At 39.5% G+C, this 61,050-nt stretch overlaps 3 protein-coding genes across 3 annotated transcripts; 1 reads left to right on the forward strand and 2 right to left on the reverse strand.

Moving 5' to 3' along the window:
* Positions 1 to 271: 271 nt before the first annotated feature.
* On the reverse strand, positions 272 to 21,474 carry smpdl3b (sphingomyelin phosphodiesterase acid-like 3B). The gene is made up of 8 exons (XM_031896895.1): positions 21,238 to 21,474; positions 20,866 to 21,079; positions 14,195 to 14,292; positions 9,403 to 9,546; positions 8,815 to 8,987; positions 6,375 to 6,555; positions 3,714 to 3,847; positions 272 to 666 (listed from the first exon to the last, which is right to left on the reverse strand). The coding sequence occupies exons 1-8, from the start codon at positions 21,296 to 21,298 to the stop codon at positions 298 to 300; spliced, it is 1,374 nt and encodes a 457-aa protein (XP_031752755.1). The 5' UTR covers positions 21,299 to 21,474; the 3' UTR covers positions 272 to 297.
* Positions 21,475 to 32,095: 10,621 nt separating this feature from the next.
* On the forward strand, positions 32,096 to 39,610 carry rpa2 (replication protein A2). Its single transcript, NM_001006794.1, has 9 exons — positions 32,096 to 32,138; positions 32,873 to 32,979; positions 33,344 to 33,445; positions 35,078 to 35,191; positions 35,312 to 35,386; positions 35,583 to 35,696; positions 37,500 to 37,619; positions 37,812 to 37,906; positions 39,182 to 39,610. Exons 1-9 carry the CDS (start codon positions 32,123 to 32,125, stop codon positions 39,264 to 39,266), a joined length of 828 nt encoding a protein of 275 aa, NP_001006795.1. The 5' UTR covers positions 32,096 to 32,122; the 3' UTR covers positions 39,267 to 39,610.
* Positions 39,611 to 39,965: 355 nt separating this feature from the next.
* themis2 (thymocyte selection associated family member 2) lies at positions 39,966 to 56,289 on the reverse strand. The gene is made up of 7 exons (XM_004912318.4): positions 56,084 to 56,289; positions 52,881 to 53,021; positions 49,292 to 49,699; positions 47,653 to 48,698; positions 46,715 to 46,826; positions 43,268 to 43,347; positions 39,966 to 42,440 (listed from the first exon to the last, which is right to left on the reverse strand). The coding sequence occupies exons 1-6, from the start codon at positions 56,187 to 56,189 to the stop codon at positions 43,292 to 43,294; spliced, it is 1,869 nt and encodes a 622-aa protein (XP_004912375.2). The 5' UTR covers positions 56,190 to 56,289; the 3' UTR covers positions 39,966 to 42,440; positions 43,268 to 43,291.
* Positions 56,290 to 61,050: the final 4,761 nt, after the last annotated feature.

Here is a 61,050-nt window from a genome sequence, read left to right on the forward strand (position 1 = left end):
TTTTTCCTCCTCTTTTTTAAGAAAAAAAAGTATGGAGGAATACAGCCTGGGCTGTCTGTCTGACGAGTAATGCAGACTGTATTGTCTTGATAAATAGGTAAAGGGTTCATCATTATATTTTTAGTTGCAAGAATGTTGGTGCGAGTAACTATTATTGTTGGTAAAATAAATGTTTCCCATTCCCAAGACCATATATATCAGTAAATATACAGAAAGTAGTTTTTGTTTGGAGAAGTTGCATCAAGCAGTAGTACAGAGGCATACCGATGACTACTGAGTCTAACATATTTAATTAATTTACAAATCAAATGTAAAGAAATAAACAGGCATCACAATGAACAGCACAGTGAGTTCAAACATGTGTCTTATGGAAGAGCTCTCTGTTTTTACACATTCCTTATATTTGTTGAAATCCACCTCACGAATGGCACATACATGATCAACCCGACAAGTTTTGTTACAGGCTTCTAAGTCGTAGCTGACTGAATTATATTTATAATACTTTTGGAGGTAACAAGAATCATTCGATATTTTTTTCACCACATCGTGCATGGATTGTGCAGAACAGTCAGGAATTTGATAGGCCTCGGTTAGCCGATATTCTTTCTCCCATCTTGGAGATACTTTGTTGGCATAAGTAAGGTTCAGGTAGTATGTAACTATGTCCTATAGGCATAACAAAAACAGAGGTTATTGCATACACAGTTTAGCCTGTTAGAGTCATTTTAAAGCTTTCCCAGATTTGTGCATTTGCTTGAAAAAAACCCAGTCAAATTGCAAAATCGCACAGGCAAAAACTAAAATAAACTAAAAGAAAGATTCAGTATTTACATAGTCGATACCAAACATATTATATTCTTGTTAAATCAACATTTTATATGTCCACATACAAATTAAGCACCAGATTACTTAACCATTGTAAATCAATATTATTTCATTTCCCAGGAAAAGTGATTTAGTTTGTAAAGATATTTGTAAATACACAGCTTATGCTGAGGCTTAGGATGCAATCAGTAAATAATGTCCCTTTGTTTTATAAGCTATGCATGACATTTAAACATATGGTATGACAAATGAGCTATGCATGGCACTCAAACATGTTATATGACAACTGGCTCACTAAATGTTGAACACCACTGTGTCTGTAGATCTTGAGCATGTGACTAGTAGTTCATATAGGAGCATTATTGCCTATAAACAGCTCAATTAGATGACCATTCTGGTTACTTCCTATTATTAAGATTTTGGAAACAGCGGCTTTAGAGATGGATGTTGTTTATTGAATTAAAATACTGTTTTCTCTTGGTTCAATGTAATTTGATTAAATTGTATACCCATGGCAGTGTAGCTTTTTCTGTGGAGACCAGTAGCCTAAAAGCCAGCAAAATTGCAGTATATACTCATATGCATTAAATAATAAGTAAACTGTTTCTTTTTAAATCCCTAAAAAGACTCTAAACAGACTCTAACCCCTAAAATGTTATATATTCCTTTTATAGTTCCCTTTATTTAATCTAATGAAGGGAGATATAGATGAAACCTGCAGCTGATATCAATCACTTCTTTATTTATCATGAAGCTCCTCACCTTTAGAATATTAAGCCTTCCTTCTCCTTTAAATAGGAAGCCAGTCAAAAACCTATCTACTGGGCATGCATGATTAATTTACGTTGAAGTGGGAGTCAGCAAGCGTGCACAGTAGACAGCTTTTTGATCAAGAAGTATGTCATTTTGTTGATTGTTTAGAGTCTTTTTAGGGATATTAAAATAGAAAGGCTTATTTATCCTTTAAAGGAGAAGAAAACTTGAATTCACTGGGAAGTGCCAATATTTTAGGCACCCCTTGTAAACTTTAAAAAAAAAAATGCACCGGTTTAGGAATTTTCTTCAGCAGTGTTGGCCACCATCTTTCTAATATATATGAGGGGTCCCACTGCTGATTTAGACTTGCATCTGCACATTTGACTAAAATCTTCTAGTTTAAATTATCCTTGATTTGTGATCCCCAACCAGTGGCTCGTGAGGAACCCCTTGGATGTTGCTCTCATTCCTGACTTGGTGACAAGTTTTGGTTGAATAAAAACAAAATTTACTACCAAATAAAGCCTCCTGTAAGCTGATAGTGCGCATAGAGGCTGCCTAATAGCCAATCTTAGCCCTGATTTGGCACCTCCATGAACTTTTATGGTGCTTGTGTTGCTCTCCAAGTCTTTTCACATTTGACTGTGGCTCACGAGTAAGAAAGGTCGGGAACCCCTTCCATAAAAAAAGGGATTTCGGTTTGAATTCTGTATGTTCTGTCTGCAGCACAAATCATAGGTGGCACAAAGAATCTCCCCAAGTTGAAAATACCCTTTTTAAATCTGCTTTAAGGGGTCTACAGCTCATACAAATGTCATGTCAAGATAGTAGTATCTCTGTAAGAAAAACCAATGGATGATACATTTTCTTAATATACTACACTGCACAAAAAAATGATGTTTTGGTCACTTTTGAATGCTGGCGGTGCTTTCACTCTAGTGGTAGCATGAGACGGAGTCTACAACCCACACAAATGGCTCAGGTAGTTCAGCTCATCCAGGATGCAAGCTGTGGCAAGAAAGTTTGCTGTGTCTGTCAGCGTAGTGTCCAGAGCATGGAGGCGCTACCAGGAGACCAGGCCAGTACATCATGAGACGTGGAGAAGGCCGTAGGAGGGCAACAACCCAGCAGCAGGACCACTACCTCCGCCTTTGTGCAAGGAGGAAGATGTGACAGACGTGACAGAGTCTGGAGACGCCGTGGAGAAGGTTCTGCTGCCTGCAACATCCTCCAGCATGACCGGTTGTCAGTGGGTCAGTAATGGTGTGGGGTGGCATTTCTTTGGGGGTCCGCACAGCCCTCCATGTGCTCGCCAGAGGTAGCCTGACTGCCATTAGGTACCGAGATGAGATCCTCAGATCCCCTGTGAGACCATATGCTGGTGCGGTTGGCCCTGGGTTCCTCCTAATGCAAGACAATGCTAGACCTCATGTGGCTGGAGTGTGTCAGCAGTTCCTGCAAGATGAGGGCATTGATGCTATGGACTGGCCCACCCGTTCCCCAGACCTAAATCCAACTGAGCACATCTGGGACATCATGTCTTGCTCCATCCACCAATGCCACATTGCACCACAGACTGTCCAGGAGTTGGCAGATGCTTTAGTCCAGGTCTGGGAGGCGATCCCTCAGGAGACTATCCGCCACCTCATTTGCAAAACTGGTAATGGAATCAGGACTTTATATCTATTTTTCAATTAGGTGGAAGGATATAGGTACCCATGCTTACCAATCCAGCTTTCTAGGAGTGGGCTGCTGTTTAACTGCATCAGCAGGCCAAATGTACCCCCAAATTGGGACACTAGTACAAAACTGGTCAGGCATTCCAGCTTTGGATGGTAGAAAATTAAAAATAAAGATATTATCTGAGATCAGTCCTGCACCCCATCAAGGTGGAAAAATGTATTTTGTTTCTAATTGTTATTTTGTGTGAAAATTCCAGCCTTGAATTATACAAGATAATATACCCCTGCTGAAAATGTGGAGTTACTTTTGACCTTACCTTTCATCACCTCAAAGGTACAGAATAAAATATACAGAACAATTTAAGTAGTAGTTAACAATGTTGCATGCATTATAGTTGGGGCTATTTAGGTAGTGTATCAATATCAAACACAACTTAAGACTCAACTTACAAAAACCTGGAGGTTTTGCCTGTCATATTCAACAACTCTGATTCCAGGATTGTTAGCTCCATTTTCAACTCCAGGTAGTGTAGTTTTCCATGGTGTTACCCCTGGAGCGATAAACATACTGCTAACTGGAGTCCCTAAAAGAACACAACATAGATACATTAAGGTAGTTTAATAGCAATCAGTTACTTATGGTAAAATCATACTTCTCTGTACCCTGGCAAGATATATTTAACCCTATTATATATGTTTGACTTTTGTAATTGTTTTGTTTGTGTTTTATATGTTTTGACAAAAATATTTTACATACATTTTTATTGCATTTGTATTTTAACCAGCATTTGCCCATTTAAAAACATTTTAAACATCTTTTTAACAAAAATTTCAGTTTAAATTCCATCAGACTGGCCTTTTAGCAGACAAAAAAAACATAACATTTTTCTTTTCATTTATTTTCATTCAGTAACAATATTTTTTCAGCAACTGAAAAGTAATGGGTTGTGAGAAACACTTTACAAATAAATTAATGGTTGCATTCCCAAACCAAATTATAGAGTTTAAGCAAGTAAACTGGTAATGTGCAAAAGGAGTATTAAATATGAATATACTGAGATTAAGATTGCAAATATTATGATGTTTAAAAAACTCCAAAGAAATCCTGCACCATTCCTATAGCAATCAAACAGGCAGAAAGGTCCTGGAAAGCAATCTAAAACATAACTTTTATGAATCACATAATTTTCTGTATATCTTCCCTTAATGTATATGAGATAAAACTTGCGTCGGGTTAAAAAATGTTTGCTCATGATCCATTCCGGAGGCTCAAAGAGATAGAAAAGTGAAGAAATACTTGTATCCCTGCCTGTAATGCACGCAATGTGCTGCTTTCCCTTTAGATGAAGATAGAAAAAACCTCAGGAGGCCTATTGGTGTTTCCCCCATGTACTGGTGACTGTGCAATTTTGCAGGAATTATAGTATGCCACATATGTGATTGCTTTTGTGTATGAACCCTTCTTACAGATATATAATGTTGTTTTGATTGTAAGCTCTACGGGGCAGGAACGTCCATCCTCTTGTCTCTTAACTTATTGCAGCTGTACGTTGTATTTATTTGTATTTATATCATACTTATTATGATATTATTATAATATTATCATACTTTGTATTTATCTATTATTTTAATAACTCCCTGTTATTAATTTATTGTTCTACTGTACAGCGTGGTGTACATAAGTAGCACTTTATAAATAAAAATATACCCCACCCATACCTGCAGCATTTTAGCTCTGATTGTGTAATCTACCGAATCAGTTTTCATGATGCAGGTTAAGTAGTCTGACTTTCCCTGCACCTGCTGAGAGGCTCAGCTGCCTGTCATTCTTTCCAGATCAGTAATCCATATATCCCCTTCGACTACACCTTCTCCATAGCTGATAAAAGATTGTAAATTATGCCCTAGGACAGAATGCAAGCCTAGACCCATGATTGGTGTGCTTTATAAGAAATTTGTTACATTTTCCAGACTATGCAGTAGTCATCCAGAAGCAATGTTACTTTGTTTTGTATTTTTATTCTTCTATGACTGCAAGTGCGGTTGAGTCAAGGTGGACCCAAATGTTGCATGTTTTGACACCATTTGTTAAAGGTACCTCATTACATTCTACCTCATCTCATGAATCATACTTCTGTGTGCCACTCATGCGGCAGCGCCGGACAAGTTACCAGGGGCAGCAAAAAGCCGCTCCTGGTAACTTAAAGAGCCGAAATTCCGATTTTTGAATGGTCCCCCGCCTGACGCGAGGGGGTGGCACCAACTTCGCCGCCTCAGGCAGTCAGGACCCCTGAGGCGGCGCTGCCTGGAGCTACTGCCACCTTGAACAGGGTTGTTCCAACAGCAGACTACATCATTTGGCACCAAAATTGCACTTTGCATAGTTTGCTGTGCCTTTCCACACAATATGCTTGGACAATTGTGAATAAACCCTATCATTTGTCATAGTAATCCTAAGCCATGTTTGTTATGCAGAACACAGTCCCTAGGTTACTTTGCTTAATATCCAAGCAATAACAATTCAATTCAGTCAGTGCATTAGAGGGCTTATTCACTTACTCAACTGCTAAATTCACACAAATCACCATGTTTCTTTAACCCCTAATGCCTTGAATAGCAAATTGCACCAAACACTTCATTTGTCACCGAGCTCCTTTAACTCTTTGTGGCCTGTACTTTGCGACTTTTTGACAATACCTCAAACCAAGCTGAACTGGCATATTGGTACTAGGTGCATTTTACAAGGATGGTTTATAGATAAAAGAAACCATCCTTGCTAAAGATAAGCTAAAATAAATAACCATGTAAATAGCATTTAAATGCAGTTGTGTTACTAACACACACAGCAGATCCCGCAAAGGGCTCGGACAGTTGTGTGGCCTGTTGTATAGTCGCTTACACTGCAAGTTAGCAGTGTCACCATGCAGGTGAGGTTGCAGGTCGATTTTGGCCCCATGTGGGGGCATCAAAAGTAATTTTGCTGGTGGGCCGACCCCCTAACCTTACGTCACTGCCAATGCTTGTAGTTTTGCACACAATTTTGCACTTGCTCCTGCATCATACATAAGCCCTAATATTACATGCACTGTTACTATGTTTTATTACTCATACCTGAGTCACTGTAGAACATTCGGAAAGAGTCTGTATGATGATGCCCAAAAAATTGTCCTTGTATCACTCTGTGATGTTTTTGTATGATCTCAATATAACGTTTATTAAATTCTTCTCTGAACCAAGGTTTGTCTCGTTTCTTTTCAAAGTATCCTGGAGGAACATGTCCTACAATATAGACCTGTAAGATGACCAGTTATTGGGTGATTAGTGATATCCTATATGCTTAATAATGTACAGTACTCAGTTATCTTGTTCACTACAGCCTTTTATTTTGCTATGATATTGGCCATGTACAGTAATTCTCAGCATACAATGCTTGGTAAAGGAATTTTCCCCAACCAGAAAAAGGTTGTGTGACTTCCAGTACATATGCTCTGTTTCAAGATACAATATAGAACAAACTAAGAAATATAAAAGAGCATATTTGTGCTTTGTCTAAAGACAATGAGAAAATGAAAAATGTCCCCTTCGTAACTCTGTACAAGGAACAAACAACAACAATCTGCATGAGAGCATATACCAAATGCAATAATTTAGACCCTCCCCCATACATTCAGTAAGCAACATTGTGGGTGAAAAAAAATCACCCAGTAGCTCAATGCATTAACATTTTATATATTTGTTCATTAGTCACCTCATGGGTAGAAACAAAGGTATGTTTCCACCATTGTCTGTTCTTGAATTTGAGCCTTGCTTACATTAAAGTCTGTGTATAATGTTCAGTATCCATAAAATTCCATTTTTTTGATTTTACCACTGTATCCCTTAGACCTTGGCTTGTTAAAGGGGATATAAACTAAAAATAAACTTACTAAGTGGTCCTCTTCACTTTTGCTGTTGGCATTCATTTTCTATTTTTAGAAGTTATACACTACTCTCCAGATTTTTCCAATTTGGAGAGCTCTTGGCTCAACAGCATTCTTTAAAGGTCAGTGGCACAGTAACCCTCTCTATGCACCATCTCTATGTACCTCTCTATGTAACCCTCTCTATGCACCTTCTTTATAGCCACTCTCCTCCAAATTTTGCATTCACATTTTTACAAATTCAAACCTGAAAGAAAACTTAAAAAGTAGAATACTTTAGATAAAACACTCCCATTGGCATCTTTAGAAGCTCAACAGGTATTTTCTGTCAAATTTTGTGCATTCAGATTTTCAAGATTTTTTCAGTTGATAAAATTCTGTAATTTGAGTTTGAAGAGCATCTCAAGTTAAAATGCCAAACCTTATTTGGATGTTGGGTCCCTTAACTGAAACTTATGAACCCCTAATTATGCTTCAGTATTGTACATCTTCAATCTTCTTTTTAATATTTTTTATATGCATTTTTAACTTTACAAAAAGAATATCAAAGTGTAAAAGAAATGTTGTATATCGCTTGTATCCATAGAAAAGAAAGGGGGAGAAAGGGGGAAGGTGGTCGGTTCTGTGTCTACTGATTGGTGGAATTAAAGGGAAGAGAGTATAAAAAGAAGGAGACTATAACAACAGTTTCAAATTTTTGCAAGAAAATCATAACAATACTTATAGTTAGATGATACCAGTGAGGTCTCGAAGTGTACCTGTTAGAGAAAGATATGTTAAGGGCTTGCGGCTGGGGTGGTGGGGGGAGCGACTCTAATAAACCCATGAGAATGATTCCATTGTCAGAAAAATCAATGTATCATATTATAAAATATGTAGTAAAGAAAGGAACTTACATAGAAAAGGGGGATGAGGTTTCGGCATTTGGAGAGGAGTAGCTGTTAGCTTCTAGCTAGTCATGTTGTCTGCAACAGCTTTTTCATCTACTTGTAATACACAGCAATATTATATGAACTTATATAGCCTATATCTTGCTATCAGCTCTCAGTCTCTTATCATTTGCACTGCATATATTCTGTTTTTTATAGGATGTTATTTATGAACAGGCTGAGCATATAGTACAGGTATGGGACCTGTTATCCAGAATGCTTGGGACCTGGGATTTTCCGGATAAGGGGTCTTTCCATAATTCGGATCCCCTACCTTAAGTCTACTAATAAAATTATTTAAACAGTAATTAAACCCAATAGGATTGTTTTGGCTCCAATAAGGATTACTTTTATTTTAGTTGGGATCAAGTACGAGGTACTGTTTTATTATTAGAGAGAAAAATGAAACCATTTTAAAAGTGTGAATTATTTGATTAAAATGGAGCCTATGGCAGATGGCCTTTCCATAATTCGGAACTTTCTGGATAATGGGTTTCCGGATAAGGGGTCCGATACCTGTAAAAATAATTAGGTTGTGGTAGCTAAAAGCTTTTGATAGGATTTTATGATTGTACAGGTGATTCAGGTGATAAGCAGGTGATAACTGACAGGATAGGATATTATCATTATACATACAGGATTATATGTTTGGTACTGACCACAAGTTTTGTATGTGATTGTTTTTATGTTTATATACATTACCTTTTCTCCTTTTAGGTTAGCATTATTTAACTGGTCTTCCAACCACTGAAACTGGTCTCCTGGATCTTTCATGTTGGCTGTTAGGCTGTTGGAATCATAATACAGGTTGGTATTCAGAACAATCATACGACCAGCAGCTCCTACATCTTTTAACTCTTCACTATAATATGCTCCTGAGGGTACAGAAAGAAAAAAAAATGAAACATTGTGCCCAGAATCTGAACCGACACTTAAATTAGTCGGTGTTACAGCCTGGTTGGGTAAGAAGATTATTAGCAATGCAAACTTAAAGGTCAACAGGAATGTTCTCAACTCACATCTCATTATGGTTAATGGAAATCACCAGTTTCGTGACACTAATACACCATGACTGACGCTAAGGGAGTTTCAGAGATTTTAACATTTGTTCAAATTTTATTTAGGAAAATCAGTAGCTAAAAAACCTCACCCCTGCCACTGCCCAAATACCTAAATGGATACATGTAAATAGAATTTGAGACAGTTTTTTACTATTCATGTAAAACAGGCCTTTCCTGCATAAATTGTTGTAAATATTTAGCTATTACTGAAGGGAATTTATAATTGTACCTTTTCGGAAACTTGGCAATGATTCATTCTTGAGCCATGGACTCCAAAACTCAGAGATCCGGTCATATATAGAATTATTATGGGGAGGCAGCTGGCTTTTGGGATGAAAATCATGATTGCCAAGAGCAGAGTACACTTTAGTAGCTATAAAAAATAAAAACAGTTGTTACTAAAACATATTACATCTGTTATGGTGCAGGCTGATATACCAGTGCAGATGCCAGTGTATTTGACATTGTTACCTGTCACTTGACTTGATTTTGCTAATCTTTTTTATTTTTCTATTCTGCATCATGCATTTCAGGTGTTCTGAATCTGCAGTGTTGTTATTATCATGCTTAACAAGCATTTTTAAAGTGCCAAAGTATACATACAGTATTAATACTAGTATTAGTACAGATGCATAGGGCCCGATTCACTAAAGTGCGATTTAACGTGCGCTATTTTTAGTGTGCATTAAAAATGTTATCGCATCTTAATTTTCACGACTTTTCGCGATTCACTATTAGTACACTTGCGCTTTTTTACGAGCGGTATTTCATGCGATATTCTTGTCGTGATAAATAGCGTGCGCGGTATTTTCCGCATGCACGCTATTTATCGCATGCGCTAATTGTCGTGACATTACGCACGCGACAATCGGCAGCATAAAACTGGCGACATTTTGCCCTGGGAGAGCACAGAGTGCTAGAGAGTTGCTGTATAAATGTTTATTTGCAAAAAAAAACCCAAAAAAACTATAAAAATATAAGTAAGAAAAGAAAAGAAAAGAAGTGCTAGAGATAATAAAATGGCGGGGGGGGGGCATTTAAGAATATTTAGCCAAATACTTAGGGGTCCGTTTGCTAAAGTGGCTTAAATTAAGTTAGAGATTTTAGACACAGAATAAATGGCAAATATGTTATGGGCACTTTATTAAACGGTGACAAATATAATATTGCAATTATTCTGGCAACAAAACATTGGATTGGCAGTTATCACACTCGCCAGAAAATACGCTACGTACTAATTAACGCAAGTTTTACTATTCAGCAAAATGGGCTAAAGACAAAATTGTTGCCAGAATATTTGCAAACATTTAACCCATATAGCATATTGATGCTGTTACTGATAAATGTAAGAGTGTAGGGGAAATAAATATCAAGGAAGGAAAAATAATGAGACATTACTCAGTTCAAAAGTATAAAAATATAAAATTTTACTATAATAAGAAAAAAGTGGGGGGAAAAAACTTAGGGCTTGCTGCCCTTGAGTTCTTCCATGTCCCTCTTTAACTTCCCCCCAGAGCTGGGCCAGCTCAGCCTTCATGTTGGCCAGGTCCTCCTGCACAGATGGTCCTGCAGGAGAACCTGGCGCCCAGCGCTTGGCCTGGGGGGTGTCCGGGGCCTGGGGGGAGAACTCAAGGGCCTGGGGGGAAACTGGGGGAGGAAAGAAGGGGGGGATGTCTGGGGCCTCGGGGGCATATTCGGCCTTGGGGGCCTCTTCTGGCTCTTGGGCCGATGGTCCTGGGGCCTCTGGGGCCAGTTCTTGGGCCTCTGGGGCCGCAGGTCGGGCCTCGTGGGCCGGTAGTCGGGCCTCGTGGGCCGGTAGTCGGACCTCGGGGGCCGGTAGTCGGGCCTCAGGGGCCGGAGGAGGTCGGGCCGCGGGGGCCGGTAGAGCCTGCTGGGCCACATGAGCCTGGAGGGCCTGGGGTTGGGCCTGGGGAGGAGGCGCCAGCTGAAGTTCTGTGAAATAGTATTGCAAGATGTTATTTTGTGTAATATATTATATATATACATTCATACACCATCATAAATAACAGGGCCCCTCACAACAGCATTTTTTGGGCCCACGCCCCCAATGGCCCCTCCCCCTGTGAACCCTCACATCAATACAAAGAACACACAGACATTGTTAGCCAGGGCCCCCTAAAACATTCGTGGCCCTTCCCCAAATGACTCACACTATGGGCCGCTACATGCTGCTTCCCCCCTGCTTTAAACTTATTTATGCATATGTATTTGAAAATAGATGTATATATACAATACAAAGTGCTGGGAAGCTGCACACCATAAGGAACAATAATACCTGGGTGCCTGTGGCAAAACAAAATCTAGACAGGCATGGGGTGACAGCACACACAGGATTTTCACAAGGAGTCACAAAGATGTGAAATAATATTCAGAGGTTTATTGTGACCAACGTTTCAGTTCCTCACTGGCATTATGGTTGAACGTGATGGACGTATGTCTTTTTTCAACTGAACTTACTATGTTACTATGTTACTTTCATCATCCCTGACATTTCTTACATTTGTACCTTTAGTTCAAATTACTTGCTAAATCTTTTACTGAACGTATACTGTAAAAGCATAATAAAGTACAATAATTACCTTCTGCAATTTCAGCAACCAGTTCTGGACTCCTGCGCTTCAGGTCGGACCACAGACGCTGGAGCTGGCGGAGGTCCACATCAAGGGCAAACCCGGCGAGCAAACCCTCTCTTAGCTCGCCCAGGATTGCCCTCTTCCTCTCGTGGACCCCTAAGTCCCCCAGCGGCGGGTCATCATATCCTGAACGCAGGAGCACGCTGATAATGTAGCGCCTCTCCCCTGGTAGCAGATCAGAAACCCCAGGCATGGTCCTCTCAGTTTGGTGGCTGCAGGCTCAATGACACAAAATGGCCCCAAGTCGCACATGTCACGAGATTACAAAATCGCCACAAAATGTCCGCAAGTCGCGAGATTACAAAATCGCGATAAAAAAAAATCAAAATATACATAGTAATGTATTTTGCGTGACAAAATATTCACCGCTACAGTACAGTACATTATCGCGACAAAATATTCACCGCTATAGTACTGTATATTAGTAGCGAAATTCCATACATGCCAAGACTTTAGTAAAATTGAGTAAAAAGACACATACTTGAATAAATAACACTGTAAGTCCATATTTTATTGCCAAAAACTCATTTACTGTACTTTTCTATAATTTTTCACCTTCCTGTAGTAGGTGTTAATTTTTGCATAGCCGAATGCGATATTTAGCGCGCCAAAGTTATAGTGAATCATGCGATCGCATTCTTTTCAGCGCGGAAATTAACGCATGCGCTAAAACTAGAGCGAAAAATACCGCATGCGAAAATGGCGACTTATCGCACGCGATAATACTATGGTGAATCGCGCGCTAATTATCGCGACTTATTTAACGCAAAAAAGCGTGCGATAATTTTTATTGCACTTTAGTGAATCAGGCCCATACTGCCTTATTATTACCTAAAGTGCTAAAGGATTCATTTTTATTATTTTATTTTTTTGCTTGTAAAATAATGAGATGGTTCCGTAAGCTGCAGTCAGAGTTTCACCTGTTTGCTCTAAATTTCAGATGACAGATAATCCATCATAACATATAAGTGATATTGCAAACAGAGTTTTAACTTCCTTTCCTTAGTGAAGATGAAAATGCTCTCTACTTGCTGGGGGTTCCTTATTACTGTGAGTCAACAAAACAAACAGGCCATGTTAGCCTGGCCTTTTGATAAAAGTAGGTGCCGTGTGGTATTTATGCCCCTGAAAGATAAATGGCTCTTATAGTAACTGAGAAGTATACCCTTTTCCGTCAGGGGGCAACACTTTGGCTTTGGAACTGCATAACCCCTGACATTTAGCAAACATATCTGTGGCTGAAATGAGTACTAGGGATAGGGAAAGCTTTGCATGTGTTTGTACATATTATTATTATTATTAACATTTATTTATAAAGCTCCAACATATTCCGCATCGCTGTACAATAAGTGGGTTTTATACAGTGGACATACAGAGTAACATATAAAGCAATCAATAACCGATACAAGAGGTGAAGAGAGCCCTGCCCAAAAGAGCTGACAATCTGCAAGGAGAAAGGGTTGAGACACAAGGTGTGGGAATGGGCATGACCAGAGTTATGAGAGGTGTGGCACAGGGTATTGCTAAACTAGATTAGGGTAAGCTTCTCTAAATAAATGCGTTTTTAGAGATCTCTCGAAGGCAGAGAGATTGGGAGAAAGTCTGATAAATTTTGGGAGCGAATTCCAGAGAAGGGGGGCAGCCCTTGCAAAGTCTTGAATGCGAGCATGTGAGGAGGGAATGAGAGAGGAGTTGAGGAGCAGGTCAGTAGAGGAGCGTAACAAGCAGGTTGGATGGTACCTAGAGATGAGTTCAGAGATGTAGGGTGGGGCAGAACTGCTTTGAATGTGAGAGTCATTAGTTTGAATTTTATCCCGGATGGTAGGGGAAACCAGTGCAGAGATTGGCATAGGAGGAGCAGTTGGAGAGGTGTATGAGCCTGGCAGCAGTATTCATTATGGACTGGAGTGGGGACAGTCTTTGGAGGGGAAGGCCAATTAATAGGGAGTTACAGTAGTCCAGGCGAGATATTATAACAGAGTGAATAAGAATTTTGGCAGCATCTTGGGTGATAAATGATCGTACATATTCCTGGCAATAGAGAGGAAAACCACTACTGACACAAAAGTAGTGGAAAATGTTTAGGCATGGGCATAACTACCGAAGAAGCAGACCCTGCAGTTGCAAAGGGGGGCCAGGAGTGTAATTAATGAAAAATTTCAATATACTGTATCTTGGTCAACTAGCCAAAGTTTTGGGGCCTAAATTGAATTTGATGCAGGGCCCAGTAACATCTAGTTATGCCACTGTGTTTAGGGTACGTGTAGGCAGAGGGGTTTACAAATCAATCAAGTGAGAAAAAGAAGTATCATTGCTATTAAATTATATTACACAACATGGTGAAAGCTGATAATAGTTTCAACATACTTGGAAATGTTTGTTGGATTAGGTTAGTCAGCCATCTGATGATCTCAAGCACAGCGTCTTCACCAAGCTGCTCATTAGGGACATGAGGAGTGTCATCTCTACATTTAATTGCAAAAAAATAAATGTTTCTCACATAACATATGTATATTTTATGTAAACAAACCAAAAAAGCATACATACATATTTTCTGTTATACGTATTATTACCTAAAGGATTCATTTTTGTTGGCTTAGTTTAGATTTTTGTTTGTAAAATAATGAGGTAGTTCCTTAACCCTTTTACTGGCAACGACGTATGGGATATGTCGTGGCAGTAAAAGGGCTTAACTGCCAATGACGTGTCCCATACATCGTCGGCAGATTGAAGGATTCTCGGGGAGTTTGTAGTGATGACAGCCCCCTGGGCAACGAGCCAGGGGGGCTGTCATGTCAGTCCTGCGACGCGATCGTCGCAGGACTGGCTTACAAGCAGCAGAAGCGATCGCTTGTTCCTGCTTCCTCCTTCCCCCCAGCGCCGGCCCACTGACTTCCTGCTCCCAGGACTGCAGCATGGAGGACAGAGCAGCGATCTAATCTTCAGGACAGGTAAGGCTGATTTTTTCCTTATATGTTTTTAGCATAGCTTTGCCATGTGTAACTTTGGTGTACAAAAATAACTTTACCTATTTTGAATTCATCAGAATGTGTACTTTCCAAAAATATATGGTTTTCTGGGGGTCTCTGTATAGTTAGGGGGTGTTACTGCACATAATATGCTGAGAGGGGGCTCTGTGTGCAAAAGCTGAGTTGGCAGGCGAGAAATCCATATGCGCTATTTTCATTTTGGTGTCAGTACATACCACAGACTTTGGTATATCTATGCATATTGGGCATCAAACTGTTCAGTAGACCTATTTGGGGTGATTTGTCTTTATCTGATCTTTATCAAGAAATTGTGAGAGATAAATGCGGCAAATTGCTACATTTTTATGCGATTTTCTGAAATGTCATAAAAATCTGCAAACTTAAGAAAGCTTTACGGCTTGGTACTTTGGAGCAAAAAGAAATGTTTACCCATTATAGATTCGGGGGGATGTGTACTTTCCAAAAATATATGGCTTTCTGGGGTGAGTGTACTTTTTTGTAGCATTATCCCACATAAAGGATGTAAATGTGTTGATTTTGCAGGAGCTGAAATGATAGATCATATGGGGGTATGTTCCCATTGGGGCCCCTACATGCCAAATATTTAGGTAAACCTATACATATTGGGCATCAAACTGTTCAGTGGACCCCTGGCGTTCAGATTCAGTGTGTTTTATTTGGTTACTTTATGACCTGTAGGAGATAAGATTTTTTAAAAATTTCACAAATTTTGATAAAAACCAATAAATTTAGGAAAGCATTGAGACTTGATAGTTTGGAGTAGACAGTTGTGCCTATTTTGGATTCCCCAGAATCTGTTCTTTCCAAAAAATGTACAATTTTCGGGGATAAACCTTTTGTTAGTGGAATTTTTGTCCTTGAAATCTAAAGTATGCAGCTTTCTGAAGCAGTGCTTTGGAAATTTGGTAGTGTACTGCTGGGAGTTTTTGACCTATACAAGTGAGAAATCTCCATAAAACTATATATATTTGGTATTGGCACGTTCAGGAGACATGGGACTTTCCAAATCAGTTGTATATTCGTGCATAAAATAATTTTTGTTTCTAGTATGTGTGTATTATGGAAAATTTGATTTTTTTTTTTTCATTTTTAGACATTTAGAAGCCTATATCTTGTTACAGAATTGGAATTACACAAAAATTCTACCATATTTTGAAAGCTTAGCTTGTCCTGAAAAAAACGATATATTGTTTTCCTGGGTGAACTAAAAGTCCCCCCGAGGAAAGGCCCCTAAAGTGAAACAGTGCAAAATGTTAAAAAACTGTCTGGCAATACAAGTTCCGCTTTGACCAAAACAGCTGGCAGTAAAAGGGTTAAGCTGCAGTCAGAGTTTCACCTGTTTGATCTACATTTCAGATGCCAGAGAATCCATCATAACATATAAGTGATACTGCAAACAGAGTTTTAACTTCCTTTCCTTAGTGAAGATGAAAATGCTGTCAACAAAACCTTATTACTGTGAGTCAACATAACATATGTGTATTTTATGTAAACAAAGAAAGAAGCATAAGTAAACAAAAAAAAGCATACAAACATATTCTATGCTACACTTATTATTACCTAAAGGATTCATTTTTGTTGGCTTATTTTAGATTTTTGCTTGTAAAATGATGAGGTGGTTCCTTAAGCTCTCTGCTATACTGATAAGCAGGAAGAAGAGTGGTATAGGTACCACAGTATTATTATTGCTACAATAGGTATAAGTAATAAATATAGCCTTGAGAATACTCATTAATGAATGGCAGAAACATCTCTAAACATGGAATTGCATGTGACTATTATGGTGGGACTGATTTTTACCACATGCTGGCAATATAGGAGAAGATATACAGTGGTGTGAAAAACTATTTGCCCCCTTCCTGATTTCGTATTCTTTTGCATGTTTGTCACACTTAAATGTTTCTGCTCATCAAAAACCGTTAACTATTAGTCAAAGATAACATAATTGAACACAAAATGCAGTTTTTAAATGAAGGTTCACGTTATTAAGGGGAAAAAAAAACTCCAAATCTACATGGCCCTGTGTGAAAAAGTGATTGCCCCCCTTGTTAAAAAATAACTTAACTGTGGTTTATCAATTTCAATTTTCAATTTCAATATCAATTTCTGTAGTCACCCCCAGGCCTGATTACTGCCACACCTGTTTCAATCAAGAAATCACTTAAATAGGAGCTACCTGACACAGAGAAGTAGACCAAAAGCACCTGAAAAGCTAGACATCATGCCAAGATCCAAAGAAATTCAGGAACAAATGAGAACAAAAGTAATTGAGATCTATCAGTCTGGTAAAGGTTATAAAGCCATTTCTAAAGCTTTGGGACTCCAGCGAACCACAGTGAGAGCCATTATCCACAAATGGCAAAACATGGAACAGTGGTGAACCTTCCCAGGAGTGGCCGGCCGACCAAAATTACCCCAAGAGCGCAGAGACAACTCATCCGAGAGGCCACAAAAGACCCCAGGACAACATCTAAAGAACTGCAGGCCTCACTTGCCTCAATTAAGGTCAGTGTTCACGACTCCACCATAAGAAAGAGACTGGGCAAAAACGGCCTGCATGGCAGATTTCCAACGCGCAAACCACTTTTAAGCAAAAAGAACATTATGGCTCGTCTCAATTTTGCTAAAAAACATCTCAATGATTGCCAAGACTTTTGGGAAAATACCTTGTGGACCGATGAGACAAAAGTTGAACTTTTTGGAAGGTGCGTGTCCCGTTACATCTGGCGTAAAAGTAACACAGCATTTCAGAAAAAGAACATCATACCTACAGTAAAATATGGTGGTGGTAGTGTGATGGTCTGGGGTTGTTTTGCTGCTTCAGGACCTGGAAGGCTTGCTGTGATAGATGGAACCATGAATTCTACTGTTCTACCAAAAAATCCTGAAGGAGAATGTCCGGCCATCTGTTTGTCAACTCAAGCTGAAGCGATCTTGGGTGCTGCAGCAGGACAATGACCCAAAACACACCAGCAAATCCACCTCTGAATGGCTGAAGAAAAACAAAATGAAGACTTTGGAGTGGCCTAGTCAAAGTCCTGACCTGAATCCTATTGAGATGTTGTGGCATGACCTTAAAAAGGCGGTTCATGCTAGAAAACCCTCAAATAAAGCTGAATTACAACAATTCTGCAAAGATGGGCCAAAATTCCTCCAGAGCGCTGTAAAAGACTCGTTGCAAGTTATCGCAAACGCTTGATTGCAGTTATTGCTGCTAAGGGTGGCCCAACCAGTTATTAGGTTCAGGGGGCAATTACTTTTTCACACAGGGCCATGTAGGTTTGGATTTTTTTTCTCCCTAAATAATAAAAACCCTCATTTAAAAACTGCATTTTGTGTTTACTTGTGTTATCTTTGACTAATAGTTAAATGTGTTTGATGATCAGAAACATTTTGTGTGACAAACATGCAAAAGAATAAGAAATCAGGAAGGGGGCAAATAGTTTTTCACACCACTGTATATAATTTAAGTCATTATGTTTTTGTGCAATATTCAGCAAGGACTATGCTCTAATAAACTTTCTGCATGTCACTAATGCTTTAGCTATAGTGGCATGGAGTTTTATTGTAATAAAGAGATGAATTATTGATTCTTTTTTTAGTCAAATGCCTTATAATACACAATGGCCATGGGTAACCTGTAAAATATATCCTGATAAACAGTGCTTAGTCAGATATAATCAGATATAATTGCTCATTAATTATTTACTTGTATGGTAAGCCTCACAGATCAGTGAACTCTAAATATTGTTATTTTATTATAGGGAGAACATGATTAAATATAATCTATATCAATGGGTCCCCTACCTCCTACTTTAAATAAATGGATAAAGCTGATAAACTCTCAGCTGGAACTCTACAGGTTAACCTATTTAGCCAGAGGATGCCCATGACTGGAGTCTCCAGCAACTGCTGTCTAAAATACCATGATACACTCTCCATCACCTACTCCCCCCTCCCCCTCTTTCTTCCTTCCCTCCTTCTATTCATACCCCTTGTTTAAAAAAAAAAGAAATCAATAAAAGTTGACTATTAAAAAAAAATCTATAATCTATATCAACTATATACACTGCACTGACATTAGTTATCTAGTGAAAGAAGATTAGTTATACTTGTCTGGCCTGATTGAACTGTATGTCTATAAGGTCAAAGTGTTTGCTTAATGTCACAAATATTTTCCTAACTACCGATGGCCTCTACTTCCCAGGCATTTTCCCAATTCCTTACTATGTTATAAAAATCCATAAAAGTGACATAAGAGCTTGTGAAAAGGAGATTTCTTACTATTGAGTGCAGCAGTAACGTGTGACTGAAGTTTATCAGAGCACCGGTCACATGGCTATGGCACCTTGGCAAATAAAGGTTATGGCTAGCCCCATGTGAAATTTTAAAATTGAATATTAAAAAATCTGCTGTTTTTTTGGAACACAGATTTCAATGCAGGATTCTGCTGGAGAAGCTCTATTCACAGATGCCTTAAAAAAAATAACATGTTTTCCCATGACTGTATTCCTTTAAGTATTCCTCTACCCTGTTCCTCCCATTTGGTTTGCAAGCTTTAGCACCTATCCATGCATAGGTGTTAAGAGACCCTAAATCTTTTTACACCAATCTTATGTCCTGAGTCAGATTTAATAAAACGACAAACAGTTTCTAATTCCCAAACCGAATCTAAATCCCAAACCGAATCCTGGATTCTGCATCCTTACTAAAAACTATAGTAACTACATATGGGATATGTATTGTCCAAATACAACATAGGTCTTGATGTATTTATTTCTTTAATCAAGGTGTCAAACAAAAAACACAGGTGTAGAACCTCATTGGAGCCTATGTTTCCTGTAACCCAGGTACCACATGTTATTGGCTTCATGAAGATCATCATATTATGGTGTAATTAAATCATTTTATAACAAGTGGACAAGCAGCAAGGTGCAAATTGAAAGGCAATTCCTGATAACATGGGCAGTGTTTGTTGCAGGTGGCAGAAAATAATTAGCAGTGTTCTGGTGTCAGCAAAGCAAAGGGAAAAGTTATAAACATTAATTGAACTTACACAGCCTCCCATGGCTCAACCTGGAGGCTGTGTAGCAAATACAAGGTCCCAAGTTCTACTCCAGACAGCTCCTGACAGATTTCAAGTTCTACACCAGACAGGTCCAGGTCTAGGTGCAGTGAGATGTACCTGGAACTCACCGGATATGCTATGATCATGTACCCACAGACCTGCAACTGCAGTTGCTCGTTATTGTAGCAATAAACACACAAGCCACAGGACAGAGTGCACATTTGTTTGATCAAATTGCAAACAACAGAAGCAAAACTAAAGGCAAACTCTTTGGGTCTGTTAGGAATAGCAGTTAATCCATTGCATCCAAAATGCATCTTGTTCCGGCCATTGGTTCAGGCATTTGTGCTCTGTGTAGCCCTTGGTACTTCAGCACTTTTGCCTTTACCTATAGCACTAGAGACTATTGTGTCAGGTTAATTTCCATAAGAATCTACTCTCCATGCCAGAAAAGTTATAGATAGGATTTTTGCTAGATACAATACAGAGTACATGTGTGTTACTGGCTGATCCAGAGGATGAAAAGAAAACAAATCTGAGGTGAGTGGCTTAGGAAAGTTCTGCACAATACAAAACAAATGCAGAACACAATATATAATTGCACCATATTATCTAGCATTTTTGGAACATGGGGTGCACACTTGCCTATTGGATATTCCCTAAAACTATAGCACTTAAAAAAAAAAAAAAAAAATTCTAAGCCTCTTAGGAGCTATGGGGGTGGGTGAACCAAATTGTATACTGTAAAGTGAGGCTTGAACCCAAAACATCTGAAAACTACATTTTGGGTACGTGTATTATCTAGGATTAATTAAATAGAAATCTAGCCCTATACAAATGACTGTGAATTATTAAACAGGAAAATCTCTTTAAAACATAAATTTCCTGTACCTGACTGATAACAAAAAACTGAACTGTAACTCCCTCCATGCCAAGGTTAAATGAGAAAATGTTCATACCCAGTCCAGAGTATGAAGTCTGGATTTGGCAGGATACTCTTCATAGCGTTGATAGATGAGTTGATAAGTATACGAGGAGAATCACACAGATAATTTCCCCATTGCCCAGCATCTGGTACCAACTGGTCTCCAGCCGAGGGACACACTTTCCTGGGATCAGAGGTAACTGAGTAGTTTGGGTCCAAGTGTAAGTCTGTCAGATGCCAAAAATACCCTAAAAGCAATAAAAATATGCCATATAAATAAATGCCAATACAATATTTACCAGTCAGTGTCCTTAGTTAGGACAGGAGATTAACTTGCCAGTTTCACTTCTTTGTGGACTTTCACACATTCCTACAACCCTTCTTGCCAACCCTTGTATTAAATTACCTAGTTCAGTGGTGCTTAATCTTACACTGCCAGCGAGAAGCAGAAAAAAGAATGCTTTCATGACGAAATAGAATAAACTTGCTCCAGATGCACTCTTTATTCTGTAGATCTCTTTGTCTGGTCTCTTCTACCAGGGTGTGTGTGGCATCTTATGTGTTTGGCAGCTTTATCAGGCATGGCTGTCTGTTTACTGACAGGGCAAAAACCAACTGTTACGTAGTTAGTTTTACAGCTTAATTAACTAGGTTATTACAAATTACATATTTCTAATCTGCATTTCAGTTCCTTTCTGATGTCACATTGATAGTATACTTAAAGGGAAGTGTATTTTATATATCCTTACATAGTAATAAATATTAACTCAATTTCAGGTTTCGCCCCTTGAGTGATTGGCTTCTGGTTAAACTTTGACACTCACAAGGTTGGGCTCATTATCTTCATTTTGCTCTGCACTGACTGACAAGGTTTCTGTAAGTAACACGCACTTTGTACAAGAAGACGAAGTATATATATTGGCTTTGTTTGCTTTATTTTCTAATATTTAACCTACAAAATAAATCCACAAGTTGTGGTTTTTAAAAATGTTGTGTGGTGTGTAATGGAACAATGAAATAAAAATGTATGTTGTTTGTAGACTTGTTTGTAACGCCCTGCATCCCCTGGGTATATTTAATCCAAATATAATTTTGTACACACATTTATAACCAAGAAACGCCCTAAACTTGCAGTAGAGCATTAGCTTAGTAGTGTAGAACAAAATATCTTATAGTATGCACACTTCTTAAAAGAGAAGGAAAGGCTAAGCCCCCAAGTGACTTAGCCTTTTCTTTTCCTTTAAGAGGCAACCATAAAAGGAAAAGTAAAAGCACTAAAGAACATCTGGCTAGCACGTCTTAAGGGTAAGTGCTTCTGAGTCTTTGATATGATAATACCATATAATAATGTTTTTTATTTATGGAAGACAGTGGCGTAATGTGTCTCTCCCAGGCCCCCCTGCTGAAAAAATATCTGGGTCGCCACTTCTCGAAGGTAACCTGTGCCTCCACTTACAACCCGACTCCCAGCATGCAAGAGCCCACCCACTGACAAATTTGTGGAAAACAGGAAGAGGAGCAGGAAAAGGAGCAAGGAAAGCAGAGATACAAAGTGGCATCATACAGCAGATGCCTTCTGGTCTGGGCCCACCTCTTCCCCAGGCCCATCTGTGGCTACAGGATCTGCTATGTGGTTGTTACACCACACCAAAATTTAATTTAGTGCCCCCAAAACATTAGTAAATTGACCCATTCTACCAATATATAATAATACTGCTCATTATTTGGGATTTCACTGGGTCTGTTACACTCCTGCACCACAACTGCAGGGTGTGCTTCATCTGTTTATACCCCTAAGTGCAGAGCAAAGAAGTCGCTTATATATTTTTTTTATCGTAAGTTTCTCAGATGGATAAACTTAGCTCAGGCAGAGTGTGGGGGATGGGGAAATGCAATGTAATTGTGGCCCTTTCCCAGTGTTCTTTTAATGGTGAGGCAAGTTGACAAATTTGCCTCAGGTGGTTGCTTTTTATTTCCTTTAATTCATCTTCACTGAATGCAAGGGCCAAAAATTACATGTGGTATCCCTTGCCACTTTTCCAATGTTATTCATTTATTCTGCCTAAAAATAGGCATAGCTACATACATTCACAAGCTGTCTGGCTTTTGCTATTTCATAAACATATTTCCTAATCTAACTCATGTTACTGATAGAATTTATGTCACAGCAGCTGCGTTGGGCCAGGCAACTGGAATGTTGTTTTGGTCATAGCAGTCTTCAGCACCTTGTATAATTTTTAGCAACTGCAGGACAGTATCGGGTTCATCCAGGTTCACACATCAGACACCAGACATGAAAATGGTTGGCATTTCCGTAGGTCACACACTGGGAATTTTCCTGATACAGTATGTCTCTTACAAGAAATGCAGTGTAAATCCCTATTTATTGATTATTACAATCAGACAGGACTGGTGTCATTATGTCAACCTTGCAAAATGAACCAATGTTTTCTGATGCCTGTGGAAAAATTGTTTAAGACCATATCATGAAAATAACTAGTGAAATGTAACTTTTGTCTAATACCTTTATATGGTAATAGCAAAAATCAGTAACATTTATTATCCACATATTGGTAGTATACTATACTATATGTATATTTGGATGGCCGGATTTTGGTATTATTTGCCCCTAGGCTGGTGCAGTTAGTGCACCCCATCACGCCCACCCTCTCACTGCTGCCGCTACCACACTTTGCCCCCCACCCCATGCGCTCACCTCCCAGCTGCAAACCAACCAATAACTCCCTGCCTGCCATCATCCCTACTGCCAGGAAGGAAGAATGGAGCTGCACTGTTAACTTGGTGGGCTCCATTCTTTCTTCTACCTCTACTAGTAGATAATGGAGCGGCATGCCACCCCTAAAACTTTGACACCCTAGGCCCAGGCCTTTGTGGCCTTTCCACAAACCTGGGCCTGTATATTTGTCAGTCTTTTACAGGTGTTTTACAGGTGTCCTGTAAATGCCTGCTCTACTACCATGACACAAACACACAACCATATTCTGAGTGACTAAATTGTACTTTCGCTTGGCTGCCAGCCTTGTGCTTTCATATGGTCTTTAAGCTCCTAAATTTCCATTTAACAGTGTTGTATCAATCAATATTATATCTGTTTTTGTTTGGGATGCTCCAAATCCAAGATCTAGTTCAAGATTCAAATGAATGCCAGCACTTTTTGTAAGGGCTGTCTAAATCCTTAGTATTTACATGAACCAAATCTGAGGGGTTGAATTACTAAAATTCTTTTTTTTTCTGGAATTCAAAGTCGTATAAACTTGACATGGTACAAATCTGAAAAACAATGATGGGATTAACTTCCCATTTAAACTGGGTGAAATAGAAAACAAGATGGAATTAACTTCCACTTGAAAGTGTGTGAAATAGAAAACTGGAATTAACTTCCCCTTTAAAGTGTGCGAAATGGAAAACAAGATGGAATTAACTTCCCCTTGAAAGTGGGTGAAATAGAAAAAAATAAGGTGATTAACTTTCCCCTGAAAATGTGTCAAGTAGGGGATGTAGTCTCAGCCGGGGGCTTTAAGCAATTTGCTCAACTGCAGACCGAATTTGGGCTGCACAACCATATGTTGTTTAGATTTCTCCAACTACGGCACGCACTCAACACCCAATTCCGGGGAAATGCCCCTGATATAATGACAACAACACTAGAACGCTATTTGAGGCGCCCTGACCTCACCAAACAGGTTAGCTGGTTCTACACTATCCTTCTGCAGAATGACTTTGACCCACTCAAACATTTCGCACACAAGTGGCAACAGGACTTCCCTCAGTTGGATGAGACCAACTGGAAGGAAATTCTAAGTCAAATACCAGACACCAATATCTCCTCTAGGGACAGGTACATACACACTAAGTTCCTAAACAGAGTATACCTAACACCTCACAGGCTGGCCCAAATCTACCCGGGGTATCCGGATGTATGCCCCAAATGTAACATTGAGCAAGGCAACTACATGCATATTTTTTGGGACTGCACAGAGATCCAAAAGTTCTGGATAGAGCTACTGGACTATAGCACCACAGTACTAGACCTTCCAAACATCCGCTCTCCATTACTATGTTTACTTGGACAAACGGAAGGACTATCACTCAATAAGTTTGATGAACTTTGTCTTCTCCAAATCCTACACTTTGCCAAAAAAGCAATTTTAATGACCTGGAAGGCAACGGCTCCCCCATCTCTGGGCTTCTGGAAAAAACTGATAAATGACACCCTGCCTAGTCAAAAACTAACATACCAGGCTAGAGGATGCCCAGAAAAATTCAACAAAATATGGGGCAACTGGACGAAAGACACACAATAACCACCAAAGCACACACTGGATACAACAAAAGGGCCCAGATATATGGACCATGGACAGAGACATGTAACAAACGAACACAAATCCCCCCCCAAAAAAAAAAAAAGAGACCAATGGACCAGCAAGCTTAATTAAAGACTCTTTATTATGGATACAAAATAGGACCACAGAACAAACATGAGGAAATTCAGGAATGCATTAGGAAAACAAGGAAGCCCAAGCACCCTTCCCCCCCCCCATCTATACCACCCCCTCTTCCCCACATTCCCTCTCTCTTTTCTCTTTTCTACCTGTTTACCTTTTTTGTTGTTAATAATTGAAAAACGCAATAAAGAAAATCTTTAAAAAAAAGAAAATGTGTCAAGGACAGGCTGTCACTGACTATTCTATTCCTCTACTCTAAGGGGGGAATTCACAAAAGTGGTGATATTGAGACAAAATAAAAGTGGAGATAGATTTGTCGGATTTACCACCGTATTCACAAACCTCTATCTCCACTTTTGTGAATTTGTCTTTTAAACAGACAGTTTTCAGATTTTGTCATTTTCCCGACATTTTTTTAATGAATTTGCCTTTAGCTCATAGAAAATCTGTCGGTGCCACCAAACCCAGTCCCACATCTACATGAGCCATTGGGATAAGGATTTTACCAGCAGGATTTTGCATTTCATATGCCATTTGTCATTTCACTTTTGAGGCATTTCCTGAGGGGTAATTTTAGTTTGCCCAGGGAAACTATACATCATTTTTTTTCAGGACAATCTGGGCTTTCTAATGTTTTCTATATTTCTGTGTAATTCCACTTTTGTAAAATGATTTAAAGGGAAAGCTTGGGCTAGAATATTTAGCACTATAAATAAATCCTCTAGGGCATCTAGAACAAATGAAGCCATATACAAACTAATTACCAGATGGCATTACACACCAGCAAAATTAAAGAGAATGTACCCTAATACCTCAGATACCTGCTGGAGATGTAACAGCCACATTGGCCCGCATACACATATTTGGTTAAAATGTCCGGTGTTACAACAGTTTTGGTCAGACATATTACACACTATAAATCAAGTTACAGATTTCAACTTTACCATAATTAGATAACTGGGCAGCAAACTGGAAAATGAGGTTCAATGTTGATAAGTGCAAAGTTATGCACTTTGGTAGAAATAATATTAACGCAAACTATCTACTGAATGGTAGTGTGTTGGGGGTTTCCTTAATGGAGAAGGATCTAGGGGTTTTTGTTGATAACAAGTTGTCTAATTCCAGGCAGTGTCATTCTGTGGCTACTAAAGCAAATAAAGTGCTGTCTTGTATAAAAAAGGGCATTGACTCAAGGGATGAGAACATAATTTTGCCCCTTTATAGGTCCCTGGTAAGGCCTCACCTTGAGTATGCAGTGCAGTTTTGAGCTCCAGTCCTTAAGAAGGATATTAATGAGCTGGAGAGAGTGCAGAGACGTGCAACTAAACTGGTTAAGGGGATGGAAGATTTAAACTATGAGGTTAGACTGTCGAGGTTGGGGTTGTTTTCTCTGGAAAAGAGGCGCTTGCGAGGGGACATGATTACTCTGTACAAGTACATTAGAGGGGATTATAGGCAGTTGGGGGATGTTCTTTTTTCCCATAAAAACAATCAACGCACCAGAGGTCACCCCTTTAGATTAGAGGAACGGAGCTTCCATTTGAAGCAGCGTAGGTGGTTTTTCACGGTGAGGGCAGTGAGGTTATGGAATGCCCTTCCTAGTGATGTGGTAATGGCAGATTCTGTTAATGCCTTTAAGAGGGGCCTGGATGAGTTCTTGATCAATCAGAATATCCAAGGCTATTGTGATACTAATATCTACAGTTAGTACTAGTGGTTGTATTTATAGTTTATGTATGTGAGTATAGATTGGTAGGTGTGGGTTAGGTGTGCTGGGTTTACTTGGATGGGTTGAACTTGATGGACACAGGTCTTTTTTCAACCCTATGTAACTATGTAACTATGTAACTATGTAACTATAGAAGAACCGGCCCCAATATTACTGAATATATATCCAGGTAAAAACGTTCTAGTAAATCCCTAATCCCAAGAAAGTGGAAATCCACAGAGGCACCCACCTTTACCGAATGGCTAAATAACACAAATGACATTAGACAAATGGAGGAAATCAATGTATGATACATAATAAAAGTGCACACTACTGGAATATTTGGACACCGTGGTTAAATTACCTAAACTCTTTATAATGGTTAATCTCGGTCATTCAGATCAGCTCTTGACTTTACAGAAAATTGCATATAGAATTCTTACTGTATAAATGAATACGTAGATATGACTTGTTGAATGCTATTGCTAAAAACTCAATTGTTAGAAACGAAAAAAATGTACAATAACAATGTTCCCCTCCCCATACCCTCCCCTTTTCCTTCTGTACCCTTTCCCGTATACAAAAATTGGAAAATAAAGAATTGAAAAAAAAAAAAAAAAATGATTTAAAGGGGAAGGAAAGGCTAAGTCACTTGGGGGTGCTAAAATGTTAAGCACCCCCAAGTGACTTGAATCGCTTACCTCGTACCCCGGGCTGGTGCCCCTATTAGGAGAAAACCGCACCAGCCCGGGGCACCTGGGGCGATTCGCTTCCGCCTTCCTTTCCCCTAGACTCCGAGTCCGGCGCATGCGCAGTAGAGTGAAAAAGCCGACTTCTCTGTTAGGCTAATGCCACACGAGGCGTAGGGCTGAAATTTTCGGCAAGCGGATAAACGCTTGCCGAAAATTCAGCCCTACGCCTCCTACTTGTGCCTGCACCCGAATGAATGGGATACGCTTGGGTGCAGGCACATGTAGCCGATATACGCATGAAAACGCAAGACTTTGCATTCTCTCGCGTTTTCATGCGTATATCGGCTACATGTGCCTGCACCCGAGCGTATCCCATTCATTCGGGTGCAGGCACAAGTAGCAGGCATAGGGCTGATTTTTCGGCAAGCGTTTTTCCGCTTGCCGAAAAAAATCAGCCCTACGCCGAGTGTGGCATCAGCCTTAAAGTTCGGCTTTTCACTCTACTGCGCATGCGCGCGCAGCGAGAGAGGAAGGAGGAAGCGCTGCAGGTACCCCGGGCTGGTGCTGTTTTCTACGTACAGGGGCACCAGCCCGGGGTAGAAGGTAAGCGATCTAAGTCACTTGGGGGTGCCTAACATTTTGGCACTCCCAAGTGACTTAGCCTTTCCTTCTTCTTTAAGGGTCTAAATACCATCTTCTCTAGCCCCTACTCATTACTGGTCAGCAGCAATCCGGCCCCCACACCAACATGCCCGGTGAATAGAGCTCCAACAGGACTCCCGGTACCCCAATATCCCAGTTTGGGTGCCAGTGTGTATGTGCTGTTTGCTGATCACCAAGATGGCTGCTGGGAACAGGTGGGGGCCAATGCTGTCAAGCAGCTCTGTAGTTCTGGACCTGCTATGGGGGCACAGATAAGTTGGGGCAGTTGTGTCAGTGAAGTGATTAAAGAGGGGGCACTGCTGCTAAAACTAAAAATTTGCCTGGGAGGCTTTACTTTTCCTTTTAATAAAAATGTTTACAATATATTAACACAAAATTTTATTATTGCCTCATTGATTAAGCTAAAACCAGCATAATCATGCAAATGTGAGGTAAAAACTTTTTATATATAAGATATAAATTAAACTTTTTAATCAGTGTTTTACTTGTTTATAAAATGTTAATGAGGCTTTTTGCACCTATTGTTCTACGGTTAGGGCTCTGGCACACGGGGAGATTAGTCGCCCGCGGCAAAACTCCCTGTTCACGGGCGACTAATCTCCCCGAGTTGCCTACCCCTGCCATCCCACCGGCGAACATGTAAGTCGCCGGCGGGATGGCAGACGCGGCGGCGCGATTTAGCGAAAATCACCTAAAAAGACTCGCGAGTCTTTTTCGGCAATTTCCTGAAATCGCCCTGCCGCGTCTGCCATCCCGCCAGCGACTTACATGTTCGCCGGTGGGATGGCAGGGTTAGGCAACTCGGGGAGATTAGTCGCCCGCGAACAGGGAGTTTTGCCGCGGGCGACTAATCTCCCCGTGTGCCAGAGCCCTTAGAGAGAGACTTGTCCCCTAACAATAGGCTGCTATTAATTAATAATAGGCCATTAAAATGTTAATGATCCCCCAATGAGGCCCTTAGGTGTGAAATGGAGACTGGGGAAAACAAAACAGAAGAGCTTAGAATTGGTCTGACAGAGTTACACTGAGCTTTACTCCATTTTGAAAATGTCGGGAAAAAATGTTGTTAAAACGTCATATAAATGTCGTTTAAACGACAAATTCACAAAAGTGTCTGTAAACTGTCTTTCTTTCACCAAAAACCGAAAAGTGGCGGTTGAGTCAGAATTTAGGCGGATTTCTGTTTGTGAATCTGGAGAAAGTGTTTTGCACCACTTTTTCCACCACTTTTACTCCAAAAAAGGGTTACCTCCACTTTTGTGAATTCCCCCCTAAGCCTCCATAGGACTCAATGGTACTCGACAGATCAAACCTGCCAATTTTTTTTCTGAAATAAAACTAACCTAAGCTCATAAATTGTGAATTATACAATATACGTTACTTTCTAAAAATATGATTTTTTTTTCTGGGAAAATTTCTGAAGACTCGAATTTTTATAGAAACAATATCAGAAAAATCTTGTACTTGCGAATACCCATTTGTAAATCTCGAAAAATATCTAGAAGTAAAAGTTGATTTTTTTCTCAAAATTGTTAAGTAAATGTGCCCCAAAATCTTAGTGCCATAATCTTGACAACTAAAGGCAACAGTTTTTGTCCACCTAATGCTTTTTTTAGTCAATTCTGCCAAAGATAAAACATAAAAATTAGAAAATATATTTGATTCATTATTTGGTTAAATCGTTTGTGGTATGTACCAAAATAAAAAATAATTGATGGGTAGTGTATACCTGCAATACAGTCTACAGTTTTATGTTTTTATATTACTGACTGTGGCTTCAGTTTGTTCACTCTGTCCGTCATGCTTCTCTATCACACATTTATCACACATTTTATGTATATATATATATATATATAACTTTATTACAAGGGTACGCGGCGCTGTACAATCTTACAATATACACAATTACACACAGGGAGGACAAGTGATCCATACCCCCCAACTGTCCCGCTTTTCGCGGGACAGTCCCGCTTTTTATGGCGCGTCCCGCTGTCCCGGGTAGTTCCATGAATGTCCCGCATTGCGGGACATTCATGGAACTATCCGGCACAGCAGGATGCCCTTGCTGTAGCCGGATGTTCTTGCTTCGTCGGCTGCTTTTTATAATGTTGCGCCTGTGGGTGTGACGTCATTACGCACGGGGCGCAACCTTATAAAAGGACCTGTCGCGCAGCGCAAGGAGAGGCATAACGAAGCCACAGACAAAGCGCCTATGGGAGGTACTGTGTATAGGGGGCTACTGTGTATTGGGGGCTACTGTGTATTGGGGCTACTGTGTATTGGGGGCTACTGTGTATTGGGGCTACTGTGTATGGGGGGCTACTGTGTATTGGGGGCTACTGTGTATAGGGGGCTACTGTGTATTGGGGGCTACTGTGTATTGGGGCTACTGTGTATGGGGGGCTACTGTGTATTGGGGCTACTGTGTATGGGGGGCTACTGTGTATTGGGGGCTACTGTGTATGGGGGCTACTGTGTATTGGGGGCTACTGTGTATTGGGGGCTACTGTGTATTGGGGCTACTGTGTATGGAGGGGCACTGTGTATTGGGGGCTACTGTGTATGGGGGGCTACTGTGTATGGGGGGCTACTGTGTATGGGGGGCTACTGTGTATTGGGGCTACTGTGTATGGGGGGCTACTGTGTATTGGGGGCTACTGTGTATTGGGGGCTACTGTGTATGGGGGCTACTGTGTATGGGGGCTACTGTGTATGGGGGGCTACTGTGTATGGGGGGGCTACTGTGTATGGGGGGGCTACTGTGTATGGGGGGGCTACTGTGTATGGGGGTACTGTGTATGGGGGGGCTACTGTGTATGGGGGTACTGTATATGGGGGGGCAAAACTGGTACTTAGTTATAACTCACTGCCTTCTCTCTATACTTTTTTTCCTTAGGTCATTCAGTATGAGGGTATAGCACATTTTCGTCTGCACTGCCATTTTATCTGTATAAAAGGGGTATTTTTTTTAAATGGGGTGTGGTAATTGGGGCATGGCCACAAAAGGGGGCGTGATCAAAAAATTTGCCAAATCTTTTTGTCCCTCTTTTCATTTTTCAAATGTTGGGAGGTATGGTGATCTAATAAATAAATATATATAAATGCACAGGGAGTAAGTGCCATGTGGTATGAGACACAGTAGTAATGAGGTCCCTGCCCCGTAGAGCTTACAATCTAAGTTTATGGTACATTTATGGTTTAAAATGTTTTTTTTTTTCATTTGCCTGATGTTGTTTGGTTATTTTACTATAGCTTTATGCATTTAAAGCTCTATCAAATAAATTTTCGGGCAGCTTTAATATTAATAACTAACTTAAGCTGTTGCTCTCCAGATCCAGACAGATGATACACATACCCACAAGATAAAAAAAAAAGTCACCAAATGCGTGAAAAAAGAATAACAACATCCTTCACAAGCTTCAAAAAACACTATTATGGTTATTTATGACAGCAAATACGAAGACATTTTTAGTTAAAAAGAAGCCTTAGCCCAAATCAAAAACGGCTATTACTGTAAACGTTACAATGCGCCGCCAGTAGTAAACATGGACGGCTCTCCTGTGACGTCGTTTCCCGCGACAACATAGGCAGCTTCCAATATGGTCTCAGCCACCGAATTACGGAACTGCAGCAGTGGTTTTATTGGCTGAGACGGCTGAGCATATCGTGGCCTTCAGATTTGATTGGCTGGGCTGTGGAGCGCGCCAAGAGTCCTTGTCAGGAACAGCGGAGATAGAGAAGTAGCAAAAGAGCTGCAGAAACATGTGGAACAACCACGGTAAGGGTATTAGACAAGTAAAATAGAATGTGCAATATATATATTGCGCTATTTTTGTGTTTAATTGCGTGGTGAAAGGAACAAGGCGTTGTAGTAATACTTCGTCAGGAATGATGAAACATATTCGGTGCGCAACGAAATCTGGTTAGCGTAGTGATGCTGCAACACTCAGTTAAATGTATTAGTTCTAGTGGCGAAGCATATTACTGCGCCATGAGTCCTCTTCTGAACGAAATAAAAATACAAAGGTGGGTATACACGTATATGGCTCCTTGTGTAGGAACTGTACATTAGGCCCATGGGCCGACAGGTTGGAGGACTCTAGGATTTGGCCCATTTATAGTTGTGGCACTATCGTTGCAGTAAAAAAAAAAAGTTATAGAGGGGTATTCAAAAATAATATTTTAAATATTGTATTTACCTTTTAACTCCTATAAGGAAAACATATTTTACCTTTATCCAGTTAGGATTTTAGCTGTCTGTATGGCTAAACATTAGGCATGATTATGTATTATTTGGATTACTTTCACTTATTTGTAAGCCTAGGATAATAGGGAGGGGCGTACTATAATTGTTATCCTTTATTTTGTAGCACTGGCATATTCCACAGAGATTATACATCAGACCCTGCTGCAGTGGAACATACAATACATGTTTTTATTACATTAACATATATTCTTCGAAATTTTATAAGGACCCAATTAACCTGCTTTTTTTTTTTTTTTTTGTCGCAGGTGGATTTGATGGTGGGTATGGTGGCTCTGGCATGGGAGGAGGAGGTTATATGCAGTCTCCAGGAGGCTTTGGGTCTCCTGCACCCACTCAGGGAGAGAAAAAATCGGTATGTTGCCTATATTATAATATCAAATTGCACATTTGAATATCCTTTCTAAATTTCTCTAGGGCCTGATTTAATAGATGCTGATATGATTTAGCTTTAAAAGTACTACTGATAACATGACAACATTACTGTAATGGGATCTCTTATTTATAAATCCAGAAAAAATATTGAAATGCTATATTCCATAGGGTCCTCTTAAATAATTGTTTTAATTTTCTTTATTTATTTTCCATAGAACTTTTGGTTCAATTCCATTTCTTTTTGCTAGTATTTAGAAAGTAGGCTTAATTGATGTTGATATATTTGCAAGATATAAGCTGAGGTTTTCTTGGAAAATATATATTGTACTGTAATTATTTTTCAGAGGTCCAGGTCACAGCAAATAGTGCCATGTACTGTGTCACAGCTACTGTCAGCAACACAAAATGACGAAATGTTTCGGATAGGAGAGGCTGAACTTTCACAGGTTAGTATCACTCACTGTCTCGTATGTATGTATATATGTGTATGTATGTATGTATGTATGTATGTTTGTGTGCGTGTATAATAGCAAACTAACTGAACAGTTATGTCTCATGTCTCCTCTTCTTCAAGTTGCTGGCTATCAAACAGGTTAGAGAGCTATAAAGGAGGAAGTTGTGTTCTGTCTATTATGGTAGTCATCTATTCACTCCAGCCTTTATAGCAGTGTTCCCCAACCAGTGGTTAGTGAGCAACATGTTGCTCACCAACCCCTTGGTTGTTGCTCCTCATTGGCCTCAAAGTAGGTGCTCATTTTTGAATTTCTGGCTTGGAGGCAAGTTTTAATTGCATAAAACTCAGTGTTAAGTGAAACAGAGCCTTCTACAGACTGCTAGCCAGCAAAGGGGCTACCAAATAGCAAATTATAGCTTTTGTACCCCCAAGAACTTTTTCTATGCTTGTGTTGCTTCCCAAAACTCTTTTACCATTTGAATGTGGCTCACAGGTATAAAAGGTTGGGGATCCCTGCTCTATAGATTAGGTTTTTGGCTAACTATATTCTGCATAGCTTTTCTGTTTTATTATATTTATAGCCAGTTTTATTTTTGCACTGAACTGTTCCCTTAAGATCAGCACACATTTTTTTGTCTACTTATTGCTGTGTGTAGGCAAAATCCCTTCACCCTTATCTGAATGTGCCTGTTATAGTAAGAGATCAAATTGTCATCTTTGATAAGGAAAACCATAGGTTACTTGGAATGCAGTTTATGTTTATATCCTAAATCTTAGGTACAGGTATGGGACCTGTTATCCAGAATGCTCAGGACCTGGGGTTTTCTAGATCTTTCCGTAATTTGGATCTCCATACCTTAAGTCCGCTAAAAAATTATTTAAACATTAAATAAACCCAGTAGGGTTTTTTTTGCCAGTAAGGGTTAATTATACCTTAGTTGGGATCAAGTACAAGGTGTTGTTTAATTATTACAGAGGAAAAAAAGTTTTTTTAAAATGTGAATTATTTCCTTAAAAGGAAGTCTATGGGAGATGGCCTTTCGATAATTCGAAACTTTCTGAATAACTGGTCCTATGCCTGTATTTCTTTTTACATCTCACTCGAGCCACTGTTTTGCAGTGGTCTTTGTGCTACCTCAGAGAACAGATAATGCAGGTTCTAACTATAACAGGAAGAGGTGTTTTGGTAAAAGACACAGCTCTTCCCCTTCATTGACTGATGTGACTTAGAACACGTGCATGCCACTGTTTTTTTGTGTGACCCCCAGTGTATCATATGAGTTGAGGTGCTTTATAAGGAATTATCCATGTGTTGTGTGTTGAATAGTTGTATAGGTATAGTTCCCCTTTAATATATGGTCCTGTTATGCATAACCCCTTAATATTATTTCGCTTGAAAGAAGAATAGTGATCCAATAAATACCTTTTTACTAGTCGGCTATTGGGAAGATTGTGCATTTAGGTGCCTATATACCCTTGGTGGAATGTGAACTTGAAATACTTTGTTGTTGTTCAAAGAGGAACCAACAAGTAATGTAATGTGCACCATATCTCTTGAAATAGATATGCCTATGCTAATATTTTTTTTATGAAAGTATGTTTTTCTTCTTTTTTTTTTTTTTAGGTTACTATAGTCGGCATTGTCAGGCATGCAGAAAAAGCTCCGACAAATATTCTTTACAAAGTGGATGATATGACTGCAGCACCAATGGATGTCAGACAGTGGGTGGACACAGATGTAAGATATTACTGTCCTGTTTCAACTAGATTTCTTTATATTTAAACCATGGACAATTATATAACTGCTTCTAGTTTTACCACTGTAAAATGTGCAAAGTCCCAATCATTTTCTTTGCAGGAGGCAAGCTGTGAAAATATGGTGGTCCCTCCAGGGAGTTATGTAAAAGTAGCTGGTCACCTTCGTTCCTTCCAGGTAATTATTTTAATGAAGCTTTTACTTCTGGAACAACATTATTTTTGTTAGAAAATTTTCTTCATGAAAGCACTAGCTGTCCTAGTGAAAATACTGTAGCAAGGCAGAGCAGAGAATAAAATTTATATTTAGCCAAAAAAGAAAATGGAGGACTGGAAAATGTCACTGAGTATTTAAAATTTGTATATCCTTCCAGAACAAGAAAAGTGTTGTTGCATTTAAGATTGCTCCTGTTGATGATATGAACGAGTTTGTTTCTCATATGCTGGAAGTTGTTCACGCTCACATGACCATGAATTCCCAGGGAGCGGTAAGTTAAAATTAACTCTTTACCCTGCTCTTAAACAGCTGGTTAATAGGCAGAATTCAAAGTAATGATCAGGGAAGCATACTTGTAATTTCTAGTCATCTTTTATTTTTGTTTATAATTTGCTGGTTCTCTGGTAAAATCAAAGAAAGGTAAAAACTAAGTAAGCTTTAACAGAAAGGTCTATGTAAATACACTTCTCTGAAAAAAGATTAGTTGTGTCTGTAATTCCTGTGCCAGAGACACGCAGCTTTCTGTTCTCTGCTCTTTCCTGCTCCCCCTCCCTCAAGAATGCTAAGAACTCACTCCCCCCCCTTAGGAATGTGGATATGAGCCAATCAGCAGGACGCTAACTTACTAAGTTAGTCTAAGTCTAACTAACTGAGCATGTACAGTTTGTTCTGCATGTCTGGGCAGGAGTGAGCCATTATGGGAATCTTTTTTACACAGCTCAGCGTTTTTTCTTCCGGTTTGGCTTCAGATCTTCTGAACAGGTGAAATATGGGGAAACTTAAAGGAACTGTAACACAATTTTTTAAAATTCAAAATATCTTTTTAAAATACTTTTATTAGAAAATATATCATGGAAAAATTACAAAAGTATAAGTGGTTTTCTTGAAAATTAACCTTTCCATTAATTTATTGAACTCAGGCAGCAGATCTCCTCCAACTCTCGTAGCAAGCTTCCGGGCAGCACACCCCTCCTCCCCCTCCCTGTGCAGGCTTACATAGCGATCCGTTGTTACAGGCAGGCAGTCTTAGCTGTCAAGTAGAAACGCTCCGTCCCCCATCCCTCTCCCTACACAATCCCCAACAAAACCATAAATCACTCCAAAAAATGACCCCGAAGACTCTAAAGAATGCGGCAAGATAACTTCCGGATTAGCACGGAAGCCAAGGAGTCGCCGTATCGCCTTTTGAAGGTTTGCCCAGTAAATCAGTTGTAATATAAATTATTCAAAAACCACTTATGATGCTGCAATTTTTCCAAGATACATATCTTAATAATAGTATTTAGAAGGCATATATTTATTAAAACTGAAATATTTGTGTTACTGTTCCTTTAAGGGCACTATTGAGACAACTGAAGGTATGCCTGCAGCTTGGGATTAACTCTTTATTAGCCTTTCCTTCTCCTTTTATAAGCTTTTCTGTAAATTATAAAAGCTTGTTTAAATGGCTCACAGCACTGTGAAGTGATTATTTATCATGGAGGTGTGTTATGTGCTACATATGATTAACATAATTATGAAAATTACAGTATAGATTTATAGTTAGTTACACCAATGGCTACTATGTTACTGCAAGAGAAATACTCCGATAGAAAAACTGTACCTTTAATTATTAAACAGATAATTTAAATCATAATTAGTGACCATTAAAGGATCTTGCTAGATGAATATATATCAGTAAATCCTGCCCTTTTACATCTTGTCCCTTGAACCACTGTTTTGTGATGGTCTGTGTGCTCCCTCAGAGATCTAACTTGCATGTTTGTGTCTGAGCCGGGGGTGGCCTTTAGTAATTTTTCTATTCAGGATTATTCAGAGGCACACATTACTAGAAAAGTATATTTTTATGGAAATGTTTTTTTTAGATGAAGCAAAAAGTATGGGCTCTATTATGCAATATATTTTAAGAGACCTGCAATTTTAAGGTATAGTTTCCCCTTCAATATTTGTGTTATAAATGTCACACTTTTAAATATTATTCTTGAATTTTTGGAACCTGGATATGTTGGCACTTCATTTCTTTGAGAAATTCTTGTGACTTTCAATTCAGATTCAAACAAACTCCTTTTTACAGCCTTCAGGAGGCGGATCAGCGGTGGCACTCAATACACCTGGACGCCTTGGTGACAGTGGTGGAGCATTCTCAGGTGGAAATGACAATGCGACAAATGGGCTGACGCCACATCAGAGCCAGGTAACTGAAAAGAAGTCGGTGTCCAAAAAAAGAATAGTGAGTAGTTTGTCATGGTCCTATAGAAGCTGTGGATACTAGAGCAACAAAAAATTATGGATTTACCTTATAAAAGAGAGAAATAAAAAGCGTTGCTTCAGCAAATTGCACTGCAAACAAAATTTCCCTAACATTTGTATTTTTGTGTTATTGCAGATTCTTAATTTGATCAAAAGCTTCAAAGGAAACGAAGGCATGGCTTTTGAAGAACTGAAAAATAGACTTCATGGAATGAATGTAAACACAATTAGGTATGCAATCCTCACAAAACTAGTCATGTCTAGATGTCTAGTATGGATGTATTTATGTAGGATTTTAATTTACGCAGGAATAAATCCATTTAGTCTTTGTTTCTTAAAGTGATACTGACAGCCAATGAATTTTTTTTATTTTTTACACCTGCTGTTGTCTTTTAACTTGTATCAGCTTCAAATTCCTTATAAACTAAATCTGCGTAGTTTTTTCGCTTCATAATTATGGTAGCACGAAGTACAGACCCATGTTTGTTCCCCTCTTCCGGGTTTTAATTTAAATGCCTTCCAAGTGAATAAATATGCCCAATCACAAACCTGCAATGCCCCTTCTGCTTTCAGCCGGTGTGTGACAAGCTCAGCTTCGTTGTCTATGTGTAATGGGGAGGGGGAGGAAGAGAGAGCCCTTAGAAGCAGGCAGGCAGGTACGGGAAAGCTATTTAAATTCTTCGTGCGACGCAGGCAGGCAATGGAAAGATCAAGCCTGCTTGCTATCTAGTTCACAGTGTGAGGAGGGAGGGGGAACTCTTTGAAGCAAACGGCAAGGTGAATCCACCCAGTTTATGACGTAGTCCTTTTGACAGATTGAGAAGCTACAGTCTGGTTGCCAGACAGTCTGTTTCAGGATCTTCAGGAGGATTTATGTAGAGAAACAGGAGTTTTAGGAAAAAACAGCATGACCTATAGATAGGTTTGGAAGTAAGAAATTTTTTGGTATCCGTATCACTTTAAACAACCTGGATGTAAAGTTGTGTGAATTTTTTGTGAAAACAAGGAAAAGCTTATTAACCAGAGGATGCAAAAATGTTAGGCATCACCTTTGAATCAAATCTTGTTTTTTCTTAAGGCATCAGACTTGGGAGGTTTCTAAAGAAGCACTGTCTTGCCATCTTACCTATTGCCAGGGATCCCTTGCATAGGCTTGCGCTTGAGCATGCACAGTATAGTAACATTTTCCAGCTTTTGTATACTGACCATTCCCAAGCATAAACCTGGGAATTAGAAGTAAGATGGTCGTGTGGCACTTAATAGGTCCTGGGCCGGTGTGTTCTTTTTCCAGAAAGGAGTACCAGCCAGGAGAACATGATGTATATTGATTTAACTCACTGGGAGGCTGCATAATGATTTAGTAATAATCGGCCTTCTACCATGAATTTTATATTGCATGTGTAGATACTATATGTTGTAGGTTGGCCCCCAAAGTTCAGGTAACAGACGGCACAGAGCTTTGTTAATTGTAGCAAATAATGTTTTATTTCCCTATTTATTTTTCAGGCAAGCTGTAGATTTTCTCAGCAATGAAGGACACATTTATTCCACTGTTGATGATGAACATTACAAATCAACTGATGGAGACTAACAAGTTACATTTTCATTTGTTGTGCTTTGCATATTAAAGAATAACATCTGGTTTAATTGTAGAAACCTTTGATCTTATATGCTAATTATGTGTATATATACTTAAACAACTCATTTTTACTTTACTGTAGACTGTTGGAAAACAATGCACTTCAGAAAAGCCTAATGTAAATATTACTACTACTATTACTAAGTGACATCTAAAAATATGATTGTCAGAATTAAACTTGGTGCAGAAATTAAAGATGTCTGTGACAGAATACACAACTGAGTTTAATACACTTACCAGCAGTATTTTGGAATATATATGTATATCGTAATTAAAGACATTTTTTTCCCCCGAAATAGTCAAATTGTATACTTTAAACATTTTCCAGTGTGCTATATGGAAAAGCTTGGTGTCAGCCTACAGTACTCTGAGGCTTAAATGACTTATTACTGTACTGAGGCATATTTGAATACTGATGTTAGGAACTGTAATTTAAAAACATATTAAGTGGTGACAATATAGATTTCATAACTTATTTTATGTTTTTATTCGGGACACATTTGTTCTGCCTGACAACAGGCATTTGATTTTCACCTTTTGTTAACGTCACTGTATTAGTAAAGGTGGCCATACTCTGAAAAATGTAATCTGACAATACGAATCCTATTTCCTTTCATTGTAATGCAAACGTTGGGCTCTTAGGTGGGCATATTAACTATGCGCATGTAACTAATGTTACCAGAAAAAATCAGACACCACCAACAATATTGGGTTTTTGGGTTGCACAGGTTGCATTTAAATTAAATGTGATTAGATCAGCCCTTCCAGCTTGGTTTTTTATTTAGATGTGTTGCCAATATTTTGCATGATCTAGTAACCTGCTGGGTGCTTGGCTTGCCTGCTTATCCCCAGTCTCAACCCTGTCTTTTATACTGCACTGGAGGTAGCCCTGATGATCTTTACAACAGTAAAAGAAATATACAATTTTAAAATGCATTGAATAAAAATCAATAAAATCACAAAAGTATATAGTATAAGGGGGTCACACTCAATCACACAGGCTAAGTTGCTGGCCAAATTTTGTATTAAAATACTGTAGGGGGACCCGGAGTGACTAAATTATGCGGCTGGTTGGAAAGCTCATCCAGTGGAGACAGGACAGATAGAAGGAAGGCCAAAAGACATGAGATAGCAACAGAAGAGGTCCCTTTTGCCCATACTAATTCAGCCTGGGTAAGACTGCACTGATAGTTGGTGCCTACGAGAAAAGGATTTTCCAATGAGTCCAAAATCCACTTTAGCAGCCCTCCTGCCAGTGCAGACTTATGGGGACGTCCAAAAGCTGTGTCCCTCTAGCTAGGTGGGTATAACTGAAGGATGCCTAGCATAGTGTGCCTTCACACTGTGCTACAGCTTTCTGACCAAACCTGGCCAGTTAGGATGCATAAACATTTAACTTGTAAAAGTTAATAAGTGGTGACAACCAGGTGGCTTCTTGACAGATTTGTTATGCTGTTGCCATGTTTTGTAGAGAATGTGGAATGTGCTCTGTGCCCTCGTAGAATGAGCCTTTACTGCAAGTGGCCTGGGTGTCTTGTCTAATCATAAGTGGCACTGATGGTCTCTACTAACCATCTTTCTACAGTTCTCTTGGACACTGACCCTCCATTGTTAGCTGTAGCGTATGGGACTAGCAGGTTATCTGACTGTCTATATGCTGCTGATCTTTTCAAATATATTCTTATGGCATGAACTACACTCAGCTTATGGAGTGCTCTGTCTTTGTCATGCTGAATTTGGGCAGAAGGTAGGTAAAATGATGTCTTTGTTCATGAGAAATTCAGATTTCTTTGGTAGAAATCCTGGAACAACTTGAAGGAATACTTTGTCCTGATGGAGAGTAAACCCCAGTTCTTTGTAGGAGAGCATAGCCAGTTCAGACACCTGTTTTGCAGAGGTAATCGCTATGTGTAAAGCAACTCTAATTGAAAGCCACTTGACATGCATTAGAGCATCCAGCTGAGAGACCTGTGTTTTCAGTGTGCCCTTCCGGAAGCCCTCTGTGAGAAATTCTACCATTGAGAATATGGAGCTGTTGTCCCAGCTGATGTGATGTCTATTGCACTAGGCAAGGAAATCTTTCTATATTCAATGGTACATCTTAGTTGTATACTGTTTGTGGGAGTGGAGGAGGATGTCTATGGTATCCTGAGAGAACCCATGTTGCGTCCACCAATTAGTCTCAAGAGCCACGCCGCAAAACGGCATAGCTGGGATGGCTGAGGGGTCCCTGTGTTAGTAAGTCTGGTCTGAGAGGCAACTGCCAGGGTACTGCTATTGACAAAAAAAACTAAGTCTGTGTACAACATCTGGTTTGGACGATCTGGCACTATGAGCATAAATCCTTGTGGTGACATGCATTAGTTTTCTCACTATGCTGGGCAGAATAGCCAATGGTGGGAAGGCATACGCCGTCCTGAAGATTCACAGGATGACCAGGATGTCTACAAATTGTCCACATCCTCATTCTGGCGCAGTAGAGAGGAAGTTTTGCATTGTGTTTGGAGGCTAGTATGTCTATCTCTGTGGCCCCCATCAGTGTACCAACTGCTGAAACACCTGTGCTGAGTGCCCACTCTCCTTGGTCAACTGTCATCCTGCTTTTCCTATTTGAACAATTGTTTATGATCTGTGTTTTCTACTAAGACAGTAGTAAATTAAAGTAAAATCTACTCTGATGCCCAGAACTTCTGTAAGGGATTGAGGGGCCATGTATGCCTACCTGACCACAGCCTTAATCCACCCAACCCTGCCCCTAATCCACTCAAATCGTCAAATTGTGTGCCCTCATCTGGAATCTCCCCTTTCATAGCAGGCTGGGTCTTAACCAACAAATCCTTACTGTTCCCAGTGTTGGGATCCCTGTCGATGGAAGAAAAAACTATTACACTTTAAGTTTAAAATGAATATAGTAGTAGTAAGGTATGATGCTCCATGTTAAAAAAAAAAAAAAAACTTATTTTGAAAGCCCCATGTCCGAAACATTCTGAATAATAGATCCCATAATTGTAATGGCGTCATAATAGTCTGATTTCATATTTTCAGCCAGGCCCTTGCTTCTTCGACTAAAGTCCTAAGGCAGGCTGAAGTATGCCAGGAAGACTTTTTCATGTACAGAAGGGTAGCCTGTAGAAACAAAAAAAAGAAAAATTAAGAATTGACATCATAATTAATGAGATTTTGGCTAATGTTGCACAGTTTTTTATTTTTTTGTGCAGTCAGAAAATGTTATTACAGCCAAGTACTGTGCCATTTATGCAATAACTGACAGGAATTGCACTTACCTGTCACTGCAGCCTTTGTGGATTTTGGCCACAAAACTCAAGTCTTTTCTGTTTGAAATCTGCCCCATTTTCGCAATGCCATGGTGGGAAGGTGCCATTTCTGTCACTGCATTCACACATGGGACATAACAGCCTGTATCACTGTATTCTTTAGCATATTTCTGCTATCTGAATTAATTATGTGAGGGTCAGGAGTCTGGAAAACTTTATCTGTACCTGACCCTAACCTATCCCTCAAAACCTCAACCTGGTAAGACCCGCACCAAACCCATAATTGCATCATCCTGCTAATTACTAGTTTTTAATAAACATTTGTCAAAGCTCATACCTGTGTCAGAATGTGACTACTTTGAGCAGTTAAACAAAGAGGTCACTTACCATGACCCTGGATGCAAATGTTTGAGCACTAAGGGGTGCAACTGAACAGTTCTGAGCTTCTCTATCGCCCATCCAAATCCATGTTTCCTGATGAAAATTGCACCTGGCTATTATTACCACTCAGTAAAAATGACCAAGCAGTGATGAATTGGCCTCTGACTTTTATTGCATTATTCTATCTGTGCTATAAAAAGCACTTTTTCAGAACGTGTAATCAAGATAAAATGCGTTTAAGAACAACAGTGACACAAAAAAAGCAGATTCAGGTTATAATAAAGTATAAACAATTACCTGGCTTTCTCATTCATTCATGTCTTAATCTGTGATATTCATGGCAGCTGTGAACATTTTTTCCGCTTCATAATTTGGTTCTGTTTAGAAAAGAAAAAAGTACACAAATTCACTCCATAAATTTTTTTATTTGTTAAAACATTGCATTACAGAGATGCAAAAATAAATAAATAACTCATCTCCCTTCCCCACAAAAGAAATGGGGTATGCCCATATCATATATAAACTTGGTCCATTTGTATTTAATGTACAGAGGCAAGTCACACATCAGTGTGGTACTGCAAACACTTTTATTTACTAGTGGCACACTGCTGTATTGTCCAGCCAACACTCTTATTCACCACACCACAGAGCAGTAGTATATTGCAAACACAGGTACCTGATGCATCATGACTGCACTAAAAGAGAAATTAAACCATTTCATGTTTGTTGCTCTTAACATTGTTTTGCCTCCAACAAGACTTAATTCATTATCCTAGGTGGAATCATATACAAGGCACTGTTTTATTATTAAAATATTTTTTAGATAACAGATCCCATACTTGTACAATGTAGACCGTGACCTCACATATACAGTATATACATATTAATTACTGAAGTAACATTTGAATTGTGAATGTGCTCTGATATTATGTATGGGCTTTAAAACACAGTTTCCTCCTGGTGACATGCGATGGGAACCCATCTACAACACAGGAGGAAACAACTGTTTGCCTGTATATTTTCTGTCCTGCCAAATCCCAAATTTGGAAATGTTGTTCAATATCAGATAGGTGGCAACCTTAACTGTAATAACTGTACTGTACTTAATGTCCTTTTTTGTGCTTTTTATTTTTAAGGCAGAAAAGTGGCTTGGCCCAAATCAAAAGTATTTCTACCTGTTTTGGATCCCTATTAATTTGCAAATACATGCTCATGGAGCAAAAATTATCTATAGTGCCCAGTACTATAACCTACTTTATAATGAAAAGGACAGAAGCACAGACAGTCCGAGCTCTGACTCTGGGCAAGTACTGTGGGCAGAGTGGATTCACACCCCGTGGTACTAGAAAAAGGGTAATGAAAGAAGGAAACTGCTCGCTAACTCTTTTAGTGTCTTAAAAATGCTGACAAAGTATCTTCAAAACACAAATATTATTTTAACTTTCCTTCCCCTTTAATTAAAACCACTGGGGTGTGCCAAATGTTAGTCGTTTGCACATGGATAGAAAACTGGCTACAGGATCGGGTACAGAGGGTGGTTGTTAATGGTAAATTCTCTACTTGGAGTAAGGTTCTCAGTGGGGTCCCACAGGGTTCTGTGCTGGGTCCACTTTTGTTTAACTTATTCATAAATGACTTGGGGGAGGGTATTATGAGTAATGTATCATAATACAGTCAATTCTATCCAGGATGTGACATCCTTGCAGCAGGATCTTGACCTACTGGCAATCTGGGCAGCTGAGAGGCAGATGAGATTTAATGTGGATAAATGTAAGGTTATGCACCTGGGATGTAAAAATATGCAAGCCCCGTATACCCTTAATGGGACTGCACTAGGCAAATCCATAATGGAGAAGGACCTTGGAGTCCTTGTAGATAATAAACTTGGCTGTAGCAAGCAATGCCAGGCAGCAGCTACAAGGGCAAACAAGGTTTTGAACTGTATTAAAAGGGGTATAGATTCACGGGAGGAGGGGGTTATTCTTCCCATTTACAGAGCACTGGTAAGGCCCCATCTAGAATATGCTGTTCAGTTTTGGTCTCCAGTGCTCAAACGGGACATTATTGAGTTAGAGAGGGTCCAGAGAAGGGCAACTAAGCTGGTAAAGGGTATGGAAAGTCTCAGTTATGAAGAAAGACTGGCCAAGTTGGGTCTGTTTACACTGGAGAAGAGGTGCTTAAGAGGTGACATGATAACTATGTATAAATATATAAGGGGATCATATAATAACCTTTCTAATGTTTTATTTACCAGTAGGTCCTTCCAACGGACACGAGGGCACCCACTCCGTTTAGAAGAAGGGAGGTTCCATTTAAATATTCGGAAAGGATTTTTTACTGTGAGTGCTGTGAAGTTGTGGAATTCCCTCCCCGAATCAGTCGTGCTGGCTGATACATTATATAGCTTTAAGAAGGGGTTGGATGGATTCTTAGCAAGTGAGGGAATACAGGGTTATGGGAGATAGCTCTCAGTACAAGTGAGGGAATACAGGGTTATGGGAGATAGCTCTCAGTACAAGTGAGGGAATACAGGGTTATGGGAGATAGATCTTTTTTCAACCCAACTTACTATGTTACTATGTTACTATGTTACTATGTTAGGCACCCCTCAGTGATTAAGAACACTTTCCTCATACCCCAGGGCTGGTGCTTCTATTAGCAGAAAATCCCACCAGGCTGGGGTTCATGCAGGCAAGTTATCCTATTCTTTCCCTGTCATTTCGCTGCAAACCCGAGGGCCTACACAAGTGCAGTACAGTCAAAAAGCTGTCAATGTGGCTTTTCACTCTACTGCGCATGTGTAGCTGGCGAAAAGAAAGAAGATGGAAGAGGATCAGTCGCCTGCATGTACCCCGGCCTGGTGCGTTTTTTTTGCTAACAGAAGCACCAGCCGGGGTATCAGGTAAGTGAATACAATCAATCCTTTCCTTCTCCTTTAAGAAATATCTGTGGTTTTTGTTATTGCGCTAAAAATGGCAGTACCCATTCCAACATATTGGTTCATATGATCAAAGTCCCTACAAATGAGCAGTCCACTAAGAAGGCCTGCATATACAGTAATCAGCTGCTCTTTATCTAAATTTTAAAGGCTACAGCTTAGAGGGGTTGAATTATTAAAAGGGTTTCTCAGTGGACTGATGTAGAAAACAATCATTTTTAAAACAATGCATGGATTAATATGTTACTAGGTTAAGGTTGCAAGTATTAGTCTATGTATAGTCAGTTTTATGCTCATCACCTATTTAATTTTACAATATGTTCATAGTACACCTCCATCTGTATGCTAGCAGAAATTCTCACATGAAAGAGGACATCTAGTGAACATTGGGGAAAGAGCCAAGTCTGCATCAGGTCAACCTCAGGCCTTCATTTTTGTCAGTTACTTGATGCATGGCCTGACCCACCTCACCATGTGGGTACCAGTAGAGTACAAATATGCAAACACCTTGACCCATATGTGGCTTGAGGGGTATGTAGTAACATTGGCAAATTATGTCTGGTTCACTAAACTCTAGGGACCATTGAGAGATTTGCTTTTGTTATTTGATTTGTACTCGTGTAAGGCTTATTAGCTTCTGTATGTTTTTGAACCTGCTCATAATTAGTTTCAATAAAACTGATCTATACCATACACACATGCAAGCTGGGGTTTAGTGCATAATAAGTCACCTAGGACTCCCAGCATAATTTCCATTATTATATAAACCAGTATTACTAAAATTATTTTTCAATATGTTAACGTACCTTCACGGCTGATACTTTTACAAGGCATAGGAGAATATGCATTTACGTTCTGTGATCTGTAAGGCTCTGTGGTATGTTTTTCTCTTGATAAAGAGTGCAGTCGATCTTGGGACTTATTGAGAGACAAGAAAACATAAACCGACATTATAAACAATATCAATATTCTGTAGAATTCACAAAGTGCACAAAGTAGTAGTTTTATTATGGGAACAGTTACAATATAAAAGCTGGTAAATGAATGAGTTAGTATGATTTAGGTCTCTGTCATCACCTGCTAATTTATTTGTATAGTTTAACTATATATAGTTAAAAATTAAAACGAATTACTACAAAGATTGGTGAAATCACTAGTAGAAGTTATATGGGGTATGGAGAGATTAAGTAGAGTTCAGACCCAGACTAGCAATATGGAAATTCTGGTAAATTCCAGAAGGTCTCTGGCACTCCAGCACTTTTAATTTGACCTGTTCATTGGGCCTCTGGGGGACTGTTTATTTCTCTATCTACTTACACTTTGACAGCATATTCATGTTAGGGGGGGTGGAAGGGTCATATGGAGAAAAAAGTTGGCATACTGGTGTAGTGGATGCCATTGCTGCCTTACAGTGCTGGGGTCTGAGCACTGATTCCCACTAGGACAATATCTGCAAGGAATTTATATATTCTCCCTTGCCTGCATGGGTTTGGACTGGGTACTCCAGAGACAGAAATGGTGTTTAAGCTGGAGCTCTAGGTTCCTTTAAACTACAGACTTTGGAGACACCCTGTCTGGGTGGTTTACTGCTTTAAAACAGGTTCCTATATTCTGTAGTAGGCTGCTGGTTTAGTTAGGTATGTCAAATATAAACCCAATATCCCTGACTGTATCTAATAAAAACCCATTTTGTAAAGAACTCATTTGTAATTTTATTCAGAAAAAAAACTCAATTCAAAACTACCTTAATGTTTTGGCATGTTGGGTTTTTTTCTCTTACAGGCTTGTTAAAACTCTCAGCCTTGACCTGTCTTTTGGGAGGTCTTGGTGGGGGAAGTTCTTTACTTGGTAGATCCTTCCTGAGACTATAATAATACGATTCATTCAACTCCTCTAAAGGCATGAACGTTGTCTGTGTCTTTGGAACTGGGTCTTTGAGGAAAATCAAAGAAAACTCTCTCAACTTAATAGGAATCTGAAAACACACAGAAGGGTTATCCAGAAAACTAGCCAACAAAATAGGTTCTTCAATTAGCTCCTCCAGTCTAATAGAGGCAAATGAGGTCAGAGGATCGTTGGGCAGTGATGGGTCTTTTGTTACAACCTTGACCTCACAGGGAAGTGTAAACTTTTTTATTAAATTGCTGATTGTATATTTTTTGTTGTCCTTAACTTCCTCAACAAAACGTCCTTCAAGAAACAAAGGCAGAATAATTTCCTCTGATTCTTCTTCATCATCTGCAGAGTCTTTTTCACACACTAGAACATCTGTTTCCTTACAGTCCAAACTGTCTGATACTTTGGCTTTGGCATGACGTAGAATTTTAAGGTGATCCCCAATGCAAAGGGAAGGGAAGCAGCCGTCAGTACTATCATAGTCTTGGGTTACAACAACATTTAGCTTTACTCCTGCCATCAATATTGTCCAGAGATCATAAACTGTTGTAAATTCTCTTGGCCGTTGACGGGCCTTTCCTTCATATCCAGCGTGGATGTAGAAGAACCTAGAAAGTTTACCCTTAGCAGCTGTAGCCAGAACTTTTCTAGAAAGTTCCTTACTGTGGATAATGATCTTTTGTCCTTTCCTGAGAACAGACAATAAGTCATTTTTGATTATATGGCTGCAATCTGAACTTTCCACTATTTCCATGACAGCTGGAAATCTTTCCTCACATTGTGAAACTTCTGTCAATGAGTAAGGCTTGATAAACTCTGTATCGCCACACTGATCTGTAAGGTCTATAACTTCCACTTCAAGGCTTGAAGGCATTTTCACAATATCTTTTCTCACTGTTTTTGGAAAAAAACATAACAAAAAGGTTCCATAAATATCACAGTTATATACATATAATATTAAACATCATGCCTGTAACAGGAAATCAATTAGTTATACCATGGTCAACTTTCTTTATGACTTCTAGAACATACTGCAAATAGGAAAGAGAAAAGAGTTTTAGGTATAGAGGTATAGTATAGCTGATAGTATGCTCATACAAACTTTGTGCACAGATTTCCTTCACAGCATATTTTTCTAATAAGCATAAGGTTATAAGTACGACCACAGCAGAGTACCCTATGTAGTTTTCATAAATAGCAAAGCACTTCTAGTCTCCTAGTGCTCAGGTAAGAAGTATGGCTACTCACAATTAAATGAATATAGGTATTAAAACTAGAATTGATACTCAATTCCATGTAGTTCTAATTTTGGGAAACATGAATAACAGACAAAAAATTATTTTGCATGATAGAAAATTACACAAGTTATAGGTAATGAAAGGAGACTTATATATGTAATTATATATATTTATTACAATTAGAAAAACTGATAGTAGCAGACAATGTGTGTGGTCATTTATTAACGATATATATATCTGTTCACTTACTGTGCATAATTGCTCTTATCTCATAAACAGGAGTGAGCTTGTAGGGCCCATTTCCAATGCTACTGCAGGAGTAGCTACGTTTCAGCAGAGCCGGGGACTGCAAGATCTGCTCCAATGTATAGGACTCCACTTGATCACACTCGTAAAACTGTCCAACTGTAGTGACAGGGATTTTAACGCAGACTTTACTGGGATCGTCCCAAACCTGACAAATTGCAAAGCTGGTTGGGTTGAAATTGTCAGGTGACACATACTTAATTAGATGCTGTTGATTAATGACTCGATCTTCTAAAAAAATGTCTGTTGCAGATGCAAACCAGAAAGGATGGGTAAGGTCACCATATAACTTTTCCTTCAGATCCGCAAAACTGTTGTATATGCCACGGTCAGCCACAATCTTAAAAACATCTGAGAAAGAAAACATAAACATCTCAGCTCTCTTCAGATGTATGTATAAAAAGTAATCATGTCCCTTACAAGTGCCTTATTTCCACAGAAAACAACCCCAACCATGACAGTCTTTCTGTTTATATACCTCCCTATTTGGTTTATTTAGGAGCTAAAGCTCTACTTTTCAGGCCTGAAAAGTGGGTGGAACTTACATGAACATTGGTGTAGTTTGGAGCAGATTTGATACATATCTCCTTCAACTGGGCAAAGACTGGAGCAGGTCAGGGGGGAGGGAATACTAAATATGAAATACATCCCTTACTCTATCATACATCTAACATCTACAGGTATAGATGAGCTGAATCTTTTTAATAACTGTGTTGCAAGGAAAACTTTAATCATGACAATATAAGCAAATGTACTAGAATATACAACATTGCAATGGCAAACAATAAAAATGATACTAATGAATATTATTCTTTCTAAATATCTTTTATTTATAATATGGCAATATATTTACACTGCCCATCATTCACATCACTCCCTATCCCCAAGTGGGATTATGTTGTGCATAATGAGGGCTGCAGTAGATGGCTTGGCAATCAAAATGATTTATTTTTACCCCTGGATTGGTAACTCCCCTGAAGCTGAGATCAGAGCTGCTGCTGCCTAAAAGGGATGTGGACACACATCGGAATTTAGAGAAGGGAGGAGCTGCTGTTCCTCCTGTGGCTGCAACAGTGTATGTGAGAAGGTTGCTATGGACTGTGGTTTCCTGTTCAAAATGTGGTGAAGGGGCAAGAGATTCACCCATCACATGAATGTCAATTCTGCCAAAGGGGGGGGGGGGTTCTGGGGGTACATAGAAAAAAAACCCCTGTGTTTAGTTGAGTTAGAAGTGAGGAAGTATTAATTGATATGTGGAATTGCTGAACTGTATTATTCATACAAATAAAACACCTGCCTTTATGTTTATTTAAGCCTGTTCAGTGAAATAAATTTTTGCTTTATGCATCAATATGTTGTCTCTGTCCTACAACCAAAAATTGTACCTACACTTACTAATTCCCCCACGAAAATGTATTAATTTCTTTAGGGTGACCATCATCTTGTTTCATCTTCTCAGAAATTTTCCATGTCAGGTCATGCTTGGCCCTGACGAGAACTATTCCAAAGAGTTTGGGGCATCTGCCAAGCTCTTAGCTGGAATGGGGGGATCCCTGGGAAAATGGTGGCCATGCATCCTGCTACATAGTACCCCAGGTATCAGGTAAGTAATTGTATCTATGGGAAGGGGTGTCTAACAAATGGGCACCCTCCAGTGACTTGTTTTCTTTTACTGTCTATATTTTTATCCCCCACAATTGACTTGCCCTGTTTTATGATTGGTTAATTAAAAAGTTAACTGATAATCCACCAATAATCAGCAATGGCAGCATAGTACAAGTCCTACAAAAGCGCATGAACATGGAGACCAACCAGCAGTCACTTAGAGTTACTTGCAGTTGATTAGATGTTTATTTTAGTCTTAAGAGGCTTCTACTCTAAGCTGGTTGTTGAATAGAAAAGATGTTTCAAAAATGGATGGAATCTAATCTATAAAAACCTAACCAATAATGTACAAGCACTTCCGGTAAAATACCAGCCAAGGCTGGGCCAGTAATACATATTTATCAGCAATATAATTGCTAGTAAATTTTTAATTCTAGTTACAGCATGCTACCCCCAATCTCCCCCATGTATCGCTCCCATTTCAGCCTTGTGCCTAAGAAAAAACAGCTGATCTACTCCTATTATTTCACTGCAAAGCCACCTCGCTGTCCCGCTTCCACCCCTTTCTGTTCAGCATGAATTTTAAAATGTGGCAACCCTACCAGGAAAAAAAGAATGTGCTGTTCTATTCTGTTTTAAAAGATCAGGGCAGACATCAGAAATCCAATTTATTCATCTAGACCCAGTACAAGTGGAACATTTGGAGCAAATTGTTACTTAGTGAAAGGTAAGTTTTAAGTCCCAATGAATTATGGGGTTCCATGTGTTTGTACCCTATTTACCCTCTGATGACTTCTCTGCCTCAGTAATTGCATAAGAAACAGATAGTGGGCCCTGCACAGTGTTGGACTGGCCCACCAGGATACCAGGAAAACTCCCGGTGGGCCCAGGTGTCAGTGGGCCCTTCTGCTTAACCAACCATTTGCCTTGTATGCCTCCACCATGGCCATTAACAATTTTATATCACAAGAAATGGAAGAAAGGATAGATAATAGTACGTAAAAAGAAGTAATTAAGGAAAGTGAGTGAACAGGGAAGGAAAGGTGGTCTGGAGAGTGGGCCTAAGGTCTAAGGTTATCGGTTGGGCCCTTGGCACCCAGTCCGACACTGGCCCTGCATCTAATACATAGTAAAAGTAGCATATTTGCCATATATATTTAATAAGATTTATATATACAGCAAATAGTCAAACCTTTATTTAATGTTCACAACAAGATTATAGATATATGAAAATATTTCTGTTATAAACCCTTTAGCCTTAGTTTTTATAATGGCAGCAAGCAGGTGTTCACTCCAATTTTCACTCTAAATGACTTCAGTTGCACACCCAGAAGTATCTATGAGAGAAGACAGACATTTTCATCAAACCTAGATCTAACTGGTCTTCAGACTGCCCCTCCAGCCACTGCTGCAGACCCTGCCCATTTGGGAAGCACAGCTCTAAGCTATGCACCCATGTTTTGTGTCCAGTGCACACAAACAGCAATGTACAAAAAATATTCTGTGTGAAAATACAATATTTAGTTAATCATTTTTATGCACATGGCACACGGAAACTTGGTGAAGAGTATATAGTGACGTTTTATTTATTGCAGGTAAAATGATAAAGGCGTGAATGAAAACATTGTTCTGTTTCTGTTAATCATTTTCATCTTTTTAGGATTGTATGGTAAGTTTTTCTGTTTTGGAGAAGTAAAGGGTTGTGCAAGCTTGCTCCTTATCTGCTTTAAATCTGAGGTTTTGTTTATGAGGTACTGCATGGTAACATGGATAGCACTGATCCAGTAACAGATTGCATCTGATCGGTTATAGGGTTAAATGAGTGCCAAGTAGCTTTTTAAAATCATATTCTTACTAAATCTTGTATATATCATTATCCCTTTAAGTGTCTACATAAGCTATTTCTGTAAGCAGGTTGTCAACTTACCTTCAAAGTTGCTAGGCAATTCAAAGCATTTTCCTATATTCTGATCAACACAAGATATGAATTTAAACTCCTTTTCAAGAACTTTTACCAGATCACCAGTAGATAAACAGCATTCAGATCCTTTGATATCATAGATGGAGCCTGGGAGTTAAGGGACAAAAGTTAGAAAAATTACTAATTAATAGTGTTTCCAATTTATATTTGATGTGTTCTCCAACGCCTTTTCTGTATTTTACCCATAACAGGATTCTACCTGAATACAAGCTGGCTCATAGACAAATAGGGTTGCCAACTGGATGGCATGTTACCGGCCTGGCTGGTAAAAATTATTCTTAATGCCAATGTTGTTAATAGGGGGAAAAACGTAATATAGGAAGGCTGATATTTCTTTTTCAAGAAAAGGTGTAAACCCTATATACAAATGAAGGAGTAAAGTACAAGAAAGAGATGCACCTCTTATGCCTATAGATCCACTTCTTTGCGCTTCCACAATGCATTGCAAATAGTTGCGACTGTTTCTGCATGGAAGCACAGCTTTAAGGTGAGATGAAGTCCCTACCTTGCATATTATTCAGTATGCGCAGGGTACTAGGGAAACCTGTACTTGTGCTCTCTTGAATCCTTCAGTTCTGTGCTCTGTACTTTGCAATGGATTTTAAATCCATCACTTATTGTTATGTGTTATTCTTGTATAAGGTTTTATGGGCCATGATTTTGTGGTTCGTAGCCCAAAAGCACTTTTGTCTAGCCCAGTAATGTGCAACAAAACATTATAGTTTAGTACACTCAGTACTGTTTAATATTTAAGGTTTAAAGAAGCTATAGCATTTTTTAAATAAATGCCCCCACCCAGGAGATCCATAAATTTAACTTAAAGTAATTGTTTTCTGGTAGAGAAGCAATAGACCCACACATTTAGTATAGGCATATATCTCACGGTACTACCACAATCCCCTCAGTGAGAACCGTGAAAATCAAACTGCCAACCCAGATGACAGCTACTTTATATCCGCTTGAAAACATGTCTATGGCAGATTCATTTTGCATTCAAGTGAATGGGAAGAGGCTTTCTTGTTGGGCTGGGCATGTGCAATAAGCCTCAAGCTGGCCATACATGCACCGATAATATTGTATGAAACCTTGTTTCCTACGATATTCGGTGCGTGTATGGCGAGTCGACCGATATCACAGGAAGCTGCTGATGGTCGCACGAAAGATCGCAAATCGCCACGTGTGTGGCCACCTTTAAACTCCAAGCTTAGTAGGAATCCCATTCCAGACCTGCCTTAACTCAAGCTGCATTTTACTAGGAGTTGCAAATAATTAATCCCTAGTATCTTTAAAGGCAAGTCAATGCCACACAACAAATAGCAGAAACAGCAGACTGGAGCTCTGCTTTTGCAAGACCCTGGGAACAGTAGTTAAGCAATAGCTGAAGCGCCATAGGAAAGAGCCCTCTTTCAACATATTCTAAATTCTCCTCTGTTGTTCTATTGAACAGTATGTTAAACATTTCTTTAAGATTCTGTTGTGCTCTGAATCAAAATGCACACAAGGTTTACAGAAGCTAAAACCTTTTTTAAATAAATGCCCCCACCCAGGGGATCCATAAACTTTATTTAAACTAATTCTTTTCTGGTAGGGAAGCGATAGACACATTTAGCTGGTTAGCAAACCATGCAGTTTTAAAGGTTTGTCGTATTATGGCCAAAAAGTAAAAAAGAAAACTTTGGGCCACCATGGAAGAAGGAGCAACTAAAGTAGGGATGCACCAAATCCAGGATTCAGTTCGGATTTGGCCTTTTTCGTCAGGGTTTGGATTCAGACGACTCCGTGGTCCTGGCCGAACCGAATCCTAATTACCATATGTTAATTAGGATTTGGAAGGGTTAAATGTTGCCTGAACACGGAGGTGGAAAATTCAACCCTTCCAAATCCTAATTAACATACGCGAATTAGGATTCAGATTCGGTTTGGTATTTGGCTGAATCCCTTATGATGGATTTGGGGGTTCATCCGAACCAGAAAGACTGGGTTTGGTGCATCCCTAAACTAAAGGGATGAAAGTTATAGTTAATCTATTAAGGAAGCATCACTACTTCCAACATTGCCATCACATCTTCAAGATACAGGATGGTCCCTCAACCTAGGCTATTATTTCTTGGTGCTTGTATGCTAGGCATATATTTAACAGGGCTTCCACAATCCCCTCAGTGAGAACCATGGTATGTTAAAAAAGAGATTCTATTGTGCTCTGAATCAAAATGCACACAAGAACTAAGTGCAGTGGCGTGGTTATATAGCTACCTTGTGGTGCTGGGTTCGGTTTGAACACTTTGCGCCCCTTAGTGCTCTAGCACTTGCATTTGGGGTCCTAGTAAATGACCACTTGCAGGTCTTTCTTTTTTTTACAATAGGTTTCCTCTCACACTTCAAATGCATACTGGCGGGTTTCTTGCCTTGCCAGATTTCACATGCTAACTGCCCAATTAACAATATTAATGATTTATTCATGGCTGCAGAGAACACAGTACAGTTTTAGCATAAATTAAATATTATTGCTTAAATAGCCAAACAGACTGTGCATTATGGAGGTGGCAACAGCAGTTATGAATTATCTCAGCAGGACTCAGAGTTGTAGTTTCATTAATTTGTAGGGCTATTCATTAGCATAAAATAGAGGTTTATAGCTCCCCATGCAAATTTGGTCTAGCCCACCTTGTTCACAAACATTCACAACTGCTGTTGGCACCATTGGTAACATCTTTACGCATTTACTCCATATGACTTTCTGCTTTGTTTTTACATAAAACATTAAACACACTAAACTATTAAGACTCGCATATGCACAGCCATCCTACAAATTCAAGTATTGTTTGTACGTCTCTTGGGGCAGCCACCGTTCAGTGCTCAGGCTGCTTGAGGACCAAGCATTATATCACTAGCAAGTATTTATAAAACACCAGCATATTACACAACACTGTACAATAGGGCGTATACATCAAATATACAGGGCATATACAAAAATTGATAGTCCTGCTCATTAGAACCTACAATGCATCTGTCTTTTTACTATTAGAGATACCCAGCACTGACCCTTCAAAATGAATTCTCCTTGGTGCAGATTTTGTCACTATAAGCTATAGGTACAGTACCTCCTCTGAGACACAAAAATTGCCCCCAGAAAATAGGAATTTACTTACTCTGAAGGTAGACCCCAGAGGCAATCTGTATAATCCGTGGCATGGAGGTGTTAGGCACAGATGCAATGTAATCTTGCAAAGAGACAGAATCCTCAGAGTTATCCATGGTGGAGACTCGGGTATTCAGTCTGTGTCGTTGCTGAATATAACATTAATATGCTGACTCAATCTTTGGTTTGGAGTTTTTTTTTCCTTCTAAAAATGTGACTAAACTTAATAACAAAGGAGGAACTAGGCAGAGCAGAATTTAGTGGCACAATGCTAATGGCCCAATTTCTTCTATCCACTTAACCCCTCCTACCAACAAGCTCTTCCTATTTCTCTGAATGCTAAAATAAATGCAACCTTGTCTGTATGTTTGCCTGTATATAACTGTTTGCTAGAAACAGTTTGATCCTAACCTTGCTACTGTTTTATAATGTTGCTTCTAATCTGTACTAAGGAAATAAAGTTCTCATTGTGAAATTGTGTTTTCCTCTGTGTTCTTAAACTGCTGCCAATAGATTTGTACCGCCCAGACACTATACTTGTATTTTAGGGTAAAAGCAAAAAGGGGCAATTTTGAGTTTAAAAGGGAAACCTACTGATTGCTGGGTCTTGTCAAGTGACGGGCATATATATCTCAAATACACACAGCATAGTATTTTTGAGTGAAGCACAGTTTGTAGTTCCCACTTGGTAGTTTGTGGGGGACCTAAAAAGGTCAAAATTACGCTGTCTACCATTACCCTATGAAACTGTGAAAATAATACTAGAAGCAAGTAGTTAAGAGTGAAGATCCTTCTTCTCTACTTTTCTGCATTGTCTGCTACATATCCATGTTGTTTCTAAATTAGACCAAGAATAGATTTTTACAATTGCCTTAGTGTTGGCTAAATCAGCAGCTTGACACCATCCACAGAAACTGAAGCCTCTGAATGCTATCCTATAGCTCAGCACTAAAGCCAACATATCTTCCTGTAAAGGAATTTTGTTGGGGGTGGGGGGCTGAGACTTTTAGATAAAGGACATCTACTGTGACCAGTCAGGAGCAGGCAAAAAGACAGAAGTGAGACAGAGTGGGTGTAGAGAGTGAGCATAGAGACAGGAGACCAATAAGGCTGCTGGGGTGTGATTGGAAACCAAGGAAGAAACATGAAAAATGGAAATGGAAACTCATCAGCTGCTCTCCTGGCCTAGTGGATAAGGAAAGCAGCCAGAAATCTGGAGGTTTCTATGACAACATAGCTGTTTCTCTACACTAACCACAAGTCTGCTGGGAAATTTTAGGGTATAGTGGCCCTTAAAGGTGAAGAAAAGTCATTTTGCAATTTTTCTGCCAATAGATTTGCCACATTAGTGCCACCTAAAGCACTATATTTATTATAGAAAGCATTACCATACCTGAGTAAAGAGCCCTAGAAGCTTTCTCTGTTTGCTTAAGATTGCACCTGCTATTTTAGCTTGGTGTTCATAGCTTTCTTCTTGAAGCTTAACCTTTATAGCTCAGATTACACATTCCTAAGGGAGGGGGAGAAGTTTTATGGATTCTTTTGGGGGAGAGGGGAGAGAACTGAGCAGACTCTGGCCCAGGAATGAAGGATTTTTCTGAGAGAGGAAGTCAGATCCCCTAAGAACAACAAAAAAGGAGAAAAGAAATCCTGTGTTTATTTTGGTAGAGGGTTCTGTGAGTGCTTATGGCTGTATTTACATACACCTTTCTGTTAAAGCTTATTTAGTTTTTACCTTTTCTTCTCCTTTAAAATGGTTTCTCATTCTACTTTCTTTAGTGAATTCATGATGCATTTTGTCAAAACTAAAATTTCTAACTCTGCCAAGACCCAGTAAACAAGGGTGCACACACAATCATAGTACATAAAGAGACAGAAATAAGGCAACAGCAAATAAAGGGAAAAAAGAGCTATAGGGCATAAAATGATATTGTATGAAGTCTCTGTTAATTAGTCATTCATTAACCCTGCCAAGTTCCTCTTTTATAATCTGCTTTTGCTTGGCTAATAAAATAAACTAGAGAGGTACATTTCCTGAAGAAAATGTGAGTGGTGCTTGCCGTGGCAAAACTCGTGCCCCAATATTACAATGTTTCCTTCAGTTCTCTGTGACAATTGCCCCTGCTGGGGCAATTAACCGCCCACCCCTCAGAAAAGTCATAGCACCCCATTCCCGAAAAAGCCGCACGGTTTGACGCCTCATTCATGGGTCTACGACAAACGGTGGTTAATTACCCCCTGCTGGGGAAATTAACCGCCCACCCCTCAGAAAAGTCATAGCACCCCATCCCCGAATAAGCCGCACAGTTTGACACCTCATTCATGGGTCTATGACAAACGGTGGTTAATTGCCCCCCTGCAGGGGCAATTAACCTCCCACCCCTCAGAAAAGTCATAGCACCCCATTACCGAATAAGCCGCACAGTTTGACACCTCATTCATGGGTCTACGAGAAACGGTGCGGGACTCAGTCAAAGTTGGTCTCAATGTTAAGTCTATGGGCGGATAATTGCCCCCTGCCCCCTGCTGGGGCAATTAACCGCCCACCCCTCAGAAAAGTCATAGTACCCCATTCCCGAATAAGCTGCACAGTTTGACACCTCATTCATGGGTCTACGACAAACGGTGCGGGACTAGTTACATACCGAACTTTTGTACGGAAGAAGAATAAGCCTGTGAGATAATAGTAGTGATGCTTTGCTTCGCAAGCACCACTAATAAACAAACAAACATTTTGTCTCCATTGTGTCCAAATGGGATGGTTTATGTTGTTCTGATTTATGTTATGTTTTCTGATAGTATTAGGTTTAGGGATGCCAAAGGTCATTAATATTATGTATTATTAACCCTAATTTACATATTTAAACTTGAGGAAAAGGAAATGCAATCATGCCAAAGAATTGTTGTCTTTAGTTGTCCAGTGCTCTAAAGTCACATAACTAAAACATTTCTAGCTAAAATCCTAGCCGTGTGGCTAATGAAAGTAATACCATATCTAATATACCCTGAAAAATCTGGCTTTATTTCATAACATGCACAGACATGAATCTGTAGTGACCAGTTTTAATTTACAAAATATTAACTAAAAAGGGAAGTTTGGGAACAAACTTCATATGTCGCTGGAACATCAGAAAAACTTAGGAGAATTTTCAACAAACATCACATTCCTGTGTTTTAGAAACCCAGCAACACCCTGAGACAAAAGCTGGTGCACCCTAAAGACCCTACACCCACGCACATGAAAAGTAATGTGGTCTATGTAGTGTAGTGAAGAGTGCTCTGACTTATACATTGGCGAGACAAAACAACCTCTCTGTAAGAGAATGGCCCAACATAGGCGGGCAAACTCCTCAGGACAAGACTCAGCAGTCTATCTACACCTCAAGGGAAAAGGACACTCTTTTGAGGACAGTAACGCGCATATTTTGGACCGAGAGGACAGATGGTTTGAAAGAGGTGTGAAAGAGGCCATTTATGCCAGCCTGGAAAAACCATCCCTGAACAGAGGAGGGGGCCTGCAACACCGCTTGTCACCAACATACAATGCCACTTTGACATCCTTTCCCCGGCGGTTTCACAACAGTTCACTTTTCCAGTCATGTACTTTGAAGGATTAACACCTTCATCAATGAGAATCTTGGTACCATTGTGATTGGATCATACCTTCTTACACCTGTCAGTTTCAGCTAACACCTAACTGAACAAGTTCAATGGAACCATTGTGATTGGATGTCTGTGACTCTACTACCATCAAGAGTTTAAATACCGGGGAATTCCCTACCAGTCATTTGAAATGAAGAAGCCACTCGGATGAGTGGTTAAACGTTTTCAAGAAAAACTCAGAAAAGTCCAGTTGTTTTAGACTTAATTCTACTAGATACTGTATATCATGACCTGGATGAATGAGAATCTTCATAGACAAACTTGGCTCTAGACTGGTAATCTCTGTAGACACAGTAAAGGAGTTTGATTCTGGCTCCCATAGTGGGTCCTCTTTCCCCTCTGTTGGGGCACCAGGCGGGGTATTCATTTGGCTTCTCCTGTTACCTATTTGCAGAACTCATTGACCTTGACCTGAACTTGACCTCCACTGACCTTAGCCTGACCTGACCCTGCTTTTGCTTTATTTCTCAGTACCACGCTTGTTCTAGAAAGTTGCTGTGAGTCCTGTCTTCTTTTACAGTGACTCTCCTGACTTTACTGGCGCTCCTCTACTTTTGCATTCCTGTCTCCATCCTAAGCACTGCTATCTGTGGGACGTGCAGGAGAGGCTTAACTTCCATGACCTCCATCTAAAGCATGTGAACCCTCATAGTATTACTTTACCAAACCATAGAGTCTTCCTATAGATAGCCTGTGTAACTTAAGCGGTACAAACCTCCAAGGAGGATACCAGGAGATGCAGATCAGTATTCTGGATCTTTCCCAGCCTAGAAGGTCCCATGAGGTCTCTGCTTCCTCTCAAGACATGTCTGCCATAATTTGGGCTTGCCTCCTGCTCCTGAGCCCAAGATTCAACTACCACAATGCTTTTCAGGGCATAGAAAATGGTTTGCCATCTCTGCTAGTGATTGTTGTCTACTCTTCACCCTCAATCCATGCACATGTGGTTCCAAACTAGTGAGAGTGGGACTTATTATTTCTTTATTGCCTGGAGAGCCCCAAACCTGGGCACACCAACTCCTTGAACAACATAGCCCTCTCAAGGTTTCCTTCAGGCTATGGCTGTTCAGTATGATGACACAAGAAGAACTACCACTGCGGAGGTAGCACTTCAACAAGGTCACAGAACTGTGGAGAATTACATTTCTGAATTTCATGACTTCTGACAATCAGTATAACATGTGTGTATAGAATTTTATAGAATTATAGAAACAAAGTCACTCTGCCTTACTAGTGCTAAGTACTATCCTGAAGGGTCTACCTGATCAGTATCTGGCCTAAAATTGGTCAGATCTCAGCAGGTTTTTTTTTTTT

The sequence above is a fragment of the Xenopus tropicalis genome, chromosome 2 (genome assembly GCF_000004195.4).
Source record: "Xenopus tropicalis strain Nigerian chromosome 2, UCB_Xtro_10.0, whole genome shotgun sequence".
Taxonomy (NCBI): Eukaryota; Metazoa; Chordata; class Amphibia; order Anura; family Pipidae; genus Xenopus; species Xenopus tropicalis.

Excerpts from the sequence above, each read along its gene's own strand:
- smpdl3b (XM_031896895.1), bottom strand. The coding sequence starts at position 21,298 with ATGAAAGCATTCTTTTTTCTGCTTCTCGCTGGCAGTGTAAGATTAAGC. Across the intron at positions 9,547-14,194 it reads AATCCAACAAACATTTCCAA|CTACTAAAGTGTACTCTGCT; the intron begins GTATGTTGAAAC and ends TATTTTTTATAG. Across the intron at positions 6,556-8,814 it reads CTAACCTAAAAGGAGAAAAG|GTCTATATTGTAGGACATGT; the intron begins GTAATGTATATA and ends GTCATCTTACAG.
- themis2 (XM_004912318.4), bottom strand. The coding sequence starts at position 56,189 with ATGGATAACTCTGAGGATTCTGTCTCTTTGCAAGATTACATTGCATCT. Across the intron at positions 48,699-49,291 it reads GATAAGAGCAATTATGCACA|TGAGAAAAGATATTGTGAAA; the intron begins GTAAGTGAACAG and ends TTCCAAAAACAG. Across the intron at positions 43,348-46,714 it reads TAAAAGTATCAGCCGTGAAG|AACCAAATTATGAAGCGGAA; the intron begins GTACGTTAACAT and ends TTTTCTAAACAG.
- rpa2 (NM_001006794.1), top strand. Across the intron at positions 32,980-33,343 it reads CTCAGGGAGAGAAAAAATCG|AGGTCCAGGTCACAGCAAAT; the intron begins GTATGTTGCCTA and ends ATTATTTTTCAG. Across the intron at positions 33,446-35,077 it reads GAGAGGCTGAACTTTCACAG|GTTACTATAGTCGGCATTGT; the intron begins GTTAGTATCACT and ends TTTTTTTTTTAG.